At 37.5% G+C, this 66,275-nt stretch overlaps 1 protein-coding gene, 1 long non-coding RNA gene and 1 pseudogene across 4 annotated transcripts; 1 reads left to right on the forward strand and 2 right to left on the reverse strand.

The window, feature by feature from the left end:
• Positions 1-14,999: 14,999 nt before the first annotated feature.
• LOC113197331 (cytochrome c oxidase subunit 7A2, mitochondrial pseudogene) lies at positions 15,000-15,334 on the reverse strand (annotated as a pseudogene).
• A 6,655-nt stretch (positions 15,335-21,989) lies between these two features.
• LOC113197322 (uncharacterized) lies at positions 21,990-30,427 on the reverse strand. 3 transcript variants are annotated; one of them, XR_003302674.2, is made up of 3 exons: positions 30,313-30,427; positions 24,249-24,420; positions 21,990-22,359 (listed from the first exon to the last, which is right to left on the reverse strand). It is a non-coding gene; the product is annotated as an uncharacterized LOC113197322 (long non-coding RNA). The 3 variants fall into 3 exon arrangements; XR_003302675.2 differs by having other exon boundaries at positions 24,227-24,420; XR_003302676.2 differs by having other exon boundaries at positions 24,327-24,420; positions 30,313-30,425.
• Positions 30,428-30,600: 173 nt separating this feature from the next.
• On the forward strand, positions 30,601-59,888 carry Tmem41b (transmembrane protein 41B). Its single transcript, XM_077797550.1, has 7 exons — positions 30,601-30,875; positions 39,758-39,875; positions 44,616-44,744; positions 50,759-50,852; positions 51,356-51,460; positions 54,223-54,361; positions 57,495-59,888. The coding sequence occupies exons 1-7, from the start codon at positions 30,755-30,757 to the stop codon at positions 57,662-57,664; spliced, it is 876 nt and encodes a 291-aa protein (XP_077653676.1). The 5' UTR covers positions 30,601-30,754; the 3' UTR covers positions 57,665-59,888.
• Positions 59,889-66,275: the final 6,387 nt, after the last annotated feature.

Here is a 66,275-nt window from a genome sequence, read left to right on the forward strand (position 1 = left end):
TTTTCTCCAGCGAGGCGCGGGCGCCTGAATCCTGTTTTCTTCTCACTCAGATGGGAGCTTCTCTCTCTCCAATATGCCAGGTGCACCACTAGCCTGCGTATTGAAAAATTGGGATAAATTTGAACCTCAGACGCTCAAGAAAAAGAGCCTCATTTTCTTGGCCTGGCCTCAATACAAACTCTCTGATGAAGATCAATTTTAATACAATTTTACAGTTTGATAAAATTTACAAAAAGGAAATGGTATGAGGTGCTGTATGTTCAGATTTTCTTTGCTCTAAAGGAAAATCCTAAATTATGCCAACAGTGTAAAGTAGACTTAACTATGATACCTGCCATGAAGAGAAAAAATCTTGGACTCACCGAGGAAAAAGAGTCAAGAGAAAAATTTGGGCTGATCAAAGTACATACCCCCTTCCCCCTTCAAGACCTAAGGCAGATTAAAAACTGACTCTACTGGAAAGTTAGGAGATATGCCAGATTGGCTGGAATAGGATCTACCCAAAGGAGCTAATCCTGTAAGTAAAAGGGAAACTGAGGGACTCCCAGCAGCTGCCAAAGCCATTTTCGCTTTGGGGAACTTCCTCATTCCTTCCCTGCACTGTAAGGATTGCTCCATCTCTGTCTACTTAAAAAGAAGGGACACTGAATGCAGTAAAGTCAGTCACACTGAGACCCTTGATTTTACACCTATAGTTGCCCCTATGTGAAAACATCTGGTCCACTCATGGGGAAATCTATGGTGCCACTGATAGGAGTCATAATTAAATGGAATTTCAAAACCTGGAGAGTTTTTTTCTTATCTGGTCTGTTTTAAAGGTTATTATAGATTGTTTATTGGGGATAATCTAGGTTAAATGTGTGTCTAAAAGATGATGTTTCATTGTAACATCTGGTATCTAAATGAGTTTGAAGCATTGCATAATCTTGCAGTTAAAAGTTGGGGTTAGGTAATTGTTTAGTTTGTGATTTCAGATAATTCATGCCAGAGAACTTAAATACTTAGGATAGAAAATTAAAAGAACTCTACTTCCAAGTTGGCAAGTAACTCCCAATCATTCAGTTTTATTTTTTCATCAATTTTGAACTGGGTAGCCTGAAAAGATTTCACTAGGTGTACCAGTACATTAACTTGGGCAAGGATAGTAAATTGATTTGGTATCTGTTCCCCTCAGTGTGTAGGATTTAGAAAAAATTGCTAAATTGGAACGTTGGCCTGGCTTATTAAAATGACATTAAATAGCAACAGTCTTGGAAATTTTTAAAGCTTAATTTTAGATATACATGGTAGTGTGTGGTTCTTTTTAAAAATTTTTCAGGCTATTTAATGTAACTTAATACTACTTTAGGAACTTTAGAACAAAGAAAGTGGCTTAATGATCCTGAAAATTTTCTTCTGTGGTAGCTTTTATATTATTAAGATCCTATTTTCAGTTTTGTGTGAGCAAGTTTTTCTAGTGTAGGGAAGATATAAAGGTATGAAATTTTGTAAATTGTATCTTAAACTTGTATCATAATTTTCAACATCCAAACCTGAAAATTGTGACTTATGGTTAAAATGCCTTAGGCATGAGGTTTCTGCTCAGAATTCCAGTTTTCCAAGTTCCTTCCAGACCTTAGCCAGGACTTAAGTTGATATGCAAATAGAAGAAGCCTGGAGCACTCAGTAGGAGACAGATCTGAGGCCCAAGAAAAAAAAAGAATAAAAGTGTCTTTTTATGGGAACTCAAACTAGATTAAACCAAAGAGTAAATTGTATGCAAATTTACTAATTTTTTCTAGGACTTTTGCCTTTTCTTAGATTCTATATTTTTTTGAGCTCATGATTTTGATCCTATAGACAAGTTAATGTTTTTCTGATAAGTTCTATTTTTGATCAACTGGAGTTTTTTTTTTTTAAACATTGCAATGAGACTTCACCTGAGAAAGCTACAAGGCTTTTTACTATTGTGTTGTGTTACACTTGTGTTACGTGTTGTATGTCAGTATGTCTGTATGTGTGTATGTCCATATATCATGCAGTGATTTGACAATTGACAGATGAGGAGCGCTCATAAAAAATTTTAAAAAATGGATCCAAATATCTTTGATTCACGTGATTCAAATGGCTCAATTTAAATTTGGTAAACAGATGAAAGGAAACATGTCTTTAAAATTAAGCTTACAAGTTTTTATAGGTGTTCAAAAAAGGCCCTAATAAAATGTTAAATCTACTTAAATTCAAACATTTACAAGTATTGTTTCAAAATGTGAACAGAAGGTTAACAGATGAAAAAGAAAAACTAAAAGGTTCTAGGTATGGATTTAATAGAGGGAAAATGTGTTTCTGGATAAGAGTCTATATTATTAAGTAATTAAGAGGGTTTAAGTAAGTGATATAAAGAAGGTCTGTGTAAGTTTTTGAGCAAGTAATCTTAAAGAAATTAAACAGCTGGTTAAACAAGTGCTGTTTTTAGAGAATTGCGCTATGTTATTTCTTTAAAAGCTAAACTTGGTTAATATAAAAACATCAATGTAATTGGTGCTATTAATGTGTTCATATCTTCCAGGTATACAAGTCTGTAAGGTAGAAGCTTTAGAAAGAGCATTATATCAAGCTGTGATCTAAAGTTGTATGGTAATTTTAGGCTTAAAAAAAGAAAAACATGTTGGAAATTTATTTATATCATTTGTGTTCTATAACTGTACTTATTTTATTTTTTCTTTTTTTTTTTTATTGGTTGTTCAAAACCTTACAAAGCTCTTGACATATCATATTTCAAACATTAGTTTCAAGTGAGTTATGAACTCCCATTTTTACCCCAAATACAGATTGCAGAATCACATCGGTTACACATTCACATTTTTACATAATGCCATACTAGTGACTGTTGTATTCTGCTACCTTTCCTATCCTCTACTATCCCCCCCATCTTCTCTTTCTATCCCATCTACTGTAATTCATTTCTCTCCTTATTTTTTCTTCCAATTCCCCTCACAACCTCTTTTATGTAGTATAACTGTACTTATTATCAATAAGTTATGTAAAGTTCCATGTTACTTTTTACACTGAGATACAATTTAAATGTATCTTTAAGTTAATGAGAGCCTAATCTATGTAAAGGTTTTATTGCAAAACACAAAAGTACTTTGCTACTTTTCTACAAAAGGTTAAAAGCTTTCAGCTTTTCTTTAATTCATGTTTTAGGTGTGATATTATATTGTGTTAGTGTAAGGGTCTGGCGAAGCGTCGGAGAAAGAGACCACCAAGAGACCACTCATGCAATTGGCAGAAGGGGATTTATTGAACCAGCATGCTGGGGCTCCGTGCCCACTCAAGAAAGGAGAGCAGCCCAGAGCCCAGAGCAGGGGTTAAGCAATGCTTAAGTACACTTTTTTGGGGAGGGTGGAAGCTTTGCATACATCAGGGCAAATCATCATGAGGCATGGGAAAATCAAACAACAACTCTTAGACATGATTAGTACATTCATTGGCGGGAACAGGCTGGGCAGGGGTGATTGGTCACTTCTAAGCGGGGTACACATTCAAACTGATTGGTCTTGGGCCTTGAATGCCTACGTGCCGGACTACACAGGGTCCTAAGTTATTAAACAACAAGAGGACCAGGAGAAATATTTACTGGGCAGTTCAGGTATTGTCCTAACAGCTACAGGAATTTCAGGTTTTAGAGCAGAGGAATTTAACGATACCTGGTCCTTTACTTTTTAACTCAGGCCTTGCAGCTTAGAAACTTTACAATGCCCGGTCTTTTACACTTTAACTTTTACACTTTAACTTCAATTTATTTTACTCTTACATTAGCTAATATTCATGTAAACTTGAGCAACAATTTATGTAGGCTTTGTAAAGTGATGTCTAAAAAGCAAAGATCAGCTTCAGAACTATAATATTTAAGGTTTATGAAGAACCCCGCCTTACCTGAGATAAGGCTCTGTGTCCCATCTCACTACATGACTAGAAAGAAGTAGGCCAGATTTCAGTACATTTAAATTTGTGTCCAAAAGTTGGTTTGACAGATTACTAGGATCTCAAACAGGGGATATACTCCACCAAAATTAAGATCACTATTATATGAACTAAATGTTTTTACTCTTGATAATTTTATTTTGTAGTTTTCTTATAAATGATTTAAGATTGCCTGTTAATGTTTTACAGAGGTACTGATTTAAGAACACACAACCTAGGTTAATTTAAGATAAGGAGTTATCACCTACAGGATAGAGAGATAGACATTAAATCCCAGTACTCTTAATATAAGGCTGTTGAAATTTATTTGCTGGATGTTTAAGTTTTAAAATTAGTTAAATTAAAAGGGCCAAGAAAACCAGTATTTGGCTCTTGCCCTCTGAGTCAGTCTGAATCAGGGAATAGGGGACTTCTCCAAACTCTGGGCCACATAACCTCCCCATCAGGGAGATTAATGAGACCAGTGGAGGACGGAAAGCCAATCAGTGCATTTGCTGTGAAGAGGAGGGTCATCAGAAAAGGGAGACATCCCTGATGCTTCTGAGGGAAGCCACATGGTCAAGCAAGGCCTGGACCCATCCTAGTGCAAATGGCACTAGCAGAACTGAGAAGCTGCTGTGAAGTTCCCGAGGACTCCCAGGGAAACTCAGCTGACTGTTAACAAAAGATAGAAACAAAAGTCAGTTTGACTTGCTTCATCTTAAACACTTAGCAAAGACAGTCAAAGCCAAAACACAGCTATTCCTGGGCATTTTAAATGATAATAATAGTTAAATGTAACTTCCATAAATAAGTAAACTGGAGGCTACAAAAGAGATTCTCAGACAGGAATGCCTGATAACTATCAAAAGGAACTGCCAGAGTAGTTTTTAGTTTAAGGCCTTTATTTCTAACCAACACAGGTAGGCTTAATATTTGCTAGTATGGTTATCCAGCCCTAAGTAACAGAATTAAAGATTTCTTAATTAGACACAGGTCATACTAGTAAAGGATTTTGCAAGATCAGATGACATTAAATTATTAAACTGTGTCTTAAGGAAAAGGACATCTGTAACCCTAAAAGTTAAATGTTGTGTTTACCTCCCTGACATTTCTGGCAATGTGACAAATATCCTTAAAGATTTACATGCTCAGATAGAAGCCATGTCCTCAGCAACTTTGTCATGGTGAAAGGGTAAAGTTTCTAAGCTGCAAAGCCTGAATTAAAAAGTGAAAGACCAGGTATTGTTAAGTTCCTCTGCTACACCCAGAACCTGAAATTCCTGAGATAGTTAAGACAACGCCCTACTGGCCATTTAGCCTAGGGCCCTGTGCAGTTTGTCACGTAAGCATACAGGGCCCAAATCAATCAGTTTGAATGTGTACCCCACTTAGGAGTGATCAATCACCCCCGCCTGACCTGTTCATGCCAATGAATGTGCTAATCATGTATGAGAGTTGTTGTTCAATTTTCCCGCGCCTCATTCTGATTTGTTCTGATGTATGCAAAGCCCCCACCCTCCCCAAAAAGTGTACTTCAGCACTGCTTAGCCTCTGCTCTGGGCTCTGGGCTGCTCTTGCTTTTTGAGTGAGCCTAGAGCCTCAGTGCACTGAATTGGATCCTCAATAAATCCCCTTCTGCAATTGCATGAGTCAGGCTCTTGGTGGTCTCTTCCTCCGACTTTTCGCCAGACCCTTACAATGGAAATAATATCTTAGCTCCTGGTTCTTGGTACTTCCTGGCGGAAAACATTGTTAGGTCTTTGTCTTTGCCATCATACTCATTGGCATATTCCTATGCTATGGCATTTATTGCTGCATCAATATGGTTCCAGTACTAATGAATTCTTGTTTCTCTAACAGACCACCCATCACTCAAATGGCCCTCCAGCCTATTACTTCTCAATCGGACTTCTATCATGGACCACTCGATAGACCCAATTTTTAAAGGGGGACTCCAAACTGCTTGCCCCACACCGTCCCTTTTCAGCCTGAAGAAGCCAGAAAGATCTTCTTCGCCCCACTTCCTTACAGCAGTAAGGAGTTCCCAAATTAGAGGGGGGAATGAAGCCAGATTTAAAGTTAGGTAGTCAGTGTAGTTAGGTAAATCGGGTCTAATTCCGAGTGAAATCTAAAATGGAGGCCATGCTGAGAATGATTCCAGGAAATGCAGGACAACTCATGGAATGTTAATGAAGTCCTGAAAAGGCCCTAGGCCAAAGTCCATCCCAAAGAAGTGTTAATGAAGTCCTTCCTGCTCAGACTACTTCTTTGGCCCACCTGTGTCCCACCCCTCGGGCCTTCCCACCTACATTCCATCACTGAAAGAAACTATAAAATGGAGAGACAACCGCACTTCCACGGATTCCACCTCTTGGGTCCCCTTCTTCCTCTGGGAGAAGTCTTTTCTGCTGTCCTTTAATAAACTTCTAATTTCTACTCTGAAAAAAAAAAAGAAAATTAGGGCTCTGGGGTGGGGTCATGGCTCAGTGGTAGAGTGCTCACCTAGTGTGTGTGAGGCACTGGGTTCAATTCTCAGCACCACATATAAATAAATTAATTAAATAAAGGTCCATTGACAACTAAAATAAATAAATAAATAAATAGGGCTATGAAGTGATGTACTATGTCGTCTGGATATGTGGTGGGCCCCTCATCTGTGGGCAACTGGCTTACTGAGCAATCTCATGTCAGGGACAAGAAGCAAGTAAGAATATTGGTCAGGAGCATGACTCTGGGGTAGAACTACCCAGATTCAAATGAGACAAATCAACTTCTCTGTGCCTCTATTCCTTCCTGTGTCCAGTTGCGGTTGTAATGGACCTACCTCACAGGGTTGTTGTGAAGATGAGAAAGGTTAACATAGGTCCATGGGCTCCACTTCTTCAAGTTCCACACACAGCACCTACTGAAGATTAAAATATTTTTTGTGGGGGAGTACTGAGGATTGAACTCAGGGGCACTGGACCACTGTTCCACATCCACAGCCCAATTTCAAATTTCGTACTGTATTTAGAGACAGGGTCCCACTGAGTTGCTTAGCACCTAGCTTTTGCTGAGGCTGGCTTTTTGAACTTGAGATCCTCCTGACACAGCCTTCTGAGTCACTGGGATTGCAGGTGTGCAGCACTGTATCCAGCTAAGATAGAAAATATTTGGAAAACAAATAAACAAACAAAAACTGCATTTGTACTGAATACATATAGACTTTTTTTTCTCTCCTCATTATTCCCTAAATAATAAAGTACAACAGCTAAATGACACATAAACCGTACTAATAATCTGGAGGTGATGGTAGGATGTGTGTAGGTTATATGTAAACAGTACTGAGGTGGCACCACTCTCCTCCACAGAAAATCTTAATTAAGCTTCTCTAGAGATCTCCACCATAATCGTTCTTAGATTCTCTGTAAAATTATTTTCAGGCAGGGGATATTACTACAGAAACACAGTGTGATAAGAAAAACTAACCCAAGGCTTTCATAGAGGCGTTTGCATTTCAGAGTTAAGGGCAACTGGTGAGATAAAACAAAAAAACAAAAAAATATATCTCTTTCCCAGGTACTGATTTTCACAGACAGAAGAGAGAAAATGTCCTTGGGTTATTTTTGTAAAACCTGGCCTGAGTTGAGAACCCAGAGGAGGGGGAGAAAAAATAACAAAAAACCTGTTGTCGTGTGAACTTCTGTAGATTGTGAACCTCTGAGCCCCTCCCCCTATACAGGGGGTACAAAGTTCTAAAAATTCCTAAACTCAGGGTTCAGAGGGATTTATTACAGTGAAAAGCTTTGCCCTCTGAACCTGGTTCCAACCAATAAATAAATAAATCTGCTTCCTGCTAATTCCTTGATGTCTAATCTTGTCAACAGTACATCATTTTATTTGTTTATTCATGTATTTATTTATTTATTTTTATTTTTTGCAGTGCTGGGAATGGAACCCAGAACCTCTTGCATGCTAGACAAGCTTGGTATATCCTCAACCCCTATGCCATTTTCTTTTGGTCAGGAGATGGTACCAGAGATCAAACTCAGGGACACTCAAGCACTGAGTCACATTTACAGCCTGATTTTGTATTTTATTTAGAGATAGGTCTCACTGAGTTGCTTAACATGTCATTTTTTTTTTATTGGTTGTTCAAAACATTACAAAGCTCTTGACATATCATGTTTCATATATTAGGTTCAGGTTGGTTATGAACTCCCATTTTTGCCCCAAATACAGATTGCAGAATCACATCTGTTACACATCCACATTTTTACATAATGCCCTATTAGTAACTGTTGTATTCTGCTACCTTTCCTGTCCTCTACTATCCCCCCTCCCCTCCCCTCCCATCTTCTCTCTCTACCCCATCTACTCTATTTCATTTCTCTCCTTGTTTACTTTCCCGTTCCCCTCACAACCTCTTATGTGTAATTTTGTATAACAATGAGGATCTCCCTCCACTACCATGCAATTTCCCTTTTCTCTCCCTTTCCCTCCCACCTAGTGTATCTGTTTAATATTGATCTTTTCTTCCTGATCTTCCTCCCTGCTCTGTTCTTAGTTGTTCTCATTATATCAAAGAAGACATTTGGTATTTGTTTTTTAGGGATTGGCTAGCTTCACTAAGCATAATCTGCTCTAGTGCCATCCAGTTCCCTGCAAATTCCATGATTTTGTCATTTTTTAGTGCTGCGTAATATTCCATGGTGTATAGATGCCACATTTTTTTTATCCATTCATCTATTGAAGGGCTTCTGGGTTGGTTCCACAGTCTAGCAATTGTGAATTGTGCTGCTATGAACATCGATGTGGCTTAACATGTAATTTTTGCTGAGGCTGGCTTTGAACTTGTTATCCTCCTGCCTCAGTCTCCAAAGTTGCTGAGATTGCAAGGGTGCACTAGCATGCCTGGCTCCCTATGCTATTTTATATTATATTCGTGTGTGTGTGTGTGTGTGTGTGTGTGTGTTTTCCCACCTTCTTTTGGTACTAGGGATTGAATCCAGGGGCACTTTACTACTGAGCCACACCCCAGCCCCCCTTTTTTTAATTTTTAAAATTTTTTTTCCTAGTTGTAAATGGACTCAATACCTTTATTTTGTTTGCTTATTTTTATGTGGTGCTGAGGATCCAACCCAGTGCCTCACACTTGCGAATACCACAGAGACACAACCCCAGCCCCCCTCTTTAAATTTTTTATTTTAAGACAGGGTCTTGCTAAATTGCTTTAGGGCCTTGTTAAATTGTTGAGGCTGGCTTTAAACATGCAGTCCTCCTGCCTCAGCCTCCCAAATTGCTGGTATTACAAACATGGGTCACCACCTGGCTCTATATAAGATTCTTGAAGCCCAGCTGGTGGCTCAGCCCTGTAATTTCAACTACTCAGGAGACTAAGGTAGGAATATTACAAGTTCCTGGCCAGCCTTGGTAACTTAGATCCTGTCTCAAAATAAAAATAAAATGGCTGGGGATGTAGTTAGTGGTAGCACGCCCTTGGGTTCAATTCCCAGTACTAAAATTAAAACAAACAAGCAAACAAACAAAAACAGCTTCTTGAGGATTTGCAGAAATGCAAAATGAGTTGATCCTACAACCAATTCCCTGCAAATACCGAGAAATGACTATATAAAGTTCTTGACCAACTGAACACATAGTAAATACTCAGAAATTATTTATTAAGTGTTTTGTGCTGTTGTTTTTTGCCTGTTTGTTTTTTGGTACTAAAATCCAGGGTGCTAACGGGGCATGGTGACTGTGTGCCTGGTAATCTTAGTGACTTGGGTAGCTGAGGCAGGAGATCACAGCCTGAGCAACTTAGTGAGACCCTGTATGAAAATAAAAAAATTTAAAAAGGGCTGGAAATGTGGCTCAGTGGTAAAGTTCCCTAGCTTTAATCCTTAGTACTGGAAAAAGAAAGAAAGAAAGAAAAAAGGAAAGAAAATCAATTTAGGGCATTTTACTACTGACATACATTTAAGCCCTTTTTATTTCTTATTTTTAATTTTGAGACAAGGCCTTGCTAAGTTGCTGAGGCTGGTCTCACACTTGTGATCTACCTGCCTATCCTCCCAAACTGCTGGGATTACAGGCATGGGCCTATAATCCAGCTAAGTGTTATTTTTGACTATCAATTATTCTGTGGCAAATCCCTCTTTGTTCTTTAGCTACCCAGGGCAGATTCTACTACTTGACTGCTAAAACTCAGTTCCATTTGGTTTAAAACATTAATTTCACAATTGGATCAAAGTGCTGAGCCTCTCCAATACGAGTTAGACTTATAACAGGAGGAAATTGATTAACTTTTTCAATCTTCCTCCTACTCTTGTGCCCTGGAGGGCATGTGGAGGACAGGTCTTGCTCTGGAATACCTTGTCTCCTTCCCTGTTCTCAGAAGATAGCCTAGAAGGAGGTGAGGCATCCGAGAAATTTTCTCTAGCAGCTAGTTGCTTATTGTTGGGGATGCATCCTTGATATCTACTACTCTAGTACAGTTTTGTTCTGCTGCTGCTACTGATCTCTAATTAAGTGGTATCCTCCAATGAATGAGTGCATACTTTTCATTTTAACCCAGTTGTACCCTTAGCACTAGATTACTGTAGTATAATGCATGCTGGACAGAAGACAGGCATTGACACTTGATTTTTGTTATTGTTCTGAAGAACAGGAACAGTTTATAATCAGAACACTTTTGCTTCTCACAGTGCCTGCTAAATAGTCTCTCCCAGGAAGGATGTGTGACAGAGTTCAGTGTGGCTGACGTAGGTTGGAGAGCAGAAGGCCAGGTGATACTCAGAGTGCTTCTGGATTTTAAGCACTTTAAGAGCACCCCAAAGAATATGTATTGAATATCTACTAAGGCTAATATCTACTTAGTGTGATAGTGATTGTTATTCAGTTCAATTTTACAGATGAGGAAAGTGAAGTAAGAGTTAAATCATTTGCCAAGGTTAGAGGTCATAAGAAACCAATCTAGGGTTTGAATTCAGGCTTTCTACATCTTTCTGCGTGTCCCAAAAGATGGCAAGGAGGCTTAAACAAACTGCTTATTTTTCTATAAATTCTTTTAAACAATAAATTCCCAGAAGCCCCACTCAACATGTATGTCTGATTGTGTCTTATTAATTTGATCTGTATTAACTGGCCACTGCAAATGATGTGGGAAAATCAACCTTTTTGTTAACTTTTTTGTTTGTTTCAGAGAGAATACTACATTAATAAAACTGCAAGACTAATTTTTTTCTTTTTTTTAATTTTTAAATTTTTTTTAGTTGAACATGGACACAATACCTTTGTTTTACTTATTTATTTATTTTATGTGGTGCTGAGGATCGAACCCAGTGCCTCACATGTGCAAAGCAAGTGCTCTACCACTGAGCCACAACCTCAGTCCCAAGAGTAATTTTTTTAAATATTTATTTTTTAGTTGTAGTTGGACACAATACCTTTATTTTATTAATTTATTTTTATGTGATGCCGAGGATCGAACCCAGGGCCTCGCATGTGCGAGGCGAGTGCTCTACCGCTGAGCCACAACCCCAGCCCCACAAGACTAATTTTATAATAAATAAAGAATTAGTTTTATGGCCTTAATTAAATTCTGGGAAAATAAAGTATGCCTTTGCTTGGAAGTGACAGAACCTCATATCAAACCAGCATAAGCCCCAGGTGATCTGTTGGCTCATCTAAACAAACTCTGGAAGGGGCAGGAGTGAAACTGACTTTAGGAATACTGGAACCTGAGACTTGAAGGTCTTTGAAACCCTCTCTGTACCTTTTATATCCAGTTCCCTCTCTTAAGGCATTAGGGACTGAAAGAATATAAAAAGAGCTTCTCTGTTTTCCAGGACCATTTTTTTTCTTAAATCCAGGGGGAGTAATTGGATCAGCTCCTCTTATGCACATGCCTATCTTTGGATCAGGGTTTATATTCAACCAGCTTGCTGATTGTTGAATACTTTTGAGTTCTCACCATTACTTTGAACAAATCACTGTGGTCAAAGGAAGATGTTCCATGATTGGGAGGAGGCAATGGGATAAGTCTGTTAGTACAGAAAGGAAGAAAGGGATACTAAACAGACAAAAAACTATAATCTTTTAGCATAATATGTGAATAGGTATGTATGTTTACATAATTTTCCAGCTATTTATTGTGAAATTTTTTTTTTAAAGAGAGAGTAAGAGAGAATTTTTAATATTTATTTTTTAGTTCTCGGCAGACACAACATCTTTGTTGGTATGTGGTGCTGAGGATCGAACCCGGGCCGCACGCACGCCAGGCGAGCGAGCCACCGCTGAGCCACATCTCCAGCCCTATTGTGAAAATTTTTAAACCTGCATAAAAATTGCAAGAATGGTACAGTAACTACCTGGCACAGTGGTGCATATCTGTAATCTCAGTTACTCAGAAGACTAAGGCAGGAGGATCACAAGTTTTAGGCCAGCTTGGGCAATGTACCAGAGCCTGTCTCAAAATAAAATAAAATAAAATAAAGTAAAAGGCTAAGGATGTTGCTCGGAGGTAGTGCACTAGCCTAGCATTTGCAAAGCCCTGGATTCAATCCCTAGTATCACAAAAATGAATGAATGAACAAACAAATAGAAGGGTAGAATAACTACTCAAATGCCTTTCATCTAGATTGCCTAACTGCTAACTTTCCCTCATTTACTTTCTCTCTCCCCTCCCTTACACATACACCATCACACCACACACACACACACACACACACACACACACACACACACACACACTCCTTGGCTGAACCACTTTAAAATAAGATGCTGATAATGTAATACTTTACCCCTAAAATGCAAGTCTTCAGAATAAGGATATTCTCATATATAACCATGATATGATTTCCATACTAAATACATTTAATATTCATATAATGCTATCATCTATCATCTATTATACAATCTGTACTAAAATTTCCCCACTTGTCTCAATAATATCTTACAACCACAGAATTTTTTTCTTTGTTAATTTCAATCCAGAATTGAATTGAGGGTTCCATATGGCAAATGGCAAATTGATACCATATTCATTTTTCCATACTTTTTGTTTCAATACTGGGGATTGATTTTTGTGGGGGGTGGGGTGGGGATAGGCATTAGGGATTAAACCCAGGGGCACTTTACCACTGAGCTACATCCCAGGCCTTTTTGTTTTTTAAAAAAAAATTAGGACAGGGTCTCACTAACTTGCTTTTGGCCTCTCTAAATTGCTGAGGCTGGCCTTTAACTTGCAAACCTTTTGCCTCAACCTCCTGAGTTGCTATGATTACAGGCCTGTACCACCACACCTGGCTGGTACTGGAGATGGAACTCAGGGGGTGCTCTGTCATTGAGCTACATCCCTGGCCTTTTTTATTTTTGTTTTAATACAGGGTCTTGCGGGCTGGGGATGTGGCTCAAGCGGTAGCGCGCTAGCCTGGCATGCATGCGGCCTGGGTTTGATCCTCAGCACCACAAACAAAGATACTGTGTCCGCTGATAACTAAAAAATAAATATTAAAATTCTCTCTCTGCCTCTCTCTCTCTTTAAAAAAAAATTAAAAAATAATTAAAAAAAAAAAAAGACACAGGCTTGCTAAATTGCTGAGGCTGGCCTCAAATTCCGTGATCTGCCTGCCTCAGCCTCCCAAATTGGATTCACAGGCATGTGTCACTGTTCTTGACTGTTACATTTCTTTAGTATGCTTGAATTTTGAAAAATTTCTAGCCTTTTTCCTCTCTCTTCTTTCTTTTCTGTGTTTTTTTTTTTTTTTTCTTCTCTCTTTCTCTTGTTGAGGTGCTGGGGATTGAACCTGGACCGTTGTTTATGCCAAACACACCCTCTACTACTGAGCTATACCCCAAATCCCTGGTTTAGGTCTTTGGCAAAGAATCATAAACATTTTATTAGAGTCTGAGTCAGTTTGCACAAAGTCCCTTATTTTGCATTTGTTAATTTTTTTCTCATGATTAGATTCAGGCTGTGCATTTTGGGACAGGAATACTAGATTAGGGCTATTGTGTACTCAGTGCAGTGTTTCATAAAATGTCACTCTATCTCATTTTTGGTAATAAGTTTGATCACTTCGTTAAGGTGGTATCTACTAGTTTTCTCCATTATAAAGGAATCTCCTTATTTTAATGAATAGGTAATGTGTGGGGTGATACTTTCATATACATGGCTAATTTTTTAAGGATTTTTTTAAAAAGATGGACATGATATCTTTACTTTATTTATTTTATTTATTTTTATGTGGTGCTAAGGATAAAACCCTGTGCCTCACTTGTGCAAGGCAAGAGCTCTACTGCTGAGCTGTAACCTCAGCCTCTACATGGCAACTCTTTAAAGTACATTTTCTAAAATGGACAAGGTAGCTCTTAGAATGGCAATGCCAGAGGAGTTGGCTTTTCTAGTAGATCTGGGTGAAGGGAGAGAGGTGCCTATAGCATAAAACTTACAGAGGCGCTCACTCTCTGGTTTGCCCCTAGGCTTCTTGCTCCCTTCATCCTAATCTTAGAAATTACCCCCTCCCCCAAACTGGGCATGGTGCTGCATGCCTCCCAGCAGCTCCAGAGGCTGAGGCAGGAGGATGGCAATTTCAGGATCAGCCTCAGCAATTTAGTGAGGTGCTAAGAAACTTAGCGAGACTCAGTCTCAAAAGTAAAAAGAATAAAAGGTGGGGGTGTGAGTGGGTGTGGATGTGGCTCACTGGTAAAGTGTCTCTGGGTTCAATCCCTGGTACCAAAAAAAAAAAAAAAAAAAGAAAGAAAGAAAACAACCCCTTTCCTGGTCCCCACAGTGTGGGCATAGAACCCAAGACCTTGCACATGCTACACAACCATACTACCACCAACCTATGTCCCCATCCCATGCTGTGGCTCTTTAATCTGGATAACAGAAAATGTTTTTAACTTATTTCTTTAGATCCTTAAATAAATGCTTTGTTTAATGAAATAGTTTTGAAAAGTAAATGGAATATAAATGTGTAGATTTGAAGATCTTTTTTTTTTTTTTTCATGGTAAAGACTGCTTTATTGGTGGCAGTTAGTACAAGTCAATAAATACTTATCCCCAAAGAAGAGCTCTGTTATTTATCAGAGTACTGGTCCATAGAGAGCTGAATTAAACTGAACCAAACGATTGCTGAGAAGACTGAAGTCAATCCTGCTTCTTGGGAAATGAAGCCATGGCCAACTGATATATGGCATAAGCTGTTCCACCAACTGTAAGAACCATGGTGGCTCTATATAGCAAGGCATCAGCTACTCCACCCTTTAGATGCACTGGAATTCCATTATCCTCCTGAAACAGCTTTTGTTTCTCTGGAACTTTATTTTCAAAATGTCTGCGTGAAGCAGTGCTGATGGTCCTTTGGGCAATCTGATGAAAACCCAGCAGATTACACAGCATCTTGCCTCACTTACTGCCCAACAACCGTGACAACTGAACACCAAGAACGAAAATAACCACGCCAGACTAGATTTGAAGATCTATTGCTTCAATAAAGTTATTAACTATGAAGGAATCCTCCCTAGGTCACTCTTCTATGCTCAGTATATAAATATATTGATAACTGTTTTCTGAAGTAAAATTGAAAACAACCACTTTGCCTTCTATATTTATGCTTCTAAACAAAGATCCTGCTATAGACTTTCTTTTCTTCTTTTTTTTTAAATTATAGGTGGATACAATAACTTTATTTATTTATTTATTTTAAAGAGAGAGAGAGAGAGAGAGAGAGAATTTTTAATATTTATTTTTTAGTTTTTCGGCGGACACAACATCTTTGTTTGTATGTGGTGCTGATGATCGAATCCGGGCTGCATGCATGCCAGGCGAGCACGCTACTGCTTGAGCCACATCCCCAGCCCCCAATAACTTTATTTTATTTTATGTGGTGCTGAGGATCGAACCCAGTGCCCCACGCATGCCAGGCGAGCTCTCTGCCTCTGAGCTACAGCCCCCAGCCCTAGACTTTCTTATTTGTGGTAAATGGCTTTGAACCATGCTTGAAAGCAATACAAATAGTTTTCATATGATTATGTTTTTGGAAGTCTGTGCAAAATGTGATTTCACTTAGAGTTTGGTGTGACAGCTGCAAATTGCCACATTCCAGCTTAGTGCTTCAATATTGTATTTTCAGTATGACTGAGTTGCTCGATTCTGGCTTGGCCTTTTCCACAGAGAGGCTGGCGCTCAGACAAATCCCCTCAGACACTCTCACAAAGAGATGTTGACATATCATGGTCTCTCAGAGGTCCTAACTGGGTAGCAGCCCATCCAGGCATGCTGGGCATGAGCATGAGTATCCATGTCTGTTATCCCGTGGGATGGTCTCCTCATGCTATTTGGCTAGCAGTCAAGAGTCTTAGAGAGCCCTTGGAGATGGGAATTCTACCCTGGGAGTAGCATGGCTTGGTAGAAAGGCATTGGGCCAGTTTAATAGGGCAAAAAGTCTCATTCAAAGAAGTCTGAAGTTTTGTAGTGGGCTGGAGAATTAAATTCCTCTTCATCATTATGTTGACCATTGTGTTAGTGCTCAATAGGTAACTGGTAGAGTATTCAGGAAGCTCCTAGGTACTTGAGATGTATAAATGGATGCCTAACCCAAGGAACTTACTCTAACTTGTTTGGAGAAATAGAGTACAGCTGTTGACTTTTTTTTTTTAAAGCCTACTTCACCACCCCACCCTAACCCCAACACTACTTATAACTCATCCAATGAATTTTTAAAATAGGTTTATCAAATACTTCTTCTATCTATGCCAAGCACTGTGCTCTGCTTAAGATGTATAGAAATAAACAAGATAAATTGTTCTTGGCTTGATATTATACATAAAAATGTTATAATGGTTATCTTCAAGAAGTAGGACTAGATGGAGATATGGATAGAGATTCTTAATTTTTACTTTTTGAACTTTACTTTTTGGGCAATAATGTTTTTAATAATTCCACAAAATCTTTTTGGTAATTTTTCATGTCAGACACTCTTCTGAGGTTTGAGAAGATAGTATTGAATGAAGCAGAGTATGTTCTCTGTCTTCATGGAGCTTATATTCTGATTGGAAAGGAGCAATAAACAAATAGATCCATAAAATATATCATAAAATATAATTGTTTTTTTTTTTAAAGAGAGAGTGAGAGAGGAGAGAGACAGAGAGAATTTTTAATATTTATTTTTTAGTTGGCGGACACAACATCTTTGTTGGTATGTGGTGCTGAGGATCGAACCCGGGCCGCACGCATGCCAGGCGAGCGCGCTACCGCTTGAGCCACATCCTCAGCCCCAAAATATAATTTTTTGAGGATTGATGACATATCCTGTTTTAAAAAAAATTGAAAATGCAGTTATTATTTTGAAAAGGTTATCATATTCTTGGTTCTGATAATCTGACTCTTGAGAGATCAAGACTTTTTGCTGGCCTGGGCACATAGCAGCACACAGAGAAATAGTCCAGAGGGCCAAGCCTCAAAGCCTTAAAATTTGGACTCTTCTCTAATCCTCTCTCCACCCAGCACAAATGAAAAGGCAGTCAAAGCTGTCTGCATTCTTTTGGCACACAAGTGATGTCAATCCAGAGAATCTGGCCTGGATGGTTGCCCTTGACTGGAGTCCAGGCCTTTCCCCTTGCAGTATGGGGACAGAACTCGCTGCTGTGCCAGTATTTGAAGGTGCCAACACTGCCTACCATGCATCAATAGCCTACTTCTGTGCAATTTCACCAGTTGGTTTCCAGGGATCTGATCCCACTGGCTTCTGGTCTGCCTTGTCTGACAGCTGCTGGAACACAGAAGACTTAAAAACTAGTTCTAAATTCCTAACTTGGGTCACCACATTCTGATCTATTTTTAGGGCAACATCCTCCCTCTCTGACTCCGCGAGAAACCACTTTTCTTTTTCCTTTCATGTTCAGTGTTTTAGGTCTTTCTATCCCTAGATCGAAAGGATGTTTTCCTCTAGATGAATTATTGTTTTTAACAATTACATTTAGAGCTATGATCTATCTCAAATTAATTTTTTGCTAATGATGTAAGGTAAGGATTGAGATTATTTTTGGATATCCAGTTCTTCAAGCATCATTTGTTTAAAAGAATTTCCCATCCGGGAATATTAAACTGGACTTTTTTTTTTTTTTTTTTTACAAAGATTGAACAAAATTTTTATTCTTTAGTTAAATACAACTTGGCCAGAATGTATATTATATGTGCAATGTGTTTGATATGCCAATGTGTAGTTAAAATGTTTTGTATTTGTAAGAGATATGGGTACAATGGGTACATATATATTTTTTCTTATAGTGTCTTTATTTTCATTTAGCCTTAAAATCAGGGCAATGCTGGACTCAAAATTAGATGAAAGTACTCCCTCCTCTTTTACTTTCTGTGATAGTTCATAGTTCAAAATATAAATAAATACAGGGGCTGGGGATGTGGCTCAAGCGGTAGTGCGCTTGCCTAGCATGCGTGCGGCCTGGGTTCGATCCTCAGCACCACATACAAACAAAGATGTTGTGTCCGCCGAAAACTAAAAAATAAATATTAAAAAAAATACACACACATACACACACAAATACACATATATATTTGGTGGTAGGAATTGAAACCAGGGCCTCTAACATACTAAGCATATCCTTTAAGACCAAATTATAACACTGTAAATGAAATCAGAGAATTCACCAGTGAAGCCATTTGGGTCATGCAACTTTTTTGTGGAAAGGCATTTTAAAATAAGATACAATTTCTTCAATAGGCACAGGTTTACATAGAATCTTTATCCTTTGTTAGTTTTAGTACTTTTGTCTTTTAAGGAATGCATCTTTTATTTTTATTGAGATTTAAAACATTCACAATATTAAAATGTAAAATAATTCAGTTGGTTTTTCAGTATATTAACAAAATTGTGCTACCATCACCACTATCCAATTCAAGATTATTTTCATCACCCCCAAAATGAATCTCTGTAACCATTAATCATTTTCCATTCACCCCATCATTCAACCTCTGGCAATGGATAACTAACATTCTTGTAGATTTCTTATTCTAGACAACTCATGTTGATGGAATTATAATTTGTCAACTTTTGATTCTAACTTCCTTCACTTAGTATGATGTTTTTGAGGTTCATCCTTGTTGTAGCATCTATCGATATTTATTCATGTTTATGGCTGAATAATATTCCATTATGTAAACATACCACATTTTTTATCCATTCATCAGTTCATGGACAACTTGGTTGTTTTCACTTTTTTGCTATTATGAATAATGCTGATGATCAGTGTGCAAATATTTGTATAGAAATGTTTTTATTTCTCTTGGGTTTATGCATGGAAATCAAACTACTGGGCCATATGGTAATCCTAGGGTTAATCTCTTGAGAAACTACCACAGTTTTTAAAAGCAGATACACCATTTTAAAAGCAGCTACACCACCAGCAGCCAGGTATGTTGATGCAAGCCTGTAATCCCAGTGACTCGGGAGGCTGAGGCAGGAGGATCACAAGTTCAAAGCCAGCCTTAGCAACTTAGTGAGACTCTCTTGAGATCTTGTCTCAAAAATTAATTTAATTAATTAATAAACAGCAGAGGTTAAGTGCCATTGGGTTCAATCCCCAGTAATTAAAACAAAAAAAAAATCTTACCAGCAAATGTGAGTTTACAATTTCACTGTCTCTTTGCCAGAATATGTTTTGTCCATTTTTTCAATTTCAACTATCCCAGAGGGTATGAAATGACATCTAATTTTTTAAAAACTTTATTTATTTATTTATTTTTATGTGGTGCTGAGGGGAATCCAGTGCCTCACATGTGCCAGGCAAATGCTCTATTACTCAGCTACAACCCCAGCCCTCTCATTTGTTGTTTTGTAAGCAGAAAAGGGATTTGTTTAGTCAAGGATATGTCACTCACAAACTGGAAGAACTGGAGAAACCTAGTCTTGAAATTAAGCTTCCAAGTGCAGCCCCCTGAAATGCTATAGAGCAGTGGTTGAATGCCAAATGCCAGCAGCTCACTCTGCTGCGAACCAACATTACGCACGTCTCAACCTGGCTACTGCTGATGTGTTGGGGAGCTCTGTTGCCACCACGGCCATGAAAATGGACCTTCTACAGTATCACCGTAGGCCTGGCCTCTGGGTCATGTGCCTACAAGAAAGCCTAGAAATTTGAAGTTGGAGGTCTAAAATACCTGGGGTGGGATAACTTATACAGGAGATGGAAGTTCTTTATTTCAAAGTTGAAGCCCAAAATGTTACATTTCAAGAATCTGACAGCAGTTCATGTTGCATGGGAAAGATAACTTGAGGCAGGGGGATGCCACTGTGGTCCTCCAGGCAACAGCCTTGGGCATTAGGAGGAAACAGGAGGGGCAGCGAGCAGTCTTGGGAGGTGACATGGAGTAGAATCCTAGGACTCCTTCATGGCAGTTCTGGAGGCTGAGATCAGGGTGCTGGCATGCGAGGGTTCTGGTGAGGGCCTGCCGGGTTTCTGTTCTCGCGACTAAAAGGCTCAGGGGTCACTCCAGGTAAACTGGGCTAATTGGGCTGCACGAAATAACCACACAAGAGACACAAATACCTTTTTCTTTGGGATCTCTGTGATGGCTCCTCTGACATTAAGGGTCTGCAGGAAAAGAGAGAGAGTACACACTGACCCCTTTTATTGAGGAGAAGCTATTCAAATGAGGCAAGGGATCAGGTTTCAGGGGGCTGAATCTATCTTCATGATGTCCACTATCAGCAGGTTGACTGACATCTAGGTAGGCCACATCTAAGGGCACAGTAAGAAAGGGGGACACACACAAAGCACTTCCATGGACCATTCTATCCTAAACAGGGCAAGGGGTTATATTACAAAGGAACAGGTGAGCATAGCTCCACCCATGGGGCTGTAGCAATACATGCCCTCCCTGGAAGGAAGACAGTCACTGGAACCCTAGAAGAGCCAGGCAGTCTAGCAGCACAAGTGCTACATCGCCTAGCAGGGGAGTTAACTCAGTCACATTCCAGGTTGGTCTCCCACAAGGGCCCTCTTTTAGATTTGCAGATGGCCACTTGCTGAGTCCTCACATGTTGGAAATCAGAGAGAGCTTTTTTCTTTTTGGGGGGCGGGTTCTGGGGATTGAACTCAGGCAGGGCCTCACATGCTAGACAAGCACTTTACTATTGAGCCATATCCCTAGCCCCCTTAAATTTTTCTTTTCTTTTTTGCTTTTCTTTCTTTTCTTTTGCAATGTTATGCTGGAGAGGAAACCTAGGGCCTTGTTCATGCTCTGCAAGTGCTCTAGATCACTCATTTGGTTTTGATTTATATTTCCCTTATGACAATGATGTTGAGAACTTGTCATGTGCTTAATTTTGTTTGCGCTTTTTCCTTGAATAGCTATCAAAATCCTTTTCCTCTTTTAAAATCGGGTATGTTTCTTTTCATTGTTGAATTATAAGTTTTTAAAAATCTATTCTGTATTTTCTTATCAAATGGTTTGCAAGTATTTTCTCTCATTCTGTAAATTATCTTTTCATTCTCTTGACAGTGTCATTTGAAGTTCAACAGTTTAATTTTGAAGAAGTCCAATTTTTTTGTTTTCTTTTTCTTTTTTTTTTGGGGGGGAAGGGGGCTTATTGCCTGAGCTTATGTTGTCACATCCAAGAAATCATTGCTAAATCCAATTTTTTAAAAAAATATCTTGGAGCTGGGGTTGTGGCTCAGTGGTATAGCACTTGCCTAGCACATGTGAGGCACTGGTTCGATCCTCAGCACCACATAAAAAACAAACAAATAAAACAAATGTATTGTGTCCATCTGTAACTGAAAATATTTTAAAAATCTTTATTTTTTTAGTTGTAGATGGACAGTACCTTTATTTATTTATTTTTTTATGTAGTGCTGAGGCTCGAACACAGTGCCTCACACATGCTAGGAGAGTGCTCTACCACTGAGCCAGAGTCCCAGTCCTGCTAAACCAATTTTATAAAGATTTTCCCCTATGTTATTGTCACTATGGGCAAAAGGTATGACTCATGCAGTTGAGGGGAAGAAATAAAGAATGTCCACATGCTTCTGCCCTTTTCAATGCTTTATTCACTCAAATCACTCAATACAATTTCACTCTATAGGTTCTTAATCAAGAAAACGACAATCCTTAATGCTAGGCACTGCAATAGACAATTCACAGCAAACAATTCTAGATTAATTCTAAGCACTACACACACATTTAACCATGACAGGCTAATGACAGACATTCCCTCTGCATGCTAAGTTCAAGTGTCAGATCAAAAGTCTCAAGCCTTAGGCTTTAAGTCCAGCAGATGCACACTCATTCAGAACACTGTGACTAGGTCCGGAACCAAGGCAGGCTTCTCCTGGGGTGGAGCTGATGGCAGGCTGAGGAGGTGGTCCTAGGGAGAAGTTGTGGCTCTCACCAGGGTCAATATGTGGCTGTAGAATTAGAAAGTGGTGAGAACAACACAGGTTCAAGCAGATGAGAATGGTTGGGAACATCAGTCCAGGTCCTTATCAGACTCTCAGGCTTGTGTGGATCAGTGTAGGCTGGTGGAATGTCTGTTCATTTACTCTATTATTTATATTAAATTTTGGGGCTTTTGACCCCTTTCAATCCTTATTAGCTACCAATGGATTTCTCAGTGACATCATTTACCCTGGGGTTAAAACATCTGGTCTGGTGGTCCCCACCCTGATCTTTTCAACTTTCTCTTTTATCAGGCACCTTTCCCTTTTATCAGGTGAAGACAGCCTGCCACAGGCTTCACTCTGAGTTTACCAGGGTAGGGGAAATGACTTGTTTGTGCCTGAGGGCCATACCTGATGAGCCGGAGACTTCAGGTTTCAAACTGGAGTTGCTTAGGCTCAGCCATAAGGCCATCCTTACAGTTATGTCCTAAGAATTTTCATATTTTTAGGTCTGACATTTAGGCCTTTGACCTATCTTGAGTTAATTCAAATTCATGATTTCATATTTTACTCAATCAATTACAGTCTGTTAATGATTTTTACAGCCCAAATTGTACCCTATTTAGCCACTGAAGCCTCTTCCATCTGGCTCTGGAGTCCTTTTGTTTTGTCTTATTCTTTGAGCACTTCCCTGTTTCTTGTACAAAATGTTCCAGTTTTATCTTGAATTTCCTCATACATCAGTCCTGTAATCAGCCTTTTCTGCAAGTCCTTTCTTTTCAGTAGAGATTATTATTTAGAAACCAAGACTTTGACATTAAGTATGATCATTGTTCTTAAACCTCACTATCCCTAGGACTGTTTACATATTCACTCACACTTATATTCATCCATCCATTCACCCATCCAAAAACATATTCTTAATTTCTTTTGCTTTCAGTGTACAAGGAACTTTGTTCAATCCATGTTTGTCTTGCATATGCCTCATATAAAAATCTTATGTTCAGCTGAATGGCACATGCCTGTAATCCCAGGGATTCCACAGGCTGAGACAGGAGGATTGCAAGTTTGAAGCCAGCCTTAGCAATTTAGTGAGGCCTTAAACAACCTAGAAAGATCCTGTCTCAAAATAAAAAATAATGGGGCTGGGCATATAGCTCAGTAGGTAGAGCACTTGCCTCACATGCACAAGTCCCTGGGTTCAATCCCTAGTACCACTAAATAAATAAATAGGGCTGGGAATGTAGCTCAGTGTTAAAGCACCTCTGGGTTTAATCCCTGCTAGACTTCCCCACAAAAAAATCTTATGTTCAACAAAAATCAAGTAATAAGAACCTGAATAGTGGGGATGCTGCTAGATCTCAATTGTTAGAGTGAGTGCCTCACATGCACAAGACCCTGAGTTCAATCCCCAGTACAATGCCCCACCACCAAAAAAAAAAAAAAAACCTGAATAATTAAACGCTTTATCCTTGGGATCAGAGATTTATTGGAAAGAGCTTGAACTAAACTCCAGGCTCTTACATTGTGAATTATATGTTGTTGTTGTTTTTAATGGTACTACAGATTGAACCCAGAGGTGCTATACCACTGAGTTACACCCCCAGCCCATTTTCACTTTTACTTTTAGGTTCTCGCTAAGTTGCCAACACCGGCCTCAAACTTGCCCTCCTCCTGCCTCAGCCTCCTTAGTTGCTGAGATTATAAATGTGTGCCACCATGCCTGGCTGTCCCTCCAATTTCAGTCCAACATCATAGGTTTCATTTTACTTTTCTCCCTTTTCAGTTTTTAATTCTTTAATGGTAAGAAAATTCCAGGTTCCCATTATTCTTAATATTGTTACTTATTTTTTAATCCATCTGCAAGTTTGTAACCAATCCCTTATTGCTTCACCTTTTCTCTCCTGCACAGATACCTTTTCCCACTTGAACACCATACACAGGTTGCCCTATGTAGATGTATTTTTCATCTAGTTTTGTCTGTTTTCTTGTACCAGGTTAGTGCCATCATTGCTCCGTGTGGACACTCTTCTCATCTTTTCTTGGTTTGTTTAGAAATCTGCTTTGAGCTGGACTTCCTCTCGTCAGCTAGTGTACAAAAAAAAAAAAAAAAAAAAAAAGAATTAATGTAGCAGGCCTGAGCCTGTTATCCTTAGAAAGATCTACTTTCAGGGCTGGGGTTGTGCAGTGGTAGAGTGCTCCCCTAGCATGTGAGGCACTGGGTTTGGGTTTGATCCTCAGCACTGCATAAAAATAAATAATAAAGTTACTGTATCCATCTACAACTAAAACAATGAAAGAAAGATCTGCTTTCAAAGAACCTTGGCTGGCATCTATGAACTTGGATTTTGGATTTCAGAAGGTGTTCCAACCATCCCCATACTGGTAAGAGTGGCTCTTTGTGACCAAATTGTGTGCAAAAAAATATGGCTTATACTAAAGAACTGCTTTCCTTGTGGAAGTCTGGAATTTTAGTACATGCTACCCTGAGAGGGCCTATATGATCAGCCCCCAATAAAAAACTTGGGTATGGGGCTGATTCTGGCTCAGAGGTAGAGTACTTGTCTAGTATGGGAGAAGCACTGGGTTCGATCCTTAACACCACATAAAAATAAAATATTGTATCCACCTATAACTAAAAAATAAATATTAAAAAACTTGGGTATGAAGTTTAATGAGCTTTCCAACAGACATTTATGTAGTTGCAACTTTTTGCAAGAGGAATGAAGCATGTCCTATATGGTTTCACTAGAAGAGAACTTTTGGAAAATCATGCCTGGTTTCCTCTGAACTTTGTCTTGTGTCTTTCCCTTTGCTGATTTTGGTTTGTGTTATTGGAAAATAATAATAAATCAGCCACAAATATGACTACATGCTGAGTACTGAAAGTCCTGGTAGTTAATAATGGGAAGTTAATGGTAGCTTCCCATTGCTATAATGAAATAACTGAAATAATTCATTTATAAAAAGAAGGGTTTATTTTAGCTCACAGTTTTGGAGGTTCCAATCAAGATCTAGTGGCCCCCTTACTTTGGGCTTCTGGCAAAGGCATCACATCCACAGGACCATATGGTGGAGCAAACTGCTTGCCTTGTGAGCCAATGTGTTAGATATTTGTCACTGTGACCAAAATAATTGAAAAGAACATCTTAAGGAAGGAAAAGCATATTTTGGCTCATAGTTTCAGAGGTTCAGTCCATGTTGGCCAACTCCATTGCTTTGGGCCCAAAACGAGGAAGGACATCAGGATGGAAGGGTGTAGAGGAGTAGTCATGCTCCAGTTTTTCATGGTGGTCAGGAAGCAGGGGCCACAGGGAAGATAAACCTTTCTGGGGCATCACTCCAGTTACTCTCCTCCTCTAGCCATGCCCCATCTGCCTATCGATACCATCCAGTTAGTTTAGTCATACTAGGATGAACTGAATAGGTCACATCTCTCATAATCTAATCACCTCTGAATATCCTTGCATTAACATGGGAGCTCTTAGGGGACACTCTAGCTGATTAGAGTTTGAATGTCTTCTACCCATAATGCCAGCTCTGGAATCTTCATTCAGCTCACAGCTTTCCAGTACTGGGATTGTTATTCTCCGCATTCATTTACTGCTCTACTTCATGTAATCTTACCTGGATTGTGAATATTTTTAACCAAATATCCAAGAAGACCCACCCCTACCACCCCATTTTTTAAAGATATTTCTTCTTTAGGATTCTGCACTATGAATTCCAGCCATACTTGTTGCCTTGGTCTATAATCTCTTTTTTTCTTGTTTCAGGAATACCACTGTGTTCCCTTTGGTCAATTCTTCTTTGTGTTCTGCTCCAGAAAGTGCCCCCAGACAGAAAGTGAGGGTGAGCGTCTGACTAACCTTGTTTCTCTTCTCTCAAGGATCATTCCTTGACTGGATATTTTAATTCATTATCTGAAGACAGCTGTTTCAGATATTTTGACCAGGTTTTTAATTGTCTGCAGTGAGAGAACATTGCTTTGTCATGGCCAGAAGTCAAAAACCTCATATTGGCTTATTATGTTCATTCACAGTACTGGGGATCAAACCCAGGGGCACTCTACCATTGAGCTACATCCCCAGCCCTTCTTATTTTGAGACAGGGTCTTGCTAAGTTGCTAGGTTGATTTCGAACTTGTGATCCTCCTGCCTTAACCTTATAAGCCACTGAGATTATAAATGTGTGTCACCACAATTGGCTTAATTTTTCTTTTTATATAGCATATGTTAACAAATTATTTCTTTATTCTAATATTAACTTTGTTTATTCATTTCTAGTGTTAGGAATCAAACTCAGGGCCTTGCACATACAAGGCAAGTATTTTACCCATTGAGTTACATCTCTAACCACTAACACTAATTTTAGATTCTCAAGAATGTTTTTCAACTACTACTACTTCTTATTCCTCCTCCTCCTTCTTCTTCTTATTATTAATCATTATTATTTACATTGTTAGGGATTAAACCCAGGAGCTTGTGCATCTACTTTTATTAGATATTTTGCTATGTGTTATGATTTGGATCTCTATTGTCTCCCAAAGTGTCAAGTGTTGAGGGTTCCCAGTGCAGCAATGTTTAGAGGCCTTTGATAAGTGATTGGATCATGAGGGCTCTCATGATCTCTGCAGTGGAGTAATCCTGAATATCTACTACTGGAGATGCTAGAAACTGTGACCTGCTATGGTTGGAGGAAGGTCACTAGGGGGCATGTCCTAGAAGGGTATTTATTATCCTCAATCTCTTCCTCTTATACACTCTGCTTCCTGGCTGCTATGAGCTGAGCAGCTTTCCTATTCCACACCCTTTCTGCCATGATGGCACATGTGAGGCACTGGGTTCAATCCTCAGCACCATATACAGATGGGTAAAATAAAGGTATTTTATTGACCTACAGCTAAATAAAATAAAGGACTATATTTTTTTTCTTAATATTAGGAGGAAAAGGCCAGGCACAGTGGCTCACGCCTGAAATCCCAGCAGCTTGGGAGGCAGAAGAAGGAAGATTGCGAGTTCAAGCCAGCCTCAGCAATTCAGTGAGGCGCTGAGCAACTCAGTGAGATCCTGTCTCTAATAAAATACAAAATAGGGCTGGGGATGTGGCTCAGTGGTCGAATGCCCCTGAGTCCAATCCCTGGTACTATATATATATATATATATATATATATATATATATATATATATGAACAAGAGAGGCAGGAAGAACAGAAATGCCTAAAGGAAATTATCAAATGTTTATCTTTTCAAACAATTCAGCAAACTCTATTTTTGGAGTAGATTTTCTTTTAGGTGTGTGTTAAAGTGATATGTTCTGTATTACATATACAGTAAATTAAGAGACTACCCTACAGGTTATACTAAAGAAGATCTTTTTATGTCAAGATTAAAAAACCCATATTTTTCTATTTTATCTTCTAGTATTTTCATAGGTTGGTTGGTTTGTTTGTTTTCCATTACCAGGGATTGAACTCAGGGGTACTTGACCACTGAACCACATCCCCAGCCATATTTTATATTTTATTTAGAGACAGGGTCTCACTGAGTTGCTTAGCATCTTGCTTTTGCTGAGTCTGGCTTTGTACTCGCGATCCTCCTGCCTCAACCTCCCCAACTGCTGGGATTAGAGGCATGCACCACCATGCCTGGCTCACAGTTTTATGTGTTAAATTTAAAGCTTTAATACTTCTATAGTTTGGATTTTAAAAGTTCCTCAGGGCTGGAGTTGTAGCTCAGTGGTAGAACACTTGCCTAGCATGTGTGAGGCACTGGGTTCAAACTTCAGTACCACATTAAAAAAATAATAAAATAAAGATATTGTGTCCATCTACAAATAAAAATATATATATATTAAAAAAATTTCCCTGCCCACGTGTTGATGGTTTTGTCCCCCCACCCCTACCATTGCCCAGTTGGGAGGTGGTAAAACCTTTAGGAGTCAGGACTTAGTGAAAGGAAGTTAGGTCATTGGGGGTGTGCTCTTTACAGGGATATTGGGTCACTGGCTGTTTGTCTCTTTGCTTCATGTCCTCTATGAGGCAAACTGCATTCTCTGCCATGTAATCCCACTGTTCCCCAAAGCAACAGGATTAGTTGACTATGGACTGAAATCTCTAAAACTGAGCCAAAACACAACCTTCTTCTTCCTTCTTGTCCTCCTCCTGGTATTCCTTCTGTGTGTGTGTGTGTGTGTGTGTGTGTACACACTAGGGATTGAACTCAGTGACACCCTTCCACCGAGTTATATCCCCAGTCTTTTGTCTTTTTTTCTGTTGAGGCAGGGCATAAATTGCCCAGGAGAGCCTTGCACTTGCAATCCTCCTATCTCAGCCTCCTGGGTAACTGGGATTATAGGCATGCACTACCATGCCTGGCATTTTAATATTTTTTATATAGCAAAATATACCAAATTTTTAAAAACAATTTGTGTCTCCCTCAGAGGGATCCATCTTACAGTAAATTATATGTTTATTAAATTATATAATCCTTTTTAAATTTGAACCCAGGGGGACTCAACACTGAGTCACATCCCCAGCCCTTTTCATTTTATATTTTGGGACAGGGTCTCATTTAGTTGCTTAGGACCTGGCTAAGTTGCTGAGGCTGGCCTTAAACTTTGATCTTCCTGCCTCAGCTTCCCGTGTCACTAGGATCACCATTCCCAGCACTGTTCTGCTTTTTTTAGTTATCTCTTGAAATGTTTTTGCATTGGCATCATCTACATTATTAGATTTTCACAGACATGATTTTCTATGGTCAAAAATTTATTCAAGAGATGGGGATGTACCTCAGTGGATGCATAGCATATGGGAGGTTCTAGGTTCAAATCTCACCACTGCAAAAAAAAAAAAAAAATTCAACAAATTTATTGAATGGTCACTTAAGTTTTGGCACTCTTTCTTGGGGTCATAAGGGTATGACCCATCCATCATTCAGGGACTTGAATACAGTTTACATTTTAGATGTAGCAGGAGACAATAATAAAGATTATGAACAAAATAAAATAGGGAGACAACTCTTATAGTGGTTACTGAGGGCCTTAACAGAAGAATGCAAAAGATATGCATGTAAAACAGTTACATTTTGGGCTGGGGTATAGCTCTGTGATAGAACATGTTCTTAGCATGCATAAGGCCCTAGATTCAAATCCCCATCGCTGAAAACAGCGATACATTTCCATTGAATGGGTCTCCCACAATTTACTTAACCATTGTTTTTTTGCTTTAGGATTTAATTTTCAGTGTTTCTACTTTTTCACCATTATACTAAAAAAAAAAAATGTAATTAGGAACAACTTGTGTATGGGATAGTTTCCTAGAAGTATAATACTAAATAATCAGAATATGTCGTATATGCTGCTAAATTGCTTTCAAGAGGGAATTTTCCATTAGTATGTACAATTTTTAAGTTTTTATATATCAGTTAAACTTTTTTAAGGTGCCAAGATATTGGACAATGGTAGGGAGAGCACATGCTCTGCAGGCACAAGGCTTTGAATCAGGTTCCCCAGCAACCAAAACAAATCTAAAGCAAAAAAAAAAAAAAAAATTTTTTTTTTTTAAAGAGGGAATTCCAATACACTCACCAATGAGAGTGACCTGAATAATTGCTCTGTAAAGTGTGACCAGTCGTATCTGTCAAAAAGCCCTGTGTGGGCTCAGTAAAAAGAAAAGCTAAGTGTAATGAGTTGACCAGGTTTACCAGTGAGGAATGACAGGGAGATATACAAGGCATTTGCTTGTGAAAAAGAAAACCTGAATTCTAAAGGCATTTAGTCACCCGGTGACCCTCATAGGTTGCATTTCTTCCTGAGTCTTAGTTTCTTAAAATTTGGGTAGATTTGGCTCAGTTTCATGGTTTCCACTGTCTTCAGGCCAAACATTCTATAACCCCTCCAAATTCAATAGCAACTTGTAAAAACTGGTTTACAAGAGAACTGACTGAATATTCACCCACAGAACGCCAAGTAATCACTCACAGGTACTTCCGGAAGGCCAGGACAATGAGTTTGAAGTCCTTGGGACCGCACTTCCGGATAATTAAAGCTACGTCTTAGATGTCAGTACGTGAGCCGCCGCCGGGTGACTCGGCAACGCTAGTGCGCATGCTTCCCGCAGGCACGAGGCGGGGCGGGGCACTGGATGGGGCGGGACGGGCCTCTGACTTGTCTCGTGGTTACTGGGCCAGCGCGAGCGCGCGAGGCTTGGGGGCGGGGCGGGGCGGGGCCTAGCCCGTGAAGTCGCCTTAGGTCTCTGTGGAGCGTAGTTGTGTTCGCGGGGCTGGGGTTGTCTCAGGTGAGGAGGTCGCGCCGGAAGTGGCTCTGGCCGAGGCGCCTCTATGTTGTACGGAGCCTGCGCGGGGATTTGTTGTTAAGGGGGCGCGGCACCACCCAGTTGTCTCCACTTCCCATTGCAGCAGCCATGGCGAAAGGCAGAGTTGCCGAACGATCGCAGACTGGAGCACTCCAGACGACCCCAGTGGGGGACGGGAACGCGGGGACGCGGGGCCCTGCGGCGCCGGGGAGCAGAGACCATGTAAAAGGTGAGTGGACCCGGCATCTGGAATTGAGGGACTGACCTAGAGACCTGTGTTTCGGGAGGGGTTCCGGAGGAGAAAGGGGTTTTAAGGAGTTAAGAGGGAGTCTGCTGACGTCTAGGGACGAGAAAAAGAGAATGGGGTACTTGGGCTTGGGCTCCCTGCGCAGCTCAAGGCCAAACGCTTAGTAGATGAGTCTATTGAATTCAGTTGAAAGAAGGAATAACACCGGCTTATTGACGATTGATAACGATGCTAGCCAGATCTGGAAGGAACTTTAGCAATGGTTGCGTTGTTTTTACAGATGAAGATACTGAGGCCCAAGGTCGGTACGTGACTTTGTACCTACAGAGTCTCAAAACCAGATTAGTAGCAAGGTCTTGATCTTCTAGGTGCCACTTCCTCGTGCAGGAACACCTGGATTTGAGTCCCTATTCTGTTATCTACTTGGCACCTTGGACTTGTTAACTTTAAAAAGCTCAGTCTGAATTGTGAAATGGGAATAACGTATCTGTTTAATCGGTTGATGCATGAGTTAAACGAAATAATTCACATAATGCTTGGCTTATATAAAGTGGGGTCTAAGTAAATGTTAAGTACAATTATAGTTAAGGTCACTCATTCCAAAGCTATTTTCCCAATACACCATCCTATAATTTCTTAGGCTTTAAATATTATCGTAAGGAGAAAGTACCTAGAAACTAAGTTGATTCCATCTTGTTATGAAGTTGTGCATTGCTTTTCAGCAGTTGAAATGATTAAGCTCTTTTAAGTTAAAGTGTTTCTAACATATGACCTTTTAAATTGTCAGTAGCTCCCTCACACTGGTTTGTTCCACCAGTAAGATGGCTAAGGAGTTTTTTTTGAAGAGTGTACAATGGAAAATGTTAATGTATTTAAAATAACTTTAAGTGTTTTCAACAGTCTAATTTAACTCAGTAAGCTTTGGGTATTTTTTCCAACTTATAGACATGGAGTCTAATAACTTTATATAAATTTAAAAAACTTAGAAATGTTATTAAAGTGTAATTTTGCTCTAAATTAAAGGAACTGTGTTTTGAAGAGTACTGCTGAGAGTAACTCTAAGAAAGATTTTCATTTGGCTTGAGATGGTGATCAGTATTTTTTTTTTTAACCTGAAGCTATTCAGAATATAAAACCTTGAAACTCCCAAGGTACTTTTAAAATGATTTATCTTATTATTAGAACAATACATTTGGCACACTTACTCTTTTTATGATGCTATGGAATGACCTGCAGAATGTAAATCTCAGAAGACAAAGGGAAGAAGAGATGTGAAAACCTGCTTCTGTGGAGAATAGGGGTTAGATAAGTAGGGAGAAAAAAAGGGGATGTTGGGCTTGGGAAACAGGAGACTTAAAGGTCTGTGTGAATCCTTTATGCGTGTCAGTGAAGAGATAAAATTGTCACTAATGAATGGTTTCTGTTGGGTTATAGTAGGAGATCAAGGTCCTATTCTAAATGGTGTGAGATTACACTAGGCAAGGAAGTTTTTTGATCCAACCTGTTTTATTGATGAGTCCCAGATTTTTTCTTTTCCTCTTTTTCCTTTTCTTTCTCTAATTACCATTAGAGTTCTGTTTATAGGTAAAAGATTTTGGGGACCTCATGATGGGGTTTGGTTTACTTGCTGATGCATTAGTAGCTACTTAGCAACCGATTTTCTAGGATTTGAAGACAGCATTTTAGTAATTGCAGTTGGTAACTAGGCCTTCAAAAGAAGGAAAGGTTTTGAAGAAGAGATAATTTTTTTCATAACTCTTAATTTTTTTTTTAGTTGTAGATTGACACAATGCCTTTATTTTGTTTATGTATTTGTTTTATGTGGTGCTGAGGATTGAACCCAGTGCCTCACATGTACTAGGCAAGCGCTCTACCACCGAGCCACAACCCCAACCTCCAATTTTTGTAACTCTTGCTTAAGAAAGACATAGTAGGGCTGGGGCTGTAGCTGGGTGGCAGAGAGATTGCCTAGCACATTTGACAACTGGGTTTGATCCTTATCACTGCATAAAAATAAATAAAAACGGGCTGGGGTTGTGGCCCAGTGGTATAGTGCTTGCCTAGCATGCATGAGGCACTGGGTTCGATCCTCAGCACCACAAAAAAAAAAGAAAATAAATAAAAAATAAAGATATTGTGCCCACCTAAAACTTAAAAATAAATAAATAAATAAATAAAATAGGGGCTGAGGATATAGCTCGGTTGGTAGAGGGCTTGCCTCACATGCTTAAGGCCCTGCGTTTAATCCCCAGCACTGCAAAAACAAACAAATAAATAAATAAAATAAAGGCGTGCTGTCTATCTACAACTACAAAAAAATAAGAATAAAAAAAGAAATACACAGTAATAAAATATTTCTTTAATTCCATGATGCGGTGAATGAATTTATATTTTATTACATGACACATCTACATAACTTTGACAAAGGGTTGTCATGTGCAGTTTTGAAATATTTTACCTTCTATCTGCAGTATTTGGTGCATTTAATGGATTTCTTGCTGTGAGTTGGGTCTCTAAGGTCTGAGCCTAATAGACTGTGGACTACTTTGAAAACTTGATCAAGGAAATAATACTGAAAGTATGATTCTTTCATAGTGAGGAACACACAATAGAGAGAACCAGTTAGGCTCTAAACTTATCCGTCTCAGAGTGTCTGGACTGGAGTATGTTACTCTCTTTTGCATTGTTTGCCCTCACTAATTTGTTTAGCCAGTTCTCCATTTTAATTTAAGAGAACTCTTAGGACTATGTTTTTTAGTAAGTAGTTCATAACCCCTATGAAGGGTATGAAATCAATTTTATAGATAATAATGAGCATTTAAGGGGCTGGGGTTGTGGTTTAGCGGTAGAGTGCTTACCTAGCACAAGTGTGAGGCCCTGGGTTTGATCCTCAGCACCACATATAAATAAATAAAATAAAGGCATTGTGTCCAACTACAGCTAAATAATGATAATGAGCATTTTTAAAATGGAATAGAAAATATCAGTGCTTTGTAGTAGGGATCAAGTTATTTTTTAAAATCTTTTTCAGGGGTTGGGGTTGTGGCTCAGTGGTAGTGTGCTCGCCTAGCATGCATGAGGCACTGGGTTCAATTCTCAGCACCACATTAAAAAAAAAAAAAGACAATAAAGTCCATCAACAACCAAAAAAAAATTTTAAAAAAATCTTTTTCAGTTACATAGATTTTTGTGTGCATCAGATCATGATATAAAAATTATTGCTTATTGTAAAATATAGTCAGAAAAATTTGAGCTGGGCCTGGTAGCACAGGTCTATAATCTCAGTGACTCAAGAGGCTGAGGTAGGAGGACTGTAATTTCAAGTTCAATACCAGCAGTTTATTGAGGCCCTAAGCAATTTAGCAAGACCCTGTGTCAGAATAAAAAGGGCCGGCCCAGGGACTCAGGAGGCTGAGGCTGGAAGATCACAAATTCAAAGCCAGTCTCACAATTTAGCAAGACTCTATCCCAGAAAAGGAGGGGGAGGGGCTGGGGTTGTGGCTCAGTGGTAGAGCACTGGCCTAGCACATGCAGGGCCCTGTGTTTGATCCTCAGCACCACATAAAAGTAAATAAATTAAAGATTAGAGGCATTGTGTCCAGTTGCAAATAAAAAATAAATATTTTAAAAAATGGATAGTAAAATAAAATTAAAAGAAAAGGAGGAGGAGGGGGGCTAGATATGTAGCTCAGTGGTTAAGTGCCTCTGGGTTCAATTCCTGGTACCAAGAAAGAGTATAAAGTTTTAGAAACTTGGACTTGGTTACTCAGGAGCCTGAGGCAGGAGGATTGCAAGTTCCAGGCCAACCTGGGCAACATAGTGAGACCCTGTCTCAAAACGAAAAGGGCTACCAATAGAGTTCAGCTGTAGAACAGGTGCCTCGGATGCCTAGGATACATAAGTCCCTGGGTTCAATCCCCAGTACTACACAAAAAAATAAAAATAAAATAAAAAGTTTGAGAAACACTATCTTGAAGTTGGTTTTATTGCCCCCCCCCCTTTTTTGGTACTAGGGATTTAGCCACAGAAAAACATCCCCAGTTCTTTTTATTTTTTATTATGAGACAGGATCTTGCTAAGTTGCTGAAGGTCTTACTGAATTGCTAAAACTACCCTTGAATTTGAGGTCCTTTTGCTTTAGCCTCTGGGATTACAGGCGTATACTATCTTGCCTGGATTGTTTTATTGCCTTTAGAAGAGAGTATTGTTCAAAGGTTTATTTAGCTCACAGCTTTTTGGGTTTAAGCACATGGCACTTGTATCAGATCAATTCTGGAGAGAACCTCATGGAGGATGTCAGTGGTTTGAGATGGGAAGCACAGAGGGCTGGGTGGGGCCAAAATCAAATTTTTGTAACATTTCTTTGGCAAAGACTATCTCTGGAGGGAATGCCCCCACCAGTGACCTAAGGACCTCCCACTAAGTGCCACCTTCCAAAGTTTCCAGTGCTTCCAGTAGCACCACCCTGTGGGCAAAGCCTTCAGTCACAGTGGACCCTTGGGGGACACTCATACTATGCTCAAACCTTATCAGAAAGATATTAAGGAAAGGATAAGAATTTCAGTCAAAGATGCTGATTCAGATGATACATGGTGTCTGGGCTGGGCATGGAGGGAAGAGGAGTCCAGCTAAAGGGAGAAAATCAAGAGAGGAAAAACCATAAAAAGAGAAAAGGTGATATAGGACTGAGAATGCTTGCTTAGCCTGTGCAAAGCTCTGGGTTTGATCCCCAGCCCTGAAGAAAGAAAAAAAAAAAAAGTGGTGAAAGAGGTGATGAAGGAATGGAATGTTGGAATTCATTCATTTTATTTCTATGGTACTAGGGATAAACCCACAGGTGCTCTTCCACTGAGCCTGATCCCCAGTCTTTTTTTTTTTTTTTTTTGTGCCTGAGAATGATTGAACCCAGGGGCACTTAACCACTGAGCCACATCCCCAGCCCTTTTTGTATTTTGTTTAGAGACAGGGTCCAGCAAAAGTTACCTAGGGCCTTGCTAAATAGCTGAGGCTGGCTTTGAAGTTACCATTCTCCTGCCTCAGCCTCCCAAACTGCTGAGACCCCAGCGTTTTTTTTTTTGTTGTTGTTTTGTTTTGCTTTGGTACCGGGGATATAACCCAGGGCACTTAATCACTGACCACTCCCCAAGCCCTTTTTTATATTTTATTTACAAACAGGGTCTTACTGAGTTGCCAAGTGCCTTAATAATCTGTTGAGGCTGGCTTTGAACTCAACAATACTCCTGCCTCAGCCTCCCGAGTTGCTGGGATTATAGGCATGTGCCACCATGCCTGCCACCATGCCTGCCACCACGCCTGGCAATGCTGGCTTTTTAATTTTATTTTGAGATAGGGTCTTGGTAATTTGCTCAGGTCAGTCTAGAACTTGCAATATAGGAGGATCATGATTTCAAAGCCAGCCTCAGGGGCTGGGGCTGGGGCTCAGTGGTAAGGGTTTGCCTAGCATGAGTGAGGCACTAGGTTCAATTCTCAGCACCACATATAAATAAATGAATAAAATAAAGGTTCGTCAACAACTAAAAAAAAAAATTAAAAAAAAAAAAACCATCCTCAGCAACAGCAAGGCACTAAGCAACTCGAAAGACCCTGCTCTAAATAAAATCAAAATAGGGCCTGGTATGTGGCTAAGTGGTAGAGTGCTCCTGAATTCAATCCCCAGTATCTGGAAAATTAAAAAAGGAAAGAAAAAATCTATGAGGCAGAGTGGATTATCTAAATGAATAGTGAAATCTTTTGGGATTATGGAGAAGTTTATTGTAGGTTTGGTCTTAGTTTTTAGTAAATGGAAAGATATACTTGAAAATGGGTAGATGACTGTGAGTGAGGGTGTGTAGATTGGATGGTAGCACTGTTGCAGGGGATTAAAACTAAAGAATGAGCTTTTAAATAAGATTGGGAGTGCTGATGTTTCTACTGCCTATAAACATGCTTTGTGTGTTATTTAAAAACTGATGGTTTGTATCTTGTAGTTATTTTAGTTATTTACATTTATATTTTAAAGTGATACAACTTTCAAATCTTACTAATTTTTTAAAAATTTAAAGCCCTTGAAAGCATTTACTTCAAACAATGTTACAGTGTATTCTGTGACCTTCAAAGATGTCTTAGTCTGTGCACTTATGTCCTGAAGAAAAATGGATCTTTTCTTTCCTTCATGGTAGGGTCAAGTAGTTCTAGAAAACACTGAATGTTGAGAACAAGTGGGCTAGATGACCAGTAAGAGCCATTCCTAAAATCTTGTAGGTGTTGGAAGATTTTGCTTTCTAAAATGTTTTAATATGAAAGGAGAGAATTACAGAGCTGCTAGAGGGTAATAGTTAATTTATGGGTTTCCAGGATGGATTTACATATATTAGAAGTTAAGAGAAAAGGTGCATGTAAGAGAGAGAAATACTGAATGTGTTGGATGAATGGAAAGAGTTTCTGTGGGGAAGTGTGTTGACAGTTAATGAAAAGGAAAGGAGGACAGATAAGGGAAGATAATTTCATTAACAGACATCGGGGAGCTCGATAAAGTAGAAGGCAGTATCATTGGTTGCAGGTAGAGAAAGGTAGAATTAATAGCCTGAAGGGACTTAGAATAATCTTTTAGGATAATGCTATAAAAGGATTCATCATTGATAACCCTGACTGAAGCTAGGAAGGCATATGCACTTTTTCTAATAGTACCTTTGACCAAGGGGGTTGAAAAAGCAGATAATAGGATAATTCAGACTAGGAATTAGTATGATGGAAGATTTGGAAGTTAATGAATATAAAATAACAGGAAGAGTAGCTACAAATGCTAAAGACACATGCTTCTAATGCAGGCATAAGAAGACACATAAATATGTAGGCTATAAATTTAGATGTAAATTATAAAAACAAAATTTATAACTTTTATGTATAGGGCTGTAATTGAGGGCTGGGGTTGTGGCTCAGCAGTAGAAAACTTGCCTATTATGTTTTTTTTTTTTTTTGCAAGGCCTTTGGTTCTGATCCTCAGCACCACATAAAAATAAATAAAATAAAGATATTGTGTCCATCTACAACTAAAAAACAAATATTTTTTAAAAACTATAATTGAATTAAATTCTAATCTCTGGGTTTATTAGAATTATATGGAAGGGTTATTGAATCATAAGTACCAGCACTCCCTTTTTGCTAGTTTGCATGAAAGAAGAGCCTCAATTGTCACTCATTCTTTTTGCATTCTTTTAGATGTTTTCTTGTGTTACTGTTGAACACAATTGAGGCAGGAGGATCTTGTGAGTTCAAAGTCAGCCTTAGCAACTCAGTAAGACCCTTTCTCTAAATAGAATACAAAAAAGGGCTGCAGATGTGGCTCAGTGGTTGAGTGTCCCTGAATTCAATCCCTGGTACCAAAACAAAACAAGACAAAAACAAAAATTATAGTCTTTTAGTCAAAACTATTTGGTCAAAAGGAACAGAAACACTTTAAACCAACACAAATAAAAAGGAAAGCTGTCCTGCTGGGATTGGGGCTCAGTAGTAGAGCACTTGCTTAGCATGCATGAGGCACTGGGTTCAATCCCTAGCACCACATAAACAAAATAAAGGTATTGTGTTCATCTACAACTAAAAGTATTAGAAAGCTGTCATAAGAATAAAAATGAGACAATTTCAGTGGCATCCATGAATAAGAAATGAAATATAGCCAGGCTTCAAGGGAAGTGGAAAGTTAGAAATCAACAAGTTTGATTAGGTATATCTCTCATTTTTTTTCTGGATTTCTATTACAACCTCTTACATTTTGTGGTTCTTGTCTTCCTTACCATGTGTTATTGACTATGTCTTCCACTGTTTGACCTTTAAGCCCTAACACTCACCAGCCTTTTACAAACAATAACTCTTTTTCTTAGTTCAAAAATTTCAAGGGAAAAATATAGTCAGCCAATAATAAAGTGTTTCCACTTGGATCAGATGTCCAAGCTTAGGCTGGACAGCCTTCTGTGTTTATGAGGAGAGAATGTTAGAATCACTTGGTAAGATTAGGCTGCTGAGATTGGCTCGTTTGGGTGACCAGGGAAGGTTGTTAGTTCTAGAGGAGGAGAATGTGGGTAGAACAAGTAATGATACCTGTCTAATATACTTTAATATAAACTTTTATAAAAATGATTTGCTAAATTAGAGGAGTCCAGGCAGTTCAGCACTTTTGTTTAAGATATTTCATGAAAGCTACATGGCCAGTAGTTGGAAGGGGATGTGTGGTGGATCCATTCTCAAGGGACTAAAAATCACGAATCCTAATTATAGCCCACATATTTTAAAATACCATGTTATCGGTATTATACTGTGATAATGGTAAATGAAGGCAATGAAAAATTAAGTCACCCACTTCTACCTCTTACCCAGTGAGCCTGAGTGTTAAGCTGTTCTGCTCTTACCACTATTGACTGCAAACTGGCAAAACTGATCTGCTCATTTTTCTGTTTGTTCTTTACTGAATCTTTATTGGATCTCATTGTATATTTTTATCTTGCATATAATTAAAAAATATAGATATTTAGTTGTTGATAGACCTTTATTATATTTATTTGTATGTGGTGCTGAGAATCAGACCCAGTGCCTTACGCATGCTAGGCAAGTGCGCTACCACTGAGCCACAACCGCAGCCCTTGCATATAATTTTTAAGATAACAGAGACTACCTTTTGAGGAGATGTAAACATTTTTCCATTCTTGGAGTCATAGAAGAGAACCACTCAAAATATTTTGATGTTTGACTTCACATTCTAAAGTTACATTAGTGAATGTGTCCTTAGATCAATTGAAGTAACTGATTTAATGTCCCAGTGTTTTGGGCAAAAATGTGAATCTTAATTATACTTTTTTTCTTTCTTCCAGAAAAAGCCTGGGCAGAAGCTGGGTCAGCAAGAATGTCACTCCTTATATTGGTGTCTATTTTCTTATCTGCAGCATTTGTTATGTTTTTGGTATATAAAAATTTTCCTCAGCTTAGTGAGTAAGTATACTGAGAGAGAACTGAAAATGTCTAGATATATGTGAGATGAAAGTGAATTAAAAGCTAAACTTTTTAAGCAACAGAACCATCATGATGAATGTGTCAGCTCTCATAGCTTGTAGCAAGTTCATATCAGCACTGTTATGTAAATACTTGTTTCCAAATTTTCTTCTTGATTTTCTGTGCAAGGTTTTCACAGCACTGTTTTTCTAATTAAGACCTCACCTTTCGGGCTGGGGATGTGGCTCAAGCGGTAGCGTGCTCGCCTGGCATGCGTGCGGCCCGGGTTCGATCCTCAGCACCACATACCGACAAAGATGTTGTGTCCGCCGAGAACTAAAAAATAAATATTAAAAATTCTCGGGGCTGGGGATGTGGCTCAAGCGGTAGCACGCTCACCTGGCATACCTGCGGCCCGGGTTCGATCCTCAGCACCACATACCAACAAAGATGTTGTGTCCGCCGAGAACTAAAAAATAAATTAAAAAAAAAAAATCTCTCTCTCTCTCCTCTCTCACTCTCTCTTTAAAAAATAATTAAAAAAAAAGACCTCACCTTTCTAATGGCTTCCAAAAATTTTTAAAAATATAACTACAATAGGAAAGACATTTTAATATCACAACCCTGCACTTGAGCCTTCTCTCTCTCTGTCTCTCACAATTGTGTGTGTGTGTATATTATGGGGTGTGTGTGCCAGTGATTAAAACCCAAGGGCACTTAACCACTGAGCCACATCCCCAGCCTTTTTAATTGTTTTTATTTTGAGTGAGGGTCTCACTAAGTTGTTTAAAGCCTCCCTAAGTTGCTGAGGCTGGCCTCAGACTGGTTAATTGTCCTGCTTCTGCCTCATGAGCTGCTGGAATTCTAGGCATGCACCACTGCACCTGGCTACAATTGTAAATAATTAAAATTAAGTAGGGCTGAGAATATAGCTCAGTGACAAAGTGCAAGTCTAGCATGAGCAAGGCCCTGGTTTCAGTCCCCAGAATGGAAAACAGCAATAACAAAAATGAAGTTTTATGAAATAGATGATGGTTGTAATATTTTCTATTTGTTTCATTTATTGTTTAGCGTTAGTGACCACGTAGGTTTATTTTTATAGTATATCCTAGATATTGACTGTGGTTTGAATAAAATGGTATTCTCTTCTTTTTTTCTGTCCCTGTTTTCTCCCTTTGTATTTACTCTTCCTTGCTCTCAGTTTTTGTCTGCTTTTATTCATACATTTCCTTTTTACTACTACATCTCCATCTTCTAGCTTTTTCCTCCTATGTTATAGAAGTCATCTGGTCTGAATAGATACTTTTCTTTTTTTTAATATTTATTCTTTAGCTTTAGGTGGACACAATATCTTTATTTTATTTTTTATGTGGTGCTGAGGATCGAACCCAGCGCCTCACGCATGCTAGGTGAGCGTGCTACTACTTAAGCCATATCCCCAGCCTGAATAGATACTTTTCACAGAGAAGTTTATCTTGTAAAAGACTATATCTAATACACATCCATAATTTCGTAGCAAAAACCTTGGTAAAATGTGTTTCATAATTTGGAAATTTTCCACTTTGGAAGGATAACATAATATTATGTGATACCTTCAGCAGATCTAAAGTAGCTTCTCATAATCCAATACATTAATATCTATGCAATAAAGCCTACATGGTAACACTAAACATGATAAAAGACTAAGTTCACTGACAAGTTTTTGCTGACAAATTATAAAGAAATTTCAGTTTTCAGAATTTTTTTAATCTTAGGAAAGAGATTAGGACCTGAAACATATTTTAGGAGGTCAAAATATCCCAGGGCTATTTTACTACTGTAATACCACCCTGGTATAATAATAGATTATATGAAGAAGTATAGGGGCTGGGGATGTGGCTCAAGCGGTAGCTCGCTCGCCTGGCATGCGTGCGGCCCGGGTTCGATCCTCAGCACCACATACCAACAAAGATGTGTCCGCCGAGAACTAAAAAATAAATATTTAAAAAATTCCCTCCCTCCCTCCCTCCCTCCCTCCCTCTCTCTCTCTCTCTCTCTCTCTCTCTCTCTCTCTCTCCTCTCTCACTCTCTTTAAAAAAAAAAAAAAGAATTATAAAAATATGTTTAGACTTTCAACCATGGTCAGCCTGATATGGTAGTGGATATCTGTGAAATGGGATTTCAAGGCATCAAAAAGTTTATGTGCTCTCTTAGTTACTTTTATTCACAGTCTGTCCCCATCCCACCTCCTGTTGGTTATGAAACCAGGGTCTTGTGCATGCTAGGCAGATGTTAAACCAGTGAGCTACATTCCCAGTTCCTTATTTACAGTTATTTATGCTTGAAATTTTATAGTTAAACTTAATTATTTCCATGTTAATTTTGTGTGGTACTGGGAATTGAACTAAGGACCTTGCACATGGTAGGCAAGGACTCTTATAAGTGAGCTACAGCCCTAGCTCTAGTATTTTATTTTCCTACTTCATTGTAAATGCTTTTAAGATGGTGGCATGTTATGTGGCTAAGTTAATATTTTGTGTATTTTTGTGTAGTGATGAGTATCAAACCCAGTGCCTTACACATGCTAGACATGGCTACCACTAAGCCACAACCCCAGCCATGCTAAGTTAGTATTACTGTGATTTAATTTTAGATCCTTTGTACTTTTTGATCAAGGAGTAAGAAATAGAGTTGATTGAAAGAGGAAAAGAACAGATTCCAGGGCTGGGGATATAGCTCAGTTGGTAGAGTGCTTGCCTTGCATGCAGGCCCTGAGTTCAATCCCCAGAACCACACACACACACAAAGAACAGACTCCAGATTAATAAGGTTGTCTTTGCTCCCAATCTTCTCTAAGAATGATAACATTACTTGTTATCATTACAAACCTTGTACATTCTGCCTATTGTTCTCTACATACGTGTGTGTGCATATATGCATGCCTATGCATACATAAGCCAATGGAATCTTTTTTATTTAGTTTGGTACTGGGGATTAAACCCAGAAGTGCTTAACCATTGAGCTTTACTTAATTTAGTAGTTTTAAGCTTTACTTAATTTCCATTTTGAGTGATTGCTGACTTCAGATTATTATGAAGATTAACCAAAATGATGTTAAATCTGTTTTTAATATGCTAACATCAGTGGTTCATTTTTTATTGGTAAATTTAAAAATTTAAAGCAATTATTGGAGCTCATGTTTTTAACCTTCAGTTTAGGTCATTCTAAACTTTCATATATAGATTACATCTTGAGAAATTTAAAAAGTCCCAGTCCTTTTTTACTTTTTTGGGGGGGGCAGGGGTGTACCAGGGATTGAACTCAGGGGCACTCAACAACTGAACCGTATCCCCAGCCTGATTTTGTATTTTATTAGAGACAGGATCTCACTGAGTTGCTTAGTGTCTCAGCCTCCTGAGCTGCTGGGATTCCAGATATGTGCCATCAAAGGGCTCATTTTTTTTTTTTTTTTTACATTTTATTTAGAGACAGGGTCTCTCTGAATTGCTTTGGGTCTCTTTTAAGTTGCTGAGGTTGGCTTTGAAATAGAGACCCTCCTGCCTCAGTTTCCCAAACATTGGGATTACAGGTATGTGCCACCACACCAGACATCAGATATTTTTATAGGACTTAATAAAACAGCATTCAGCTGAGCATGGTAGTGCACACTTGTAGTTCCAGCTACTCATGAGGCTGAGGTGGGAAGATCACTTGACTCCACAATTTGGGACCAACTGGCAACAGTAGTAAGAACCTGTCTCAGCAGTCAGTAAATAGAATAAAAAAGCCTTCTAACATTGTTCTTTTTTTTTTTTTTTTTTAAGAGAGAGAGAGAGAGAGAATTTTAATATTTATTTTTTAGTTATTGGCAGATACAACATCTTTGTTTTGTATGTGGTGCTGAGGATCGAACCCAGGCCGCACGCATGCCAGGCGAGTGCGCAACCACTTGAGCCACATCCCTAGCCCCTAACATTGTTCTTCAGTTGCACAAATAAGTACAGTATATGTTAAATGTAAAGGTGAACCTGGGTTTCTGGCTTATACCACAGCTTGGGAAGCTGAGGCAAAAGGTTTGGAGTTTGAGGCCAGCCTGGGCAATTTAGCAAGACCCTATCACAAAAGAAAAGGGCTGAGAATGTAGCTCAATGGTAGAGTGTCCCTGGTTCAATCTCTAGTACCATTAGAACTACAACAACAAAAATCCCAAATCAAGTCACAAAGATGACTATTTAGGCTTTTATAAGTAAGAAATCCAAACAAGGCACCAAATTTAAAATAAAATTTATAGAAAAGGAAAAGTGTTTTAACGTTTTTCTTGAACTTTGAGCTGTAATACTTCAGAAAAATTGTGAATGGTGACTTTGTTGAAAGCTTTACTTAATTTCCATTTTGAGTGATTGCTGACTTCAGATTATCATGAAGATTAACCAAAATGATGTTAAATCTGTTTTTAATATGCTAACATCAGTGGTTCATTTTTTATTGGTAAATTTAAAAATTTAAAGCAATTATTGGAGCTCATGTTTTTAACCTTCAGTTTAGGTCATTCTAAACTTTCATATATAGATTACATCTTGAGAAATTTAAAAACAAATAATTTACAGACTTTTGAACATTAAAAAAATTACTAATTTGCCTTCAACAGAGATCATGGCATCAAATCATTTTGGCTAAAACTCCATGTTTTTGATCTTAACTTTGGTTTTATTATGGCAAAATTCTGTTTTAAATTTTTTCACTTTAATTTTATTTCTTCAGAGAAGAAAGAGTGAATATGAAGGTTCCCAGAGATATGGATGATGCCAAGGCTCTAGGAAAAGTTTTATCCAAATATAAGGACACCTTTTATGTACAAGTACTTGTAGCTTATTTTGCTACATATATTTTGTATCCTTTTAACTGAAAAATGCTTTGTAGTTTTGTTCAAGAAAGGGCTTAAAAGAACTGTCATTTAGTTGTGTGTAATCGTAAATTATTTTTCCTTTTAAAAATTGTTAATGCAGTGTTAATACTAAATATTTGAAAATGTAAAATTATACCTTAATTTTAACTCATTTATTTTTATGACTATTATCAAATTTTTTGATATTCTTTTTGTCACTTATTAAATATTTCCCTTTATTATTAAGGATATTTATCTATTTGGGTTTTTATAATTATTTTATTAATTTTAAAAATAAATTATTTTCAGTTGGTAGTTATGTCATTTTTTAAAAACATTCTAGTGGGTTTGTACAATTTGCTTTTAATCATTTGCTTTTATAGATGTTATCTTATAAATCTCCTTTGTTCATGGTTTTTCCCTTCCATTTAGAAGTTTCTTTTGCAAAAGTTCAAAAGAAAATAAATATTCAAAGGAGTTTCTTTGTTTTATGGAAATGTATGTTGTTGGTTTTTTTTTTTTTTCATTTATTTTTTTGGGGGGGTGGTGCTGAGGATCTAATGCCTTACATGTGATAGGCAAGCACTTTACCACTGAGCTACAACCCCAGCCTATTGTTATATAGCCTGCTTTCCAAATCTTGATTAATGAAAGATTACTTTCTGATTTTGTTAATGTTACTTAACAACAATAAAAGGCTGTTTTGGGAAACTATTTATAAAGTTATTTAATTGTACATACCTTGTCAATTAATCGATAACTTCCAGGCATAGTGGCAAATGTCTGTGAAAATTTTTAAAATAGCTTTTTTTAAAAGGCAAATTAACTATGTTGTTAGTTCCCTTAAGGTATTTGTAGTTTTACTTCCTTTTTTATTTCCTGAATTAATTTTGGATTGTTGGGTTTTTTGTCCTATGAAATTTAATAGCGTTTTCTTTTTTAAATATGTTGTTAGTTGTATGTGACAGGAGAATGTATTTTAACATATATAAGTGGAGTATAACTTCTCATTCTGTGGCTGTATTTGATGTGGAGTTACAACATTTCTTTTCTTGGACTTATATTGCATTGGGTATTACATGTTTCTACAATTGATCTCCTTATGCAATAGTTTTGAGTATATATGTAAAAATATTGGAGAAGTTACTTCTAGCATAAGCAATTTAACAGTAAATATGTTTACAAAAGCTTTTACTGCCAATGGAAACATTAATTGTTTACCTACATGGTGAAGATGGATTTGTATTTAGGTAGTGTGCTGTAGGTAGATACTTTTATTGTTGTCCTCCCTATTTGAAAAATTAAAATCTGGAGAAAGTTGGGAATAAATTTTGTGCACATTTCTTTTAATTTTTTAGACTATTACAGTTTCCTACTTCAAGCAACACAATATATTCAGTATAGTATAAACTTTGGAAAAGGTTTTTACAATTTTTTTTTTTAAGTTATATATGGACACATTATCTTTATTTTCTTTATTTTTAGGTGGTGCTGAGGATTGAACCCAATGCTCACATGTTCGAGGCAGGTGCTCTGCCACTGAGCCACAACCCTAGCTTGCACCTTTCTTTTTGATAGGCTGTTTTAGGAAGCTATTTAGAAAGTTATTTAATTGTATATACACTGTCTTAAGAAATCTATTAAATGCCAAGCATGTTAGTGCATGCATGTAATCCCAGCAACCAGGAGGCTGAGGCAGGAGGATTGCAACTTAGCAAGGCCCTAAGCAACTTAGTGTCTCAAAATGAAAAGCAAAAAGGGCTGGAGATGTAGTAAAATGCCCATAGGTTTGATATAAAATTTTAAGTAAGGGCTGGGGATGTGGCTCAAGTGGTAGCTCGCTCGCCTGGCATGCGTGCGGCCTGGGTTTGATCCTCAGCACCACATACCAACAAAGATGTGTGTCCGCCAAATACTAAAAAAAAAAAATAAACGTTAAAATTCTTAAAAAAAAATTTTTTTTAAGTAAGATACTGGTTAGTATCAATTCAGTTTTTTTAAAAATATTTTTTTAGTTGTAATTGGACACAATATCTTTATTTTATTTATTGTTATGTGGTGCTGAAGATCGAACCCAGTGCCTCACACATGCTAGGCGAGCGCCCTACCATTGAGCCACAACCCCAGCCCCTTAATTCAGGTTTTGATTTTTTAATAAAATAAGTAATTTGTTAAATCTGTATTTTCTTATAACATTCTTTATACTTTTGATCTTTTTAAAAAATATTTTTATTTTAGATGTTGATAAATCTTTATTTTATTCATTTATTTATATGTGGTGCTGCGGATCAAACCCAGTGCCTCACACATGCGAGGCAAGTGCTCTACCACTGAGCCACAACCCCAGCCCTATACTTTTGATCTTAATGTTTTTAAACTCGGTGAACAAAGGGAAAGACTTTATCTTTGGGCATATATAACAGTTTTTGTTTTACTAGTGCATGACTGATTAATAGAAATAGGTGGAAGCCTGGTTTAATTTTTAAATTTAATGGTAGGCACATTAGAAAAAGTGGACCACCTGAAATTAATTTTTCAAATAATTTTACTTGAATCAATGTATTAAATGTTGTTTTATCATTACAACATATAATCACTATAAATTTTCATGTGGATGTGCTAGGAATTGAACCCTGGGCCTTTTGTATGCTAAGCATGTACTCTATCACTGAGCTACACACCAGGCTTTAAAAAATTTATTACTGAGGTACTTTAACAAATCTTTTTTTTCATATTATTTCTTTGAGATGTGTGTATTTTATATTCATAGCACATCTCAGTTCAGACTTGCTGTATTTCATTGTCTTAATAGCAGTATATGGTCACTGTATTCAGCAGTGCAGTGCTAATACCTTCTTGAATAAAAACCTAATTTCAAATAAGAAATACCTAGAATGGGCAAATTCATATAAATAGAAAGACTTAAAAGAAATCTTAGGTTTTTTTGTTTTGTTTTGTTTTGTTTTGTTTAGTACTCATGTTGTTAGTAATAATATTGTTACTCATGTATTTACAATGTGGAAAAGTTTCAGTAGGATATTGCTAATGTATTATGTATTTTTTAAAAAATTTTTTGTAGTTATAGGTGGATTCAATACCCTTTTATTTTATTTATGTTGTGCTGAGGATCAAACCCAGGGCTTCACACATGCCAGACAAGTGTTCTACCACTCAGCCCCAGCCCCAGTATTATGTATTTTTAAAAATATATAATTTTTAGTTGTCAATGGACATTTATTTTATTTATTTATATGCAGTACTGAGAATCTAACCCAGTGCCTCACACATGCTAGACAAGCGCTCTACCACTGGCCACAACCCCAGCCCTGTATTATGTATTCTCAATATGTGAAGCAAACGGTTAATTATGTTAAGGTCATTAAGAACCAAGATTTTAGCTGGGCATAGTGGCACACAACTATAAATCTCAGTAGCTTTAGGGTCTTGAGGCAGGAGGATTGCAGGTTTGAAGCCAGCCTTAGCAATTTAATGAGACAGTAAGCAACCTAGTGAGACCCTGTCTCAAAATTAAAAAATTTTAAAAAGGGCCGGGAATGTGGCACTCCTGGGTTTAATCCCTGGTACTAAAAAAACAAAAACAAACAAAAAGCCAAGATTTTTTGGGAAAGAGGAATTTAATTCTAAATAGCTAGAAATTTTCAAGTCTAAATAGCTAGAAAATTAAGCTCAAGTCACTTGCCCATGCACAAAGAAAAATACTTTGGTAACTATTACCATAAGGTAATGGACAGAATATGTTGAAGATACAACAGAATATCCAAAAAGTGGCAAATGATAGTTTCTCCAGTAAATAAAGTGGAAGAAACAAAAAAATTATGGTATACTTGAGCTATATTGAACAAATAGAATATGTGAGCCTTTTTTAGATTCTGATTTGAAAAAGATAACTATTAAGAAAATGCAAGCCTGGTATGGTGGTCAGGCCTATAATTCCAAGGACTCTGGAATCTGAGGTGGAAGGATTGCAAGTTTAAAGCCAGCCTGGACAACTTAGTGAGACCACATCTCAAAATAAAAATTAAGAACGGATAGGGATGTAGCTCAAAGCCATCAGAGTTGTTAAATTCCCAATACTGAAAAAAAAAAATAGAGACATTTTGGAAATTAAAACAAACACAGACTAGATATTTATGACAGTAAAAAGTTAATATTGGGCATCATTAATACTAGTTTCGGATATTTGAAATTTTCCATAATAAAGTCTTACCCACTAAGCCATCACCCCACTCCTTCTTTATTTTTTATCTCTCACTCGGGTGCTTGAGGCCTCACTTAAATTATTGAGGCCGGGCCTGGGATTGTGACTCAGCGGTAGAGCACTCGCCTTGCACGTGTGATGCCCTGGGTTCCATCCTCAGCACCACATAAAAATAAATAAATGAAATAAAGGTATTGTGTCCAACTACAACTAAATAAATATTAAAAAAAGTTAGAGGCAGGGGCTGGCCACATAGCTCAGTTGGAGGAGTGCTTGCCTCAAATGCAATCAATCCCCAGCACCACACACACAAAGAGGCATTATGGCTATGGAGCCCCCATATATATATATATACTTTGGATATCATTTTGCTTTATCTTTTAATAAATTATCTTAGGGGTGGCAATGTTGTCCAAACCAAAACTGGGAATCAGAAGACAGTATAAAAAGTGTTACCTATTTTAAAAAACAAGGTGTCTGATTTTTACTGTATTTGATCATCCCTACCCTATTTTTTTTTTTTTCCCTCTCTTAAGTACCAGATTGAACCCAGGTGTGCTTACACACTGAGCCACACTTCAGCCCTTGATTTATATTTTATTAGAGACAGGGTCTCCCTGAGTTGCTTAGGGCCTTGCTAATTGCTAAGGCTGATTTTGAACTCACGATCCTCCTGCCTCAGCCTCCCAAACCACTGGGATTACAGACATGTGCCACTGCCTCCAGCCATCCCTATTAGTTTTTTTAATGAGTGGTAACTTTATTAAGTTAATTGAGGTAATTGTCATAATTAAATTTTAAATAAATTCTTAATAACCTTATATATACCTAGATTTCCAGCCAGAAATCTTGTTTCCTGAAACAAATGCATTAGAGAAGCATGTTATTTAAGACTACTAAAGACTTTTCCTTTTTTTCTCTTTTTTGCCAAATTTGTTAAATTCCTCTCTCTCTGGTACATGTTGGATACTTGTCTTGGTTTTCTTTTTTTTGCAATGAATGATCTTTTATCAGATTCGGAACTCAAAACACAGAGAAAACAATAAACAAAACAATGTTCTGAACATTGTTGGGAAAAATAGAGAAATTTTATATTCGACTTTTGTTTCTATGTTCAATGGCTCGGCTGAGATATAGTTCTGTATTATATAAATGGATTTTTTTTTTTAATTAGCTACACATGACATTACAATGATCTTGGCAATTCATACATTTGAATCTTGGTTTTCTTTTAATAGCACAATTTTATTAGCACTGCATTTATTAATTGTAGTTTGGTATTTATTGTTTAGTAAATTATCCACTTAGAAGCATTATAGCTGAGGAGTCATATTTTGTCTTTTAATACAGATTGAACATCCCTAATCTAAACAATCTAGAATCCAAAATGATCCAGAATCCAAAACTTTTGGAGTGCTGACATGATACCATAAGTGGAAAACTCCCCATCTGATCTCTAGTGACAGGGTTTAGTCAAAACATAGGCACACTAAAATTAGTGTAAAATTACCTCCAGGTTATGTGTATAATATAAATGTGAAACAAATGAACTTTATTGTTAAGTCTATAGACTTAGTTCCTATCTCTGAGATGTGTATGGTGCCAATTTTTTAAAATCTGGAAAAATCCAAAACACTTATGGTCCTAAGCACTTTGGATAAGGGATTCTTAACCTTAACTGAAATATGGATGTAATCTCATTAACATGATAATTTCTGTATACTTTTTCCTGAAATGCTGAGTTTGTCTTTTTAAAATTTCACTTAATTATGTTTTAATCCTTAACTTAAAAGTTAACAGCTTGCAAACATTTGCTATTCCAGGCTCTATATTTCTCAGTATACTCTCAGGGTTTCTTTATCCCTTTCCACTAGCCTTATTTCTTGTTTGTTTGGTAAGTATCCCACTGGACTGCTTAAGCATAAATTTATTAATTTAAGAGGAGTTTAAGTGGTATGTGTTAAAACCCTCATTAAAGAGGTGTTATGGATTGTTTTCTAAAACAGGGTTATTATAGACTCATTAACATTTATAAGCTGTTTTAGACTTGTTTTTTCCTATTGTTTTGTGAGTTCAGGTAGTTTAAGAATGTTGGTGGGCACAGTGAGTTAGGTCTCAGGGATGGGGGAAGTGTTTTTAAGCATAGCAGTTGACAAAAAAATTGGTGGCTGAAATTGTATTCTTAGGCTAAAAGATAACATTAATTAATTGGCTCTAGCCACTAAGTTTAACCACAAGTGTTAATTTGTTTTGGGTGGTCTCATTTGAATTATAATACTTGCAATGTAGCCACCCCATTCCCCCAAAGAAGTTAATGAGTTGAGCTTTTCCTCAGGTGAATATATCCATGTGAATAAGATGGAAAAAAAATGCTTATGGCTTATTATTATTTTTCAGTGTTCTGGACTTGGTGCCTCATTCTGCTATATGCTTTCCTATTTGGTTGGAAGACCAGTTGTGTACAAATACCTAACAGAGAAAGCAATAAAATGGTCACAGCAGGTAAATGTGTATTTGTTTGTTTAGTTTTGTTTTTTGAAACAGGATCTTGCTATGTTATCTAGACTGGGCTCAAGTGATCCTCCTGCCTTAGCTGGAACTTCAGGTGTGTGTAATTGTGTCCAGGTTATTTCAAATTATGTAATATAACTTTGGTTAAGTGAGAAGTCAATGTGTAGTCCTACATAAGTTTAATATTAATTTATGTAGAAAGTACATAAATGTATGTATTAAATCAAATAGCAAAACTATGCACAAAAGTAGTTTAGATAATAAGAATTATCTTTTCGGGGCTGAGGTTGTGGCTCAGCGGTAGAGCGCCTGCCTAGCACGTGCGAGGCCCTGGGTTCGATCCTCAGCACCACATAAAATAAATAAAGATATTGAGTCCAACTACAACTTAAAAAAATAAAAAATAAAAAAAAAAATATCTTTTCACCCAAACAACATCAAGTGGTATGCAAATATGAATATCTACAACATCAAGTGGTATGCAAATATGAGTATCTACAACATCAAGTGGTATGCAAATATGAATATCTATTTATTTGCTTTTTTTTTTTTTTTTTAAGTACTGGAAATTGAACCTTTGAGATAGGATCTTAGCTGGGTATAGTGGCACATGTTTATAATCCTGGTGACTCAGGAAGCTGAGGCAGTAGGATACCAAATTCAAGGCCAGCCTCAGCAACTTAGCAAGGCCTTAAACAACTTAGTGAGACCCTGTTTCAAAATAAATAAAAAGGGCTGGAGATAATAGCTCAGTAAAGTTCCCTTGGGTTCAATTTCCAGTATCAAAAAGAGAGAGTGAGTCTTGATAAATTGCTGAGGCTAGCCTTGAACTTGAGATATTCCTGCCTCCTGAATTACTGGGATTACAGGCATATATCATTGGTCCTGACAATGATTTTTTTTTCTTTTTCTTTTTTTCTTTTTTTTTAATGGTGCTGGGGATTAAACCCAGGGCCTTGTGCATTCGAGGCAAGCACTCTACCAACTGAGCTATATCCCCAGCCCTTCCTGACAATAATTTTGTAAGCAAATTTTTTTTTTACTTGTAGTGATTATTTTATTTATCAGTTTATTTGTGGTGTTCAGGATCAAACTCAGGACCTCTTCATTAAAAGCATAAATTCTGTCACTGAGTTATACCACTAGATCCTCTGAAATGATAATCCTAATTCTTTGTCTTCATAAATTTAATCAGCAGACAAGTTCAGGTCAGTATGAAGGTATCTACATAATTAGACACTTTGTTATCTTCAATCAGGATCCCTGCAAATAAAACCTTGCTACACAGAGAAGGCTAACATAATATTGTGAGGCAAATCCTATTTTTATAAAAAATCAGAAGGAATAAACTATTGTATCTCATAGGAATTTGAGATTATCCTGCTGTACCCCCCTTTTTTTTAAGATTAGGAAATTAAGAACAATTTAATATTTTGCCCCAGATCACTAACATTTAATTATAATGGTTTAGAATCTTATGTCTCTATACTTCTAGTATAGTGTTCTTTCATTATATCAGTAATGAAAATTAAAGTAGTTTTACTATTTAAGCTTTTCTTTGGAATAGCTATTTTGTGTAAGGTTAATCAGTCACTTGGGCTGGGGCTGTAGCTCAGCAGCAGACCGCTTGCCTAGCATGTGTAAGGCACAGGGTTCCATCCTCAGCACCACATAAAAATAAAGAAATGAAATACAGGCATTCTGCCCATCTATAACTATCAAAAAAAAAAAAAAGTCAATCACTTGAGGGCTGGGGATATAACTCAGTTGGTAGAGTGCTTATCTCGCATGCACAGGCCCTGGGTTCAATCCCCAGCACCATCAAAAAAAAAAAAAAAAAAAAATATATATATATATATATATACACACACATGTATTTCATGCATGCTACTGTCATGTATATCTAAAAAGAATAAGTAAGAAATAGTTATGGAAATAAATTCAACAATAATAAAAAAACTTAACAGTTGGTCAAAGGCAGTATAAATTATAATCAATGTGTATTTATTTAATCAGCTGAAGATTTCCATATACCTATCTAATCTCATTTATCAACAATGAATGAGTTCACTCGTGATTATCTGGACTTTTTAAAAATTGGTACTAGGGACTGAAAGTGTAGCTCAGTGGTAGAGTGCTTTCTTAGCCAGTGTAAGGCCCTGGGTTTAATCATCAGCAACACAGAACACATAGAGCTTGATTTGTTGTGATATAGTAATTCATTACATTGTAGAAAGGTAGGGGCATTAAAAATTGGCCACTTGGAGTGTATGCTTTATCTAGTTTTCATACGCTTAAATTTGGCATTTTAGGTGTCAAATATCATTGAGCCATCATAAAGCTGATGTTGGACTTGAGTGGCATACCATTGATCAGTAAGCACAATTTAAAAACAAAAAAACTCATGTTATTTAGCTATGGTAATGAGCATTTGGTATACAGTTTTGTCATTTGCAAATTCTATTTTAATCACTTTTTTTTCCTTTAAAAAAATTTCTTTTAATTGTAGGTGTACATAATACCTTTTATTTTATTTGTTTATTTTCATGTGGTGCCAAGAATTGAACCCAGTGCCTCATATGTGCTAGGCAAGCACTCTACCACTAAGCCACAAACCCAGCCCTATTTTAATTACTTCTGCTGGATAAATTCTGAAATATTAGGGACAAGAATTTGAAATAAGGTGCTACATAAAGCAACTTATTTTTAAAATTGTCTTTATCTGATGCTAATTATCTTTTTTCTTATGACAGGTTGAACGTCATAGAGAACATCTCATTAACTATATTATATTTTTGAGAATAACGCCATTTCTGCCTAATTGGTTTATTAATATTACATCTCCTGTGATAAATGTGCCATTGAAAGTTTTTTTTATTGGCACTTTTCTAGGTAAGGCCTTTAGTTCATGTTGTGTTAGAGCTCAGTATAATTCTTGGGCACAAAGCCTGGCCTGTATAGATTACTCAGAAATGTTTGTTTTGATTTAAGTGTTTTGTTTTATTATGTTTTTATTAAATTTTATTTTTTGATATTGGGATTTGAACCCAGAGACACTTTACCACTAAGCTATATCCCCAGTGCTTTTATTTCTTTTCTTTCTTTCTTTCTTTCTTTCTTTATTTCTTTCTTTCTTTCTTTCTTTCTTTCTTTCTTTCTTTCTTTTTTTTTTTTTTTTTAATTTTAAGACAGGGTCTAAGCTGCTGAGACTGGCTTTGCACTTGCTATACTGCCTCAGGCTTCAGGCTGCATTACCTCTTTAAAGACCACTTTCTACTAAATATTTCTTTAATAATACAGAATTAGGTAGAATTTTTTTCTTTTCCCAGTGCTGGGGATTGACCCTTGGGGCCTTGCTCATGCTGAACTATCACTGAGCCATACCTCTAATCTAAGCAGAACTTGATTTGTATTCTCTTTGTCATCGTCGTCTTCTTTTTTTTTTTAATAATACCTTTATTTTATTTATTTCTATGTGGCGCTGAGGATCTACCGATGAGCCACAATCCCAGCCCCTATCTTTGTCTTCTAACAAGTATTGAACTTTTAATTTCAGTAGTGGATTGATCCTAGTTTTCATTTCATTGAAGTCAGCATTTATTGTAGGTATTACCAAAGTGATTTCCAAAGGCAAGAGTGACACACATTTTTGCTTTCAAGGAACTGACCACTTGATTTTGAAATTAATCAATGGACATGAAGATGCATACATATTTTTTGAATTCTTGTGGTTCTTTAGTAAGAGTGCTCTGACTTTCTTTCCAATTTAAATTGAATTGTTTAGATACAATGAGTAGATGTTTCATATTGAATATCTGTTAAAGCTTAATACTAATGAAATTAGACCTTTTTGAAGAAACAATAAAAATTTTTGTGTGTGCTAGGGGATTGTCAAAGTCAATTTTTTATTGCTACTTTTTCTTTTTGTTTTAGATTTTGGGAATTGCTACTTTTTAAATATATATATTAGTTGTAGATAAACACAATACTATTATTTTATTTGTTTGTTTATTTTTTATGTGGTGCTGAGGATCAAACCCAGGGCCTCAAAGGTACTAGGCAAGCACTCTACCAGTGAGCCACAACCCCAGCCCTTATTGCTACTTTTTGTTTAACTTAATTTTGTTTTTTGATCTGGAGGATTGAACCCAGGTCCTTGCTCATACTAGGCAATTCTAACACTGAGCTGCATCCTGTTGCTACTTTTATAAAAAATTCATCAGCAATTGTATCAATATGGGTATCTCATCCCCTTGTTTTACAGATGAAATAGATGAAATAGATAGAAATTTTAGTTTGTTTTATTATTATTATTTTTTTAAATAACATGGACACAATACCTTTATTTATTTGTGGTGTTGGGGATCAAACTAAGCTAAGTTCCTTATGTACTCTTGCATAACCTGCTCTTTCTACCAGTGTTTTGGATATCTTTACATTTCAATATGTTTATGTTTCTTAATTAGTTATATTTAATTTATTCAATTTTATTTTGTTTTCTTTTAATACTGGGGATCAAACCAAGGACCTTGCACATACTAGACAAGTGCTATACTGCTGAGCTGCACCCCCAGTCCTCAACCTTATCTTTGAAGGTTTAGATAATTTTCAGATTTTTATTATAAGGCATCATTCTTTAAAACTTGATTTTTGCTCATGTACATTAATATTCCTACATTTGAAATTGCTAGATCAGATCACATTCTTTTTTATGTGTGGTACTGGGATTTGAACCTAGAGCTTTATTTTATTATTTATTGGTGGTACTAGGGATTGAACCCAGGGCCTTGTGCATGTGAGGCAAGCACTCTACCAAATGAGCTATATCCCCAGCCCAGAGCTTTATTTTATTTTGAGACAGTCTCACTAAGTGGCCCAACTGGCTATGAGTTTGTGATCTTCCTACCTCAGCCTTTAAGCAGCCGTACCACCAGGTCTGGCTTCCTTGTTTTTTTCCTTAAACTATTGATAAAAGCTGTGAAACTCTTCTTGATTTTTGTTGTTCATTATACTTAAGAGGTAATTTTTGAAAAAAAAAAAAAAAGGTAATTTTTGAAAGATTATTATTATTTTTTTTTTAGAGAGAGAGAGAGGGAGGAGAGAGAATTTTTTTTTTTTTTTTTTTAAAAGAGAGAGTGAGAGAGGGGGACAGAGAGAGAGAGAGAATTTTAACATTTATTTTTAGTTATCCGCGGACACAACATCTTTGTTTGTATGTGGTGCTGAGGATCGAACCTGGGCCGCACGCATGCCAGGCGAGCGCACTACTGCTTGAGCCACATCCCCAGCCCCCCTTTTTTTTTTAAATATTTTTTAGTTGTTGATGGACCTTTATTTTATTTATTTGTATGTGGTGCCGAGAATCGAACCCAGTGCCTCTTGCATGCTAGGCAAGCGAGTTACCACTGAGCCACAACCCCAGTCCCAAGATTAATTCTTTATGTAGGAATAAACTTGAGGATTTCTGGATTCTTTTTTTTTTTTTTTTTTTATAATCAGGGACTGAACTCAGGGGCACTCAGCCACTGAGTTACATCCCCAGCCCAATTTTGTATTTTATTAAACACAGGATCTCACTGAGTTGCTTAGTGCCTCCCCGTTGTTGAGGCTGGCTTTGAACTCTGAGATCCTCCTGTCTCAGCCTCCCTAGCTGCTTGGATTATAGGCAAGCGCAACTGTGCCTGGCAGCTATGCTTCATGATTATCTCTCCAAATGGAAATAGCTGTATTCTTATGAGAAATTTTGTGAACACAGAAATTCTTAATTTTAAAAAATGCATGGTTTTTTGGGGCTGGGGATGTGGCTCAAGCGGTAGCGCGCTCGCCTGGCATGCGTGCGACCCGGGTTCGATCCTCAGCACCACATACCAACAAAGATGTTGTGTCTGCCGAGAACTAGAAAATAAATATTAAAAATTCTCTCTCTCTCTCTCACTCTCTCTCTCTCTCTCCCTCCCCCCCACTCTCTCTTTAAAAAAAAAAAATGCATGGTTTTTACTTTTTGCTTTTTTTTATTTTATTTTAGGTGTTGCACCCCCCTCTTTTGTAGCAATTAAAGCAGGAACAACACTGTACCAGCTTACAACTGCAGGGGAAGCTGTTTCCTGGAATTCAGTATTTATTTTGATGATTTTAGCTGTTCTTTCTATTCTGCCAGCCATCTTCCAAAAAAAACTAAAGCAAAAATTTGAGTGAAAAATCATCTGGGTTTGGGTTTGCTTTCATCATCATCATCATCACCATCATTATCATCTCAGGATTAGCAGGTGCATCCATTTATGTTTTTAAATCACCTCTTCAGTAATTGAAACGAGGAATTTGTAAAATAATATTTCCTATCAGACATAAAATAAATGCATATTAATGCATATAAGTGTCAAGGTAAAAGAGGAAAGTAAAAATGGAAATTGATATACTATGAAAAGTACTGTCATCAATAGTTATTATACACATAAATTATTGTACCAAGGGTACCTATAGGTAGATACTATAATAATAGCATGGTAGGAATTCTTGGTATAACTGATTCATTCAAGTTAATATTTTTCTCATATCTAATGACTAAAATAGATAGTGGTGCAATTCTTGGTAATATTAGCCTTCTTTCAGAGCTTAAGCTGTATAACTAAAGTTTCAAAGAGATTTGTTTTTTCTCTTTTTGCCTTTGATGTAATGAATTTGTTTAAAGGTTATATCCTCATAGACCACTGAATATAGAAAGGATATCAAGTTACCTATTTTGTTAATATTATTTTTATTTCTCTTATAGACTTTTATCATGGATTAGTCTGGTAATTTAGATTCTGGCCAGTCTATTTTCATCCTTTTTTCTACCTTTTACAATGTTTGCACCGTCATATAAAAAATGAGAATTACATGATAACTATCATTGGAGTTGATAATTTATATTCAGATAATATTTTGTTACAGTGTCTCTTTAATATCTCTGAAGCTTATAGTTTTTAGACATTAGAATAATTATTTTATATTTTGAAACAAACAATGGCAGCATGGCACTAGTGGTTAAATGTAGTTTATTTGTTCTAATGACTGTAAAATTTACCTCATTTATTTATTAGTCTGGTCATTAGTTATTATGTAATTATCCCTTTTATGCATGATATACCTAGAAGAATGCCTTGTTTTCCTGTGATGGCTTTTTTTGTTTGGGACTGTTTTTGATTAATGCAGTTTCCCAATTTAGAGTTTTTACTTTTCTAACTCAAAAAAGTAACTTCTCATGTGGTAACTATTGTACTTAAATAGTTCTGGAAAAACTAAACCACTTTTTGCTGCTTGATTAATGGTAATGCCCTTGGTTCCTTGTATCCAGGACACAGCCATTCTAAAGTACTGTGTCAGTTTTAGCTTCATCCCAAGACTGTCATTATGTTGAAAAGTGTTTTAGCTGTGTTAAAAATCCTTTTATGTTTTCATTGTGAGAAGATAAGATCATCCTTAAAGCCTGTTTCTACTACATGATGTGGACTGATTTATTTTTTTCTATCACAGTATTAACAAATGGATTTATTGTAAATACAAAGAAAATATATTGGTTAATATAGTAAGTCTTATGTCACTTGGTCTTTTGTGCAGAATTATTTATTGTTATTTCTAGCAATGTTTTCTTTCTTATTGACCAGAGTCTGAATGATAAACTTTTGTTATTTTTACAAATGAATTAAAACATAGCCTTTTGGGACAAAGTTCACTAAATATTACCATATAAAATGTAATTGAGCAAATTTTTATCAGACTTTTAAAAATAAAAGTAAGAGCTTAGACTCGGGAGAAGCCCATTTACTCTGGTATGTGCACATTGTACTTACTCTATTATCAGAGTGTTTTCTCCATGTTTATTATATACCCTTTCGCTTTGCTATTTATTTTTCCTGTTAGAAAACTATAGCTGTCAATTTAGATGGTGGTATATTTTCTTCTCCTAAGAGAATTGCCAGTTTTTCTAGATTTCCTCATCAGAGACTTTATCAGGCTAAACCCCAAATATACTTGGTGGCCTGTATTCATGGAGTCACAGACTTGGCCTAAGTCCAAATGTAAATTCAAGCTTCAGCCATCTACCCCAACACTTTTTTTTTTTTTTTTTTTTTTGGTGCTGGGGTTTGAACTCAGGACCTTGCACATGCTAAGCATGTACTTTTACCATTGAGCCATAACCCCAGCCCCTTTGGTCACATCTGAAAGACCATTATGTAGTAGTGGCCACAAGAGAGCAAGCGTCTGCAATGGAAGGTGAGTGAGTTAAATAAATAGAAAGTTGACACACTAAGACACTAAGGCTATTCTCTTCTTAATTAATGGTCTCTCTCTCTAGAGCTCTGTTACTTTGAGTGTAATATATCTAAGATACTTAATAAATGCAAACTAAAATGTAATAATAATAATAAAATAAATTGTACTGGAGAAACTTAAATGTCATCCTCGGGATTTATTTTATGGAAGTACTTATATTTAAAACAACTTCAGGGGCTGGGACTGTGGCTCAGTGGTAGAGCACTTGCCTAGCATGTGTGAGGCCCTAGGTTCATACCTCAGCACCACATAAAATAAATAAATAAATGTTTTAAAAAATAAAAACAACTTCATTCGAATAGAAATATATTCTCTTGAAGTTACTGATGTTTTTGGCCTGGGGATTGAATCCAGGGTGCTATTTTGCTAAGCTATATCCCCAGTCCTTTTTATTTTTTATTTTGAGATGGGGTCTTGCTAAGCTGCTGAGGCTGGCCTCAAATTTGTAGTTGTCTGCCTCAACCTCCCAAGTCTCTTGGATAACATGTATATACCACCATGCCTGCTGATCTCAAATTCTAATGTACATTTTTACCACTAAGAAAAAAAAAAAAAAACTGCAAGACCTTTACTTTTTTTTTTTTCCCCAGTGCTGAGGATCAAACTACAGGGCCTTGCACATGCTAGGCAAACACTCTACTACCAACATACACCCCTAGTTCAACCTTTTAATTTTAAAAGAAACAACTGAGCCAGTCACAGTGATACATGCATAAAGAAAAGAGGTTACCTCTAAGGAGTGAGTGATAAAATGTCCAAAACCTTTAAAAAAAAAAAAAGAGGTTTATTTAGCTCACTGTTTCTGAGGTCCGGGACCCAAGGGGAATCTGGTGATATGCCTCTTGCTAATAGAATCTGGAGGTGACATGGGATGTCACATGTAGAGAGATGAGTATACTTGGATACCTTCTGGTCTCTCTCTTACAAAGCCATTAGTATTCCATCTTCTACCCTGATGACCCTATCCTAATCACTTCCCAAAGGCCTCACCTCTAAACACCATAGTTGGATTAAGTTTCTTAATATCTCACAGTGGGAATTAAATTTAAGACATGAATCCTTGAGGACACACTGTTTTGTATTTGTGTCGATATCATCTCTTAGTTGTATCATATATGTATCTAGATAAATAGATGCAGATGGGAAGATGTTACCATTGGATTTTTAAATGGATTTTTCTTGTTTCTTAGAACTACAAATAATTCTATTATTATTGACAGATGAAGTTTAACTAGAAACAAAACAGATTACATAAATACCCAATGCAGAAAGTTGGAATAGATTTTAGTAAACTTTGAAAAGTAAAAAGTTAAATTAAAGAGTAGATATTAATGAAATAGCTGGATATGGTGGCACATACCTATAATCCTAGGTACTTTAGAGGCTGAGGCAGGAGGATCACAGAATCCAGGCCAACCTGGGCAATTTAGCAAAACCCTGTCTCAAAAGTTTTAAGCTGGATGTGGTGGCACACACCTATAATCCCAGTGGCTTAGGGGACTGAAACAATATGATTGAAAGTTTGAGACCAGCCTCAACAATTTAGCAAGGCTCTAAACAACTTAGTGAGACACTCAAGATGAGGCAGGAGAATTGCGAGTTCAAAGCCAGTCTCAGCAAAAGCAAGAACCAAGGCAACTCAGTGAGACCCTGCCTCTAAATAAAATACAAAAAAGGACTTGGCGGGCTGGGGATGTGGCTCAAGTGGTAGCGCGCTCGCCTGGCATGCGTGCGGCCCGGGTTCGATCCTCAGCACCACATACCAACAAAGATGTGTCCACCGAGAACTAAAAAATAAATATTAAAAAAAAAAAAAAAAGGACTTGGGGCAGGGAATGACTATGAATGTGGCTCCTGCATTCATTCCCTGGTACCCCCCAAAAAAAATTCCTAGGGGAAAAATACTGAAAGTACACAATGATACAATTAGTATAAGAAAAAAACATGAAGCTTAAATATAACAAAATACATAGTGAAATTGCAAAGGAAATCAGGCACCTCCCCTTCACAAATCCCTAGGCTGATTTTTAATTTCAAAATCTAGTGAAAATAATGCAATAAAAGATAAACTCATTTCACTTATGAATTTTTGGTGCAAAAATCCTAACATAATGTATGTCTACATCCAGGTCTTACAATAAAGAGTTTAGCTCAGCATGGTAGCTCACATCAATAATCCCCAGCAACTCAGGAAGCTGAGGCCAAAGGACCAGCCTCAGCAATTTATCCAGGCCTTAAGCAATTTAGCTAGAGGCTGTCTCAAAATACAAAGAACTGGGAATGTTGCTCAGTGGTAAAGTACTCCTTGATTCAATCCTTAGTATTAAAAAAAAAAATAGGGGTGATTTAATGTCAGAAAAAATATTTTTCAGTGTAATTCATGTTGAGGAAAATAATATTTCTGTAGATTTGGGAAAAGTTAATAGAGTTACACCTATATATGATAAAATTGTACTGTCAGTAAAAAAAGGGTATTTCTTTAATTGATAAATGGTTTGCCAAAAGCCCACAGCAAAAGTGTGTGTGTGTGTGTGTGTGTGTGTGTGTGTGTGTGTAGCGGGGCATCACACACAGATCCTTACACATGGTGGGCATGTACTCTACCCATGCCTGCAAGTTCTTTTTTTTTTTTTTTTTTTCTGATACCAGCAATTGAACCAAGGTGTATTTAACCACTGAGCCACGTTCCTGGCCCTTTTTATTTCAGGGTCTGGCTAAATCAATGAGGCTGGCTTTTAACTTGCAATCCTGCCTTAGCCTCCCCAGTTATTGGGATTGCAGGTGTCTACCATCATAACCAGCTAAATGTCATTCTTTTTTGGGGGGTGGGGGACTACTGGGGTTTGAACTCAGGAGTACTTGCCCACTGAACCAAGCCCCATTTTGTATTTTATTTAGAGTCAGGGTCTCACTGAGTTGCTTAGTGTCTCGCTTTTGCTGAGACTGGCTTTGAACTCAGAATTCTCCTGCCTTGGCTTCCTGAACTGCTGGGATTACAGGCATGCACCACCATGCCTTGCTAAATGTCATTCTTTTTTTTTTTTTTAAAGAGAGAGTGGGAGAGGAGAGAGAGAGAGAGAATTTTTAATATTTATTTTTTTTTTAGTTCTTGGCAGACACAACATCTTTGTTGGTATGTGGTGCTGAGGATTGAACCCGGGCCGCACGCATGCCAGACGAGCGCGCTACCGCCTGAGCCACATTCCCAGCCCCCTAAATGTCATTCTTAATGAAAAACTTTAAATGCATTCTCTCTAGAGTTGGGATCTAAATAAGGGTTCCTGCTATCATGAGATGCCCTGCTCAGTGCTGAAAGGAAAGAGAAATGTGAGGTGTGAAAATTTGAAGAGAAAGAGAAAACTCCCATTATTTGCAGTTGATATAGGACTACTTAAAATATACACATAGACTTGCACAGTAGAATAAACAAACTAAACCAGAATCATGTTTTAGTAGGACCACTGGACATGTTCAAATGGCTCTTCAGTTAATAGGACCCACCATCTTAGAATCTTTGGAATCTTATTCTCATACCACAAGGTGGCCTCTCCCCTCAGGAATCTTTTTTTCTTTGGTACTAGGGATTGAACTCAGGGGCACTTAACCACTGAACCACATCCCCAGACCTATTTTGTATTTTATTTAGAGACGGGTCACTGAGTTGCTTAGCACCTCACTTTTTTGCCAAGGCTGGCTTTGAACTTGGATCCTCCTATCTCAACCTCCCAAGCCACTGGGATTACAAACATGCACTGCTGTGCCTGCCCCAGGAATCTTTTTACAGCTGCTAATGGAATAAAAAGCTTACAATGTGACTGGATTTTATTTACTCTTCTGTCTCTCCCAACTAACCATGAGCTCCTGGAGGACAGGAGCTTGGCTAATGAGAGGGAGGGTTTATGATGTCCCCACCAATTGGTATTTGAGGAAAGGAAGGGTAAAGGGACCAGGAGAGGGGAGGGTGAGTGGGATTACAGATTAAACTATGTGTCTGATAGCTTCAGGGAGAAGTTGGGCCTGGAGCTTTTCTGTTTAGTGGTAAAAATCTGAATCTGAAACCTAATCAAGATTGTGAGCAATGGAATTTCAAGTTTTCTAATTTACATTGACAACATAGAAGTGATGTTAGAATAAGTCATGAATTTGAAATCTAGAAATACAAGTTGGGAAAGTCATGACAGTGATCAATATTGTCAAACTCCAGGTTTGTTCATTTTTTTTACTTTTATGTATTTATATGTGGTGCTGCGAATTGAACCCAGTGCCAAGAGCACTCTACCACTAAGCCACAACCCCAGCCCCAGGTTTGTTTAAAATAAAGATTTAATAAATACATACAAGTTGTGTGTTGTGGTTTTTAAATTGACCAGGCATTTAGCTTAATTTTATCATTACTGGTGGGGGTATAGTAGACGGATAGCCCATTATAATATCTGACATTTTGGAGACGGTTTTGAGCAACTGTATACCAGGTATGTTAGGCAGAAAAGGATTCAACATGGGGATTTTAGGTGTTTACAAAAATCATTAGAAAGATTGGAGTAATAGGCTTTATGCTGAAGATTAAAACATGACTTGTAAAAACTCCAGACTACCAGTAACTGTGTTCAAGAACTCCCCACTGTAGCTGTGATTCAGGGCTCAGAAGGACAGGATCTAAACTATCATAGCAACCATTGATGCCCTGGAAGAGTGAAGGCTTACTGCCTTGGCCACTGCAATATTCTTGTCATATCTTCAACAAAATTGGAGATGGATATTGGTATCTCTGCAACCCTATCTGCCTAAGGAATGTTGCCTAAAGTAGCAGGGAATTTCCTGTTTCTTGTTTTTCCATTCAAATCTCTTGAAAGTACTTCTAATTGTGGAACCTACTTTGTATGTTTATAAGTTTCCAGCCTATGCAATTAGAAAGTACTTCTAATTGTGGAACCTACTTTGTATGTTTATAAGTTTCCAGCCTATGCAATGCAGTACAGAATAATTGGGTCCAGATATATAATGTATAGGGCCAATGCACAATGAAGGTGCCCAGAGTCCATATTTGAGAAACAAGAAAAAAAAATAGTGCCATTAAAGTTACTAAGAGATAGTGTGATATGGTGGTGCATGCCAGTAATACCAGCAATTTAGCAAGGCCTGGAGATGTGATTCAGTGGTTAAGCACCCTGGGTTCAATCCCTGGTACCAAAAAAAAAAAAAAAAGATACTAAAAGATAAACATTTTTTTCTTTCATCCAATCTCCTTTAAAAAAAAAAAAATTTCAGAGGGTGGGTACTGGGGATTAAACTCAATAGCACTCAATCAGCCACTGAGCCACATCCCCAGTCCAATTTTGTATGGAACCTCACTTTTGCTGAGGCTGGCTTTGAACTCACAATCCTCCTGCCTCTGCCAACCAAGCCGCTGGGATTACAGATATGTGTCACTGTGCCTGGCCTCATCCAGTCTCCCTCTTGACTTGTCATGTATTTTTATTTTCTACTTAATGTTCTAAGAAAAATTAAGATTTTACATAATTACTTGAATTTTACTTTTTATATTTTACAAAGCTATCTTTTTAAAAACAAATATTTTTTAGTTATAGGTAGACACAATATATTTCATTTTTATGTGGTGCTGAGGATCGAACCCAGTGCCCCACACATAGTAGGCGAGTGCTCTACCTCTGAGCCACAACCCCAGCCCCAAAGCCACATTTAAATATGAGTATTTAATTACATTGTGGAATTGCTGAAATTACACAATTCTATTTTGTAGCTTTTACATATTCTTAACTAGAATAGTGGAAATGCTGAAAAATGTAACTCCAAGTGTTGATTAAACCCAGAGCCTCACACTTGGTAAACAAAAATACTCTACCACAGAGTTAGAATCCCAGTCTTTTTTTTTTTTTTAAAGATGAACACAATATCTTTATTTATTTTATTTATTTATTTTTATGTGGTGCTGAGGATGGAACCCAGTGCCTCACATGTGCAAGGCAAGTGTGCTATTGCTGTGCTATAACCACAGCCCCCCCGTTCCCAGTCCTTTTTATCTTGAGACAAGATCTTGCTGAATTGCCCTGGCTAGTTTGCAGCTTGTGATTCTCTTGCCTCAACCTCCTGAGTTTTTGGGATTACAGGCATGTGCCACCGTACCAGACTTTATTTCACTTCTCTATATGTACATGTTCTACCAACACCCTATACCTTTAACTTAATGATGAATAAAGAAGTACTAGGGGCTGGGGTTGTGGCTCAGCAGTAGAGCGCTCGCCTAGCATGTGTGAGTCCCTAGGTTCGATCCTTGGCACCACATAAAAATAAATAAAATTAAAGTAATGTGTCCAACTACAACTAAAAAATATTTTTTTAAAAAAGTACTAAAAGGAAAAGGCTGTCCCATTTTTCTGTTTCCTGTATTTTTAGCAAATGATTCATTAATAGAGGAAGTCATGCAAATAAAAATGTGATAGCTCAGCATGGTGGCACATGCCTGTAATTCTAG

This window comes from Urocitellus parryii, chromosome 4 (assembly GCF_045843805.1).
Source record: "Urocitellus parryii isolate mUroPar1 chromosome 4, mUroPar1.hap1, whole genome shotgun sequence".
Lineage (NCBI taxonomy): Eukaryota > Metazoa > Chordata > Mammalia > Rodentia > Sciuridae > Urocitellus > Urocitellus parryii.

Excerpts from the sequence above, each read along its gene's own strand:
- Tmem41b (XM_077797550.1), top strand. The coding sequence starts at position 30,755 with ATGGCGAAAGGCAGAGTTGCCGAACGATCGCAGACTGGAGCACTCCAG. Across the intron at positions 44,745-50,758 it reads TATTTTGCTACATATATTTT|CTTGCAAACATTTGCTATTC; the intron begins GTATCCTTTTAA and ends AAAAGTTAACAG. Across the intron at positions 54,362-57,494 it reads TTTTATTGGCACTTTTCTAG|GTGTTGCACCCCCCTCTTTT; the intron begins GTAAGGCCTTTA and ends ATTTTATTTTAG.